Source organism: Helianthus annuus, chromosome 14 (genome assembly GCF_002127325.2).
Source record: "Helianthus annuus cultivar XRQ/B chromosome 14, HanXRQr2.0-SUNRISE, whole genome shotgun sequence".
NCBI lineage: Eukaryota > Viridiplantae > Streptophyta > Magnoliopsida > Asterales > Asteraceae > Helianthus > Helianthus annuus.
The window spans coordinates 38,690,535-38,762,623 of NC_035446.2; the positions used below are offsets into that span (position 1 = coordinate 38,690,535).

Here is a 72,089-nt window from a genome sequence, read left to right on the forward strand (position 1 = left end):
ATGTATTGAAATAAACGACGAAATCATCATTGCCCTCGGGCAAAGTTAGGACAGGCGCGTCGCAAAGTTTTTGTTTCGAAGTCAGAAACGCTTCCTCTTGCTTGAATCCCCAATCAAAGGGTTTGTTCTTCTGAGTTAGAGCAGTTAGAGGAACTGCAATCTTCGAGAAATTCTCTATGAAGCGGCGGTAATAACCCGCAAGACCAAGAAAAGAACGAACTTCAGTAGGAGTAGTAGGCGTATCCCAATCCCTAATCGCATTGATCTTGGAGGGATCTACATGAATACCTTGTTCCTTGACAATATGTCCTAAGAATTGAACTTCTTTAAGCCAGAATTCACACTTGGAGAATTTGGCGAAAAGTTGCTCTTTCTTTAGGAGTTCCAGAGTAAGACGAAGATGTTGCTCATTGTTACTGCATTCATCTGTCGTCTTCGTCTTATGTCGAGTCTCGGGTTCATTGCCGAATTGATCAAGCACGATGTCATCATATATGATGATGACATCATATTGATGACATCACACTTTACAACTTCACGTGAAAATAACATGCACATTCAAAACAAATTTGCATGTTCATATAAGACAAAAGTTAAGCATGGGTTTCGCTTGATGACAACTTGAAGGTTTCGCTTGAGAGTTTTTGTTGGTTTCGCTTGTAGTGCATGTGTAGCTTCGAGTGAAACTAGATTAGTATATATAGGCTAGTGGTTAGTTCATTTGTAACAGATTTTTCAGAGTGATACCGAGGTGTTGCCGGTATTCCTTGTGCTTGTATACACTGTTATAACAATACACAAGATGTTTAACGTGATAAACAAGCTGTTTCATCGTCAGTTTCTTAGTTTCCGCCTCTGAAACAAATTAAATCTCTTCTGAACGACTCGTTTGGGTCACACAACGATCCTACAAGTGGTATCAGAGCTCAGGAGGAAGAGATTTCGCAAAAACAGCTCGTTTTCATCACGTTTTCTGTTTCTACACCATTCTTTTTCAAAATTTAAATTTTTTCACGGATAAATTCGGATCAAATTCACTCATCTTGTGCGTAATCATGTATTAACAAAACCTGGTAAATTTCAGCGATAATATCGTCGTAAAACTGGTTAAAATCATAGTTTCGCCTGAAATCTTTTCGTTTATTTCTGACGTCATTGACTGTTCAAGCGAACATAACATTGACAGTCCCGCTTCAAAAGACCACATGGTTTCGCTTCAGTGTCACTTTATTAGATAAGTTCCGCTTCAAAGAACCACATGGTTTCGCTTCATTGTCACTTTATTTGATAGTTTCGCTTCAAAAGTCATAAGTCAGAACAAGTTTCGCTTATTCGGTCCAATAGGTTCCGCTTGAAACACAGGCTTTCGCTTGAAATGCGTGTTGAGTTTGCTTGAATCTGGCTTTCGCTTGAAACAACACACCGCTTGAAAGTGCTTTGTAAAATGTGAACCGCTTGATAGTGTATCGAGTTGTGTGAATCTCGTGTCTTGTGTCCGATTGCACAAGGTGATCAGAATTATTTGTCAGGCGCATGTGATATTAACTGACAGTTTTCGAGAATCACATTCAAACATTAAATAGAACCGATACATGTGATTACTATTAAAAAATTGTTGGCCACCTTTTAATTTGCATGTGATATAGTGGGTGGTTTATTCGGCCAAATGATTTTGTGATGAATGTTAAGAAGGTCCAATCAGTTTGTGTTGAGAATTGAGTTGTTGATTTGTCAGTACATGGTTTTCTGATTACATCAATACATCACGCGAATAATTGAAATAGGCCCATGTGCAATTCATTAATATAGCAGATGATTAGCGGCCCAATCAGATGTGTTAGTCTTGTTGTTGTCGGCCAATGTTGATTAAAAGGTCCAATTAAAATCGATTTAATACTTTGCTTGATTCTGATTGTATACAGTGCACGGACCCAATGATCATAAAAGTTGTCTGCCATTACAATATTGAGGCCCAATGAGATTTTTATGATAAATGGATTGGTCGGCCATAAATAGATTGTGACAGTTACTTTTATAAAATGCTATCAGTACATGTTAACATCATATTTTCGGTCCAATCATAGTTGGTTTAAGTTGTTAGTTCATTGAGAAGATTATGATTGTTGTTTGCATTATGATTGTTGTTTGCTTGTGAGATGTATTAAAAGAAATGTCATGATAGTGAGTCTTCGGCCCATGTTTCATTATTGTTAGCCCATATATTCAGCCCAAGAATTCTTATTTCTATTATTTTGTTAAAGGTCCAGTTCACTTGAATTTTGAACCAGGTCGGTTGGAAGTCGGGCAAGGTCGTTTGAAAGTCTATCAGTTCGTACGTAGTGAAACTGGTCATACGTAATTTGATCCGGGTCATAGCAGTCTGCACAATGTGTCAATCTTCAGTCCGCACGGAATATTCATCAGTTCGAGTGTTTTAGTTCGCATAGAGTATCAGTTTGTTTCAGTTAATTGATAAGTGATTAAACTGATTGTGTTTTGTTTGTTTGTGTACGTCAGGTGATACAAGTGTGAAACATGGATACTGATTTTTACAACGCGTTTGCTACAACCCCTGCTAGGCCATCCGACATTGCTAAGAACATGACAATGGAGAATGAAACCGGAACAATGCAAAAACCCCCGAAACTTATGGGAATTGAAGATTATCATGGATGGAAGAAACTGTTCGAGAATTGGGTTCAGGCAAATCATCTGAAATCTTGGGAGAGCAGCGAAACTGAATATGAGAGGCCAAAGAATTCAGTGGGTGTCGATAAAATCATTTCAGAATTCACGGAGCAAGAAAGAGATAGTTATAAAGCAGAAAAGATGATGATTAATTTGCTACAACAAGCTGTTAAGGAGGATATATTTGTATTGCTTCAACATGATGAAAATGCTTATTCTATCTGGGAAGTTTAAGGGAAGTACTGAAATGCTACAAAGTAAAGCAGCTTTGTTGAAAAAGGAGTTTGAGCTGTTTACGTGTATGCCTGGTGAGACGACCAAGACTCTTATTTAGAGATACTGTCATCTTGTTCGCACCATGTCACTATTAAAGATTACCAAAACTCCAGCAGAATGGGTTGAAAAGCTTGCTGATGCATTACCGCAAAAGGAATGGGGCACATATCTGATGATATTGAAGAATTCCGGACAGTTTAGTAGGCTATCTATTCCACAGTTTATCGAGAAGCTGGAGGCACAGGATTTGGAGCAGCAGAAAATTGCTAGAATGAATAGTCCAACTCATCAACAAGATATTAAATTGTACTATAAAGGAAATATTCAAACTGCTGAAGCCATTCCAAAGATACAAACTGCATTTAGTGCTGGAAATCAATCTCCGCCTAGCAGTCAAGGATCAGTCAACACTAGTGGGTTCTCAACGGTAAATCCTCCAAGTGTTCAAAGTGCATCTGCTGGAAATGGGCATTCGATTCAGTGCAATGTAGCTCTACATCTTCAAAATGGTCAAAATTATTCTGAAGAAGTTGTAAAGCATCATATGGGATTATTGGTCACTGCATTAGAGTCTTATGAAGGGTTGATTGCCGGAAGAATTGGCAATCCAATGCTCACAAAGGAAGATTATGACCAAATTGATGCAGAAGAGCTAGAACTGATGGATAATAAATGGGCCTTGGCGAGTGTTTTGAGGAGAGCTGAAAAGTTTAGATTGATTACATGGAGAACTGATTTCTTGGATGCAAATCTTTCTAATATAGGATTTGATAAATCTAAAGTTGTTTGTTTTCGTTGCAGGGAGAAAGGTCACTTTAAAAGAGAGTGCAAGAATCAGTAGCCGAGAGGAGAAAAGGAGGCAGTTGGGAAAGATGATTATTATAGGAAAACCATTTATCAGCAAATCACTCATCAACCGCATCAACAAAAAGAACCTCAAACGGCACATGGAAGAATGATCGAGGATGCAAACAGGAAAGCTTATTATGGCATCGTTGATCAAGATGATGAGAAAATGGCTGAAGGTTTTAGCTGGGACAAGTTTATTCCAGCTGATTCATGTCACACCCCGACCACATAGAGCATACAGAACGTGGCGGAAACGTCGGGGAGTTGTAACAGAATCAATTGTTTCAAATCCATGGCAATTGAAGTTTCGTTTTATTAATCAAACATGAATGTTTACATTGTTTAAACAAGAACCAAAGAGTACATAACATAAATTAACTAGTTCTTGTCTCGTTTTAAGGCACTAAGGCACAGGTCCGCCTAAGTATGTCTTGATAAGTCCTATGCATCATCTCCTGAAAACACATGTGAAAGTGGGTACGTCAGCATAAAAATGCCTGTGAGATACATTGGTTTTGTGAAAACGAAATTCATGACTTATGTTTGAGAAAATGTTTGGTAATGAACCTTGTATTTTACTTTGTCTTGTAAATCATTTGAAAAACGGTAAGATCAGATGATATGTATAAATAAGAGGACACTGTATGGTTAAACGGATAACCATGTAAAATGTGTTTGTATAAGATATGTCGTTTGTAAAACAATGTCTCGTGAAAAGTGTGTTATTTGTATAAAATGTCAAATGTCTCAAATCGAAATGATTCAAATAACGCAACGATATGTAATACCATACAAACACTTATATATAGGAAGTACCAGCGGCGTATCCACCATGCTTGTATCATATTACACACGCCTCGTTACTTAATCACTTACTCAAACCAAACCATCAAGATGTAATGTTTAACGATTGTAAAAATGTTTATGTATAGTCAATTGTCTATTGTCAAATGTAAATCATGTCAACAGATACAGCTGGTTCACACGGTTCAATAGTTACAAACGATTCATAAAATCAAAGGGTTAAGACGGTTCACATAGTCAAATGGTTACAACGGTTCAAAATGTAGTATAATGTGTTCATATGCTGGATGAGCATATGCAACAGAAATGTAATGTAAAACAATGTACTAAGTATGCACACAATGGGCGTACGTAGCATGTATTGTAAAGTGATGTACTAAGTATGCACACAATGGGCGTACATAGCATGAAATGTATTGTAACGTGATGTACTAAGCATGCACACAATGGGCGTACATAGCATGAGATGTATTGTAAAGTGATGTACTAAGTATGCACACAATGGGCATACATAGCATAAAATGCAGTGAAATGTGATGTACTAAGTATGCACACAATGGGCGTACGTAGCATGAAGTGTATTGGAATCATGTACTACAAATGTACTAATGAACATAGCAAGTATATGATGTGTAAATGGGAAAGCATGAAAGTAACAAGAAGGCACATGTGTTTCACCCTAAAACAGTTTGGAAAACAGTAAAAGAGGGGTTCAATGTACTCACCTGAGATTGCTTTGAAGTTCTTGTGTAATAATCACACAATGCTAGTGATCACGGCATATCAAACGACACCTAATAGGTAGCTATGTTAATATACCGGACCAAAATCGGAAAGATCGGATAGTATGCGGGTTCGTAAACCAAACGAGTATGGAGACTCGTGTAATATGGTTTAACAAAGCCTACATACTAAAATGAAACCTAAACTAAGTGCTGGCGACCCTTTACGACCCGTTTAGGTAGCTTATGCTACCATAACGCGTCGTTCGCGTAGAACGCGTTTGGAACGCCTAACATCGTGACCACAAGGTATAACCTCGGAAGGTTACAGCTATGGTCACCTAATGTGTTTGGTCGGATCCTAATGATCGACCAAATGGGTCGGGTTCGAAAGTATAAGCGATGGTTTAGATCGCTTACCTTACGACCCTATATGAGTACTAAACTAAAAGTGACGAGCTAAGCATGTTAGAACATGCTTTAACTAAGTTTAGAAAACAGGTTTGGCATCAAAACAAATGGCTTTGATGCTCACGAGTAGTTTGGTACAAAATACGCAAGAATGCGCATTTTGGCCGAAACTACGACTCGTCACTGAGCCTAGATAACGTGGTAATCAGTAGGTATAGTCACTACGGACTATAACCATCGTGATCACGCTCACGTTATGAAGTTCCATGAACTTCGTGTTGACCATAGGCTGATCACAAAGAAAGTCAAACAAAACTTTGACTTTCGGACTCGAAAACCGAATAAAAGAACGAAAGAACACTTGCGAAGGGTCCCCGAATGCTAATCTAGATCAAAATGGCTCAGGTATGAAACAAAGGTTCCAACTTAGAGCTTTAGATCAGATTTTTGTGGGTTTTAACCAAAAGGGGGGGGGGGGTATTTATAGGAAAAGCAAAGCCGTTAGGATCGTTTCTTGAATATCGTGCCATGATCCAAGCCGTACACTTGTCAAGATGTTGTGGTGGCTTAATGTGACCCTAACTCTACAGATTGTGAAAGGGCATTGCCCTTTGGGATGTTTTAAAGGCCAATCTTAGCAAGAAAACAAAGTTTCTGTTACTGAAGGGGCCATGCGGCCCGCATCAGGATCTGACAAAACTCAGGCGGGCCGCCTGCTATGTCTGATCTGCACAAAGTTTTAGGAATGACAGTTTTAGTCCCTGTTGCGTATTTAAGCCATTTCCGACACTTCTAAGGCCCGTAAAGCCAACTTTAGGGCCCTAAAATGATGCATAAACATTGTGGACATGAAACATGCTCAAAAATGTTCCGGATGTTGGTTCGTTTGGCCGTACGATCGCGATGTTCGCTTAATTACGACGGAATGCGCATAAGCGCGAAAGACGATCCAAATGACGTGACGAATGGATTTTTCTCATGCCAAACACTAAGGCATAATATTAGGATGCTTACATAAATTTTTGGATGTCCAGATGTATTCAGAACGTAAGTTATGCGCGAAAGTGCAAACTTGTGCACTTTTTGACACTTTTATCCCCTGAATGATCCAAAAGTTTGTTTTTGCCATACCAAAGCCTTCAAAACTTATTTCTAAGTTATGTGAAGGTTATTTAAGGTATGTTTAGTACATGTTGATGTTCCGGAGTATTTGTCGCATTTAAACTGAGTACGTTTACTCACCAGTTTGCGTATAATTCTCCAGAAAGCGACATAAAGTTTGAAATAGAACAAGAATTGATATGTGCAAATGATACACATATTTATACAAGATCTCAAGTATGAAATACAATATTTGATCGGCTTGGTATTTGTTTGTTGGTCGCGGTGACACAGGTGTCACAGTCTCCCTTACTTTACGAAATTTCGTCCGGAAATTTATTCGTAGGAGTCTATTTGTGACTTTGTGTCAAATATCCACCAAAGATATGCAAGGCAATATCCTGTCATTTCCTTAACGGAGACTCCTCGGAAATGGAAATGATGGAAAAATCAAGGATATTCATTTTCCCTTCGTTGGAAAATTTTCAGAAACGAAAATGCACAGAATGAGTCATTTTCCTGAATGGGTATCCGTTAGAAATGAAAATGCACGGAATGAGTCATTTTCCTTAATGGGTATTCTTTAGAAACGAAAATGAACAGAATGAGTCATTTTCCACAATTTCTTCAGAAACGAAAATAAACGGAATGAGTCATTTTCCTTAATGGGTATTCTTTAGAAACGAAAATGCACGGAATGAGTCATTTTCCTTAGTGGGTATTCTTTAGAAACGAAAATGCACGGAATGAGTCATTTTCCTTAGTGGGTATTCTTTTAGAAACGAAAATGCACGGAATGAGTCATTCTCTTTAGTGTGTATTCTTTAGAAACGAAAATGAACGGAATGAGTCATTTTCCTTAGTGGGTATTCTTTAGAAACGAAAATGCACGGAATGAGTCATTCTCTTTAGTAACGAAAATAAACGGAATGAGTTATTTTCCACAATTTCTTCAGAAACGAAGATGAACGGAATGAGTCATTTGTAGGATCAGTTTTGACCACACGAATGAGTCAATCAGAGCTAGTGCTTACTGAAAATGTGGCGGAAACACATTTACAGCATGATACAAAGATAAACGTAACAGAAAGGAGTAGAAACAGATGAATTCACACTTTAAACACTTTTTCTTCACTTGATAACGATTGCCACACGGTCAGCAGTTCGACGTAGGGTACAAGACAACGTTATAAATGAAGACAACTTCAGGGGTATTTATAGAGTTTGTGAACCACTCATGTGACATGTCCACATGAGCGATTCAGCCTGGTTCGCTTTTGTGGACATATGTCACAAAAGCGGTCCAGCATCATAACTTTCATATAATTACACTTTCAACCCCTGAACTTATACAAAAATAACCTATCTAGACCATATACGTTAATCTAACTTTACAAAGACACAGGCTTTAGACATTATGCACCAACAAACTCCCCCTTGGATGAAGCCGCAGTCTTTGTCTTGAAAGTTGGTCTTCAGATAGCAGCTTTGTACTGTTCTTCACGCCCTTTAGGCTTCCTGCTCAAAGCAATTCTTATCTTTTCATGCTTTCGCTTCTCTGCCTTCTCTTCTTCCTGTTGTTTCTTCAAAAACTTTCCTCTTTTTTCTCCATCCTACGATTTTCACGTTCACGTTCACGTTTTGCTTTCTTCTTCATCTTTTCATCTAACTCCCACCATGACGATTTCCACTTGCTTTTGGAATTAATTCCTTTTTGAAAGCACAGCGATACAACGCGTTGGAACTGTTGAGCTTGATCTTTATCTTCTGCTTTGTAATGAATCCTGTGAATAAACAAACATTCAATGTCTTTTGCCAAACAATTCACCAGCCACATCGGATCATAGACACGAATATATCTCAGCTCACCACTAGCTCTGTACGTTATGATTGCTTCAGTTGTCAGACAGCTGTAAACCCAATCAATGAACCCTTTATAAAACTCTTGCTCCATTTCTGGCATAGGAATTGTTGTCATGGTTCTTGGAGGCTTTACATTCAGAATAATTTCTGTCACACCAGACACAGGATCTACTCTTTGAATACGTCTTGGATGATGAGGCTTCCATTTTAGATATCCTCTCAGATTCTCGTACTTAATATATCCCCACATCGCCTTATCATTCTGTCTCCCCTGATACTCCAACGTTCTCACCTGAAATAACTCATCGACATCCCACCATGGTAATGACATAATGTCATATAAACGTTTAAAGTATTGGACACCATATTCTCTTCTAACTGCATAGGCGTTGACTTGTGGAAGAAAACCCCAACTGATAATATCGCCAAGCGACACATTTCGATCTCGCTGGTAGTATTTCAACGACCTTTTGAACTTTCTTTCATGAGAGTCTTTGAACCATTTAGAACGATCAATCTCTTCAACACTTGATTGACCTTCTTTTTCAACATTAGACTGGCTCTCTTGTTCAGCTTCTTTTCTCAAACACTCGAACACATTATCATTCACTGCTTCAGTCACTTTCTGACGCAACTCATCTCTGTTTTCAGCAGCAAAGAATTCCATTAACGTTGGAAGTTTTGAAGTGTCTTCAGGAACATCTTCATTATCCGAACCATCCTCTACTTCAACCCTATCATACTGATCGGCATCCTCAACATAGTTATACTTGTAATCTTTCTGTTTATTGATATCAAAAGATTCCAGATCAGCTTCAAGATCAATTGGATTCTCGGGATTTACATCTTTTAACATCTCCCTATACACATCTAGACATAAGAACAATGGTTCATGATGTTCTACAATCTGAGTCTTACTAGACTCCCCCTTTCTCTCAGCTTCCCCACTTTCTTCATTGACTGTGTCGTTTAGCAGATCTTCAACGACTTTTTCTTTTGAAGCTTCGGTTACTCTAACTCCTGAACCTCCTGCAGCGTCATCATCATCATCACCTTTTGAACTGTGACTGCTTGTAGAATAAACAAACTCTTCCTCATCATCATCTTCATCATCCTCTTCTTCTTCGCCACCAATTAACTTTGGCGATTGAATTTCTTCTTCGACTATACCAGGAACTGAAGATATAGGCACAGGATTATCTACCACCATCGAAGGCACAATAGACATTACAGAACTTCCTTCAATCCCTTTACCCTTATCTTTCATTTGCCTCTCTACTTCTGCTTTACGTTCTGCACGAAGGTCCTCTAACTTCAACTCTTCATACTTTTGATCCACTGTTGTTTCTAACATGCTTTCCACAACTCTATTCAGCATGTAGAACTTGTGTTCATGCAATGCGTTAGCAACCATAAGCTCTTTATTCTTCAACTTATAGTACTCGTTTTCACTTTCTCGATGACTCTTCTCCTCTTCTAACTCAGACACTCGAACTTTCAAAACATCAATTTCCGTCTGATCAACTTCAATTTTTAGTTCCAACACTTTGTTTTCACCTTCTAACCTCTGCACTTTACCAGCAACAGACTTTTCTCTTTCAGCAATCTTTTTGCATTCATCCGCCAACTTTTTGTTTTCTGCTATCACCTCATCAATTCTCTTTTCTAACTTCAATACTTGAGAATTGTTTGCAAAATCGAAATCAACATCTAGCAGATTATCATGCGGTATTGCAAGGCCTCTACTTGAAGAACTAGGTTGTGCTTGGGTGATTGGAGGTGTGCCAAAAAGATCTTGTGAAGAATAATATTGTTGATGTGGAGGTGGTGATGGTGGAAACAGAGGAGATGGTTGTCTTTGTGGAATAGGTTGTCTGGGTGGTGTTGAGTGTGATGGAGGAGTAGGTTGTCTTGGTGATTGTTGTGGTGTTGGTTGTCTAGGAGGAGATTGATGTATTGGAGATTGTGGAGGTGTTGGTTGATGTGGAGGTGTAGATTGTGTTTGCATGATCTTTTGAGGGCGCTTTGACACTTTAAACTTTGGAGTAGCCTTCTTTCGACCTCCAGCTTTCTTTTTACCCTTAGGAGTAGATTGTGATGCTGAAACATGCTCTGGAGAAGGTTCATAAGGTGCATCTTCTTTCTCTTCTCTCTTCCTCTTTCTGAGTAACTTCTCCTTTTCTACCTCCTCTCTCATTCGCCTTTCAAGTTCTCTTGCATCAACTACTTCAAACTCAGACACACTAGAAGAACTAGTAGTGTCTTTATCAACATCGTCGCCTTCAACATCATCTACCACTTTCTCTTTCTCCTGTGGAATGTCAACATTATCAGTAAACAAATCTGTATGAATTTCAATATGAGCTACACTAGCCGCCTCTTGTTCCTTTTCAATGTTCACCTCAGGCACTTCTTCATCAGACTCATCTACTAACACAGTTTCAGCCTTCTTCTTTTGTTTTTTCTTTGGCTTTGACGAAGAACCTTCACCTTCAGCTACTGGAGTTGCAAGTCTACGTCTGCGTCCAGACTCCTTCACATACCACTCATTCTTTGTTGGTTTGAAACCCTGAATTATCTTCAACTCCACAGCATACAATGCTTCTTTCATTTCTTCTTGATTTCTCCAATTCTGATGATTTTCTGGATCAGGATCCACATAGTTTGCATCTCTAAGCAATCCGAAGTTTTCAATCACTAACTCCGGCTCTGGATGATGAGGATGATACTTGACAAGATTCTTCAATGAGATATTTGACATGTGAGCTTGAACAAGAAGATCATCTTTAATGTTTCTATCAATTTCTAGATATGCACGATCAATCATCATTTGTACAAAACGTGGATATCTCCAGACTCTAACATCCGACGAGAGGTTTTCCACCATATAATGAAAAACTATATGTGAGAAGTTGTATTTCTTGTTCAACACCAATGTCGTTAGCATGTTCATCTGATAATCTCTCATCTGATCATAACTACCCTTCGTGTGACTTAGAGAAATCAAAATACAATGTATTAAAAACTTGAACGATTTCTGAAATTTTGACTTTAAGTAGTTCCCAGTGTTCAATGTGCTTCTGTATCCCAAACGTAGCATACACCCCTTCACCATTCGTTCAGGAAATCTTGTTGGATAGTTGGCTTCATCAGGAAAGTCCATCACTTCGCGAACTAACGCTTCAGTCACCAGTATAGTCTCCAATTTTCCATCCACTTCCACCACAGATGATATCACTTTGCTTGCCTCGTCATACTTTGCATTCAGCCAAAATCGACTAATGTGAGATCGGTACAAATGCCTCTGATCAGTCATCTTTTTCTTCACTAGAATACGATTTATGTAGTCCAATATACTGCTGAATTCTGAAAGCAAAGGATACTTTTCCACATCTAGATCAACACAACTGTTGTGAACTGGATCGAATAACACATTCGTAGATGCCTGCACAACACCAACAAACAGGGACTTAGACAAAATTTCACATTTTGAACACTTTGATCAAAAAGGCGATCCATCACAGAACATTAAAAGCGATCCAAACATTATAATACCACAAAGGCGATCCAAGGACTTAACAACCCAATAGGCGATCCACAAGAATGACTAAAAAGCGGTCCAACTATAAAAAAACACAAAAAGCGAGCCACCCCTAGTCACATAAGCGACACAACCCTAATATGCCTTAAAAGCGGTCCAGAACTTGTTCCAATGGGCGGTCCTAGAATTTTATGAATGGACGATTCAACATGGAACCTATGAGCGGATCAAAGTACATCTGTTCACAAAAGCGGTTCAAATATGATCTATGAGCGGTTCTGAACAATCCTAACTGTAAAAGCGACCCTACACTCAAATCATGTAAAACATTTCTAAATCCTAAAATTGATGCTACAAACATATTCTACACAAAATTCCGAACCTAAGAGTATCTTTTAATTTTGTTAGACTATCCTAAAACACCCTAGATCTAAATCTAAACATATTCAGTTCCGACAACCCTCATCAAACGATCAAATTTCATCAATTAGCATGTAATACTACACCTAGTATCATCATACGACACGGAATCAACAATCATTTCACACAAACATGACATTCACAGGCTTAAAACATGAATCGTTCACTCACTCAAGCCGACAGACATGATTTATCACATTAGAACTGAAATTAAATGATGACTTACCTTGCCCATGATGTAAATGATGGAAATCTATCAAGAACAAGCAAAAACAAAGCTCAAACAGCAAGAAAACACGAAGATTAGTTGAGATCGCTCGAATCGCCCCAAAGAAGATGTCGTAAAAGCGGTTTAGAGTAATGACAGAATAAGCGGACCTTGTTCCTTATATATGAGGTCTGAACCGCTTATTTGTCATGACCTTATGAGCGGTCCACAATGTTACTTTGACACAAGAGCGACCCAAAGACACAAAAGCGGTCCAAACTTTGATTTTTCAAGAAATTAATTTTTTATACAACTTTCAACTTTTTTCGATTTCACATGCTGGCATCCAGTTGACCAAGTCCAAGTTAATGACCTTGGAACAACTGATTGATCTTTCAAGTCCAAGTTAATGGCCCTGGATGATCAGATTTATGAAGTACTTTGTCGTTTTGTTTTAGAAGCAGTTCAAATTAATGAACTTTTGACGTTTAAACCATTTGCACATTTTATCTGTCAAACATCATACCGGATCTTTGTTTGCAATCACAGCTTACCCAACCCTCATCAGACACCGACATGATCTGCATTCGGGCTTTGAACTTTCAATCCCCAGTATCAGTTGTCGAAAATAAAATGAGAAAAGAAAATCTTTTTGGGTTTAAAGCTGTACAAACTGAAATATATACACACAATATTTTTTCGAGCGTGTTAAGGGATCATATCAGCTGCCGACAGAACACAAGCACCGTTAAGCTTATTTCATTTTAAACATTTAAGCAATTCGCGTTGATTGTCGGTATATTGATCCACTTTAAATTCTCACAGAATTTTCAATCTGTTCGGGATACGTTATTAGTGTTTTAGAGACTTAAACGTCAACGTGTGTTCCCACCTCAGTATATACTCCCGTATCCGGATCCCAGTATTCAGTCTTACAGGTGAATATACCACAGCTGATATATGTTGGGGTTAGATGCGAAACCATGAGAGCTCAGGTCAGAACTTCCGTTCAGTAGAGAGATGACGGCTCGACTTTTCGGTGGGTCCCCTTTAGAGGATCTTTTGCATTTCAACAGCAGCGACTATCAATTTTATTGTTTCATCAGCATGATGAGGGTAAAGCTTATGTTTCAAAGCTTTTTGTGCAAAGTATTATCCGGGGACTAGGTCAGTATTTCCATACAGCAGAAGTCCCGGGATAATACCCCAGATATCACCGAGTATAAAGACCTAGTATCTCAGAATACGGGACCTTTCAAACAGGATTTCAGGGGTTACATATATATCCTGGAGATGTTCCCCACGAAAACGCATTTTTACATTACATATCTTTAGCGTATTGTGCCCGTCTAGCTGATGTACTATCATTTCCCCTATATTACACAGCTCTTTTTGCATTTTTTAATGTTTTTGGATTTTTATGATTTTATCATGTTTTTTGTATTTTTCTGCGAATATCTCCCCCTAAAACTAAAACATATTTTTGTGTTTTTGTTTTTAACGACAAGCAGGAAATACAACTGTACAAACAAAAGTTGACAACACGATACGGTTCAAGTCAGATCGCCGCCCAATTCGGCTTCACACTCGATAACCCTCCCAGATTGCAGATTTTTTAACCCATTTAACTTTAAAAGATAATAAAATCTCTTTTTATCAAACGGTTTTGTGTAAAAATCAGCTTTCTGATCATCGGTGCTCACATGTTCAATCCGTATCAGTTTCTTTTCGTAACAATCTCGAATAAAATGGTGACGGATTTCTATGTGTTTCGTTTTTGAGTGGTGAACCGGATTTTTCGTAACATTGATGGCCGCTTCATTGTCCACAAATATTGGTGCATCCAAGAATTGCAGACCGAAATCGCGCATCTGCTGTTGAATCCAGAGAATCTGAGAACAACAGCTAGAGGCTGAGACGTACTCAGCCTCGCAAGTTGAGAGCGCGATTGCAGTTTGCTTCTTGCACTGCCAGGTAACGAGCCGAGTTCCGAAGAACTGGCACCCAGCAGTGGTGGACTTAGCGTTCTGCTTACAACTACCGAAATCTGAATCAGCAAAACCAGATAATGTAAAATCACCCGAGCGAGGGTACCACAAGCCGATGCTTGGGCAACCCTTCAAATACCGTAGAATGTGCTTGACGATCGTCAGGTAAATGAAAATGCGGCCACACATTTTCAGAGCTAGTGCTTACTGAAAATGTGGCGGAAACACATTTACAGCATGATACAAAGATAAACGTAACAGAAAGGAGTAGAAACAGATGAATTCACACTTTAAACACTTTTTCTTCACTTGATAACGATTGCCACACGGTCAGCAGTTCGACGTAGAGTACAAGACAACGTTACAAATGAAGACAACTTCAGGGGTATTTATAGAGTTTGTGAACCGCTCATGTGACATGTCCACATGAGCGATTCAGCCTGGTTCGCTTTTGTGGACATATGTCACAAAAGCGGTCCAGCATCATAACTTTCATATAATTACACTTTCAACCCCTGAACTTATACAAAATAACCTATCTAGACCATATACGTTAATCTAACTTTACAAAGACGCAGGCTTTAGACATTATGCACAAACATCATTTTCCACAATTTCTTCAGAAACAAAAATAAACGGAATGAGTTATTTTCCACAATTTCTTCAGAAACGAAAATGAACGGAATGAGTCATTTTCCACAATTTCTTCAGAAACGAAAATAAACGAAATGAGTTATTTTCCACAATTTCTTCAGAAACGAAAATGAACGGAATAAGTCATTTTCCATAATTTCTTCAGAAACTAAAATGAATAGGGTTAACTCTAGATACACGACAAAACTTGTTGTGGTTTCTATGCACTAAATTCCATAATTATGTATGCATCCATAATTACGTAATCCCTTGCACAGTCCGCATAGTTTGTTTTGTAATGTTTTGGGGAAGGATATCAAACTTGTGATGAGGGTGACTAGACTTGCATCTGTTCCCTTTAATTAGATCTACAGGGGATCTTCTTAGTTAGGCCACCAAGGAGTCCTTTCAGCTATATCATCACATGATATCCCTAGCCAGATTTTTGGATCAATCTGTTTAACTAGACCACTCAAGGGGTCTAATTATGAAGTAGTACTTTATGATCCAAGGGACTTAACTATAACATAGAACTCCATTGAGGATTTTAAGTAATACCTTTGGGTATCCTACTATGAATCTCTTGTACAAGGATATGTAAGATTCTACGAAGATTTGGATAACATAATTTGGATCACACAACAACACATAAGGGAACACATAAGCACAAAGTCACATAATTGTTTAACTTGATTATAATTTGTTTTTAACTTGTTATTGATTGAATATGGATATGGAAACCAATCGACGGGTCTCAATGTTCACGGGAATCTATATGAGAAGATAGAAAGATCTCCCAAAATTCGATTTTTGATTACAAGGAATTATCACATTCGAATTTAGGTATACAACAATTAAGGACTTACGGGAAATCCTTAGGTACCCTATTAAGGATTTATAGTGGTACTTTGGGTATTCGTCATGTGTTGTAACTTGCGCCTTGTACTTCGTTTTTCTTAGAAGAAACGGGTACTTAGGAATTACGTGGAAGACGCAAGAGATCGTAGAATGGAAGAAATTTGGGGGTAGTTTGTTCTTCAAGGAATATGATTCCTTAATTGTCGGTATTGTAAGGGATATGTTCTTTATACATACAACCTCATAAATACATTGCAATGTAAATAAAAGATTTATTTATAAACAATGATAACAACTGTTTCATGGACCTTGACAACAAAAAAAAATAATACACAAGGCATGATTATTTCTAAAGGGTGTTGTCTTCTAGTCGGTCAGATGCGCATCACGGTGCCGGATTAGCATTTGCAAGCTTTGGGCAATTTCTTCGGAAATGACCCATCTCGCCACAATTGTAGCAAGAACCTGGTGGAAAGCGAGCTTGAGCAGGATTGTTGTCAGCTTGATTTGGTGCAACTGCAGCTCGGCAAACCTTTGCTGTGTGACCTTTAAGTCCACAAATTTGGCATTCGCGACACTTCACCCTAGCATGATGATGAAGGTTACATTGGTTGCACAAGGGTGAAGTTCCATTGTATGGCTTCCTAGCAGGGGGTTGAGCTGGTTGGTTGGGGACGGCTCGATCATTGTGAGTAACCATGGCGAAGTTCTGAGAAGCCTTTCGCTTCTTTGACTTCTTAGGGGATCCAGTCTGTTCATCCATGGTCTTTGATTCCTCGATTGGTTTCGATTCCTCAACCGGTTTCTTGTCACCCTTTCAGAAAAGATTACGTTTCCTGATCTGAGACTCAGTCAAGGTTGCAGATAGCTCAATGGCCTGCCTAACCGTAGTGGGGTTACTACCAGTAACAATGTCCTGAAATGAGTCAGGGAGGCCATAAACGTATTTTTCGATCGCCTTATCCAAAGGCGTAACCATGGAAGGACACAACAGGCTCAGCTCCTCATATCGATCAGTGTATGCTCGATGTTCGCCGCTGTCTTGCTTAAGATCGTCGAATTCCCTTTCTAAGGCCCTGATCTCGTGACGAGGATAGAATTCCTTCATCATCAGTGCTCGAAGTTCTTCCCACGTTTGAGCCAGTGCCACTTCGGCACCCCTATCTCTCATCACACCATTCCACCATGTCAAAGCTCGTTTCTCAAAGACACTAGATGCAAAATCTACCTTTCGCTCGTTTGGACATTGAACATGTCTGAAGGTGCTCTCTAAACTCTCGAACCAATGCAGAAGTGCAGTCGCTCCTTGAGACCCAGAAAACTTTGATGGCTTAGCCGAGTTGAACGCCTTGAAGCTGTAGGGGGCATTATTGTTGTTGAGGGCTTGGTTACATTGGGCAACGATGTTCGGGATCGCGGCAGTTATTTGCTGTGTAATGACAGCTGCCAGATCTTCAATAGATACCGGATTTTCGCGTCGTGGAGGCATTCTACAAAGGGGAAACAAGAGAGAAAACAAATGAAATGGCATATGTGATGGTCATTTGTTTGAATCCACGAAGCAAACAAACAACACCAAGGCTGAATCAAGGTAAATAGATCCTCATAGTGTATCGCAAAGACATGCTCGCCTATAAGTGGACACTCACCCCAAGAGTTCCCAGGTAAGAGTGACTGGTCCAATTACGTGGATTTGTAAGAACACTCTAACCTTAGACAAAAAACCCAGGGTACATGCATTCACTCTTCCAGTTTGCACGTGTTCACACTATTTAGGACCCAAAACTTTGACGAGAGTTTTGAAAATTCAAAGGGGTTCAAAACCTTATAACGGAGGGTTCAAAACCTAGTAATCAATCATCCTAGAACAGATGATTAGTTTTCAAAGCGGTTTTGAAATTTATGTTCTTGTTGTGGTCGTCGCCTAAGGGTAGGTGACGGTATTGTTTTGTGACTAAACGCAAGTAAACTTGCGTTAGGGTCCTAGGAAGGTTATAGACTAGGTCAAGCATTACTAATAACCTAATTCCCTATAACCATTGGCTCTGATACCAACTTTTCTGTCATACCCCGACCACGTAGAACATACAGAACGTGGCGGAAACGTCGGGGAGTGTTGTAACAGAATCAATTGTTTCAAATCCATGGCAATTGAAGTTTCGTTTTATTAATCAAACATGAATGTTTACATTGTTTAAACAAGAACCAAAGAGTACATAACATAAATTAACTAGTTCTTGTCTCGTTTTAAGGCACTAAGGCACAGGTCCGCCTAAGTATGTCTTGATAAGTCCTACGCATCATCTCCTGAAAACACGTGTGAAAGTGGGTACGTCAGCATAAAAATGCCTGTGAGATACATTGGTTTTGTGAAACCGGAATTCATGACTTATGTTTGAGAAAATGTTTGGTCATGAACCTTGTATTTTGCTTTGTCTTGTAAATCATTTGAAAAACGGTAAGATCAGATGATATGTATAAATAAGAGGACATTGTATGGTTAAACGGATAACCATGTAAAATGTGTTTGTATAAGATATGTCGTTTGTAAAACAATGTCTCGTGAAAAGTGTGTTATTTGTATAAAATGTCATATGTCTCAAATCGAAATGATTCAAATAACGCAACGATATGTAATACCATATAAACACTTATATATAGGAAGTACCAGCGGCGTATCCACCATGCTTGTATCATATTACACACGCCTCGTTACTTAATCACTTACTCAAACCAAACCATCAAGATGTAATGTTTAACGATTGTAAAAATGTTTATGTATAGTCAATTGTCTATTGTCAAATGTAAATCATGTCAACAGATACAACTGGTTCACACGGTTCAATAGTTACAAATGATTCATAAAATCAAAGGGTTAAGACGGTTCACATAGTCAAATGGTTACAACGGTTCAAAATGTAGTATAATGTGTTCATATGCTGGATGAGCATATGCAACAGAAATGTAATGTAAAACAATGTACTAAGTATGCACACAATGGGCGTACGTAGCATGTATGTAAAGTGATGTACTAAGTATGCACACAATGGGCGTACATAGCATGAAATGTATTGTAACGTGATGTACTAAGTATGCACACAATGGGCGTACGTAGCATGAGATGTATTGTAAAGTGATGTACTAAGTATGCACACAATGGGCATACATAGCATAAAATGCAGTGAAATGTGATGTACTAAGTATGCACACAATGGGCGTACGTAGCATGAAGTGTATTGGAATCATGTACTACAAATGTACTAATGAACATAGCAAGTATATGATGTCAAAACGGGAAAGCATGAAAGTAACAAGTAGGCACATGTGTTTCACCCCAAAATAGTTTGGAAAACAGTAAAAGAGGGGTTCAATGTACTCACTTGAGATTGCTTTGAAGTTCTTGTGTAATAATCACACAATGCTAGTGATCACGGCATATCAAACGGCACCTAATAGGTAGCTATGTTAATATACCGGACCAAAATCGGAAAGATCGGATAGTATGCGGGTTCGTAAACCAAACGAGTATGGAGACTCGTGTAATATGGTTTAACAAAGCCTACATACTAAAATGAAACCTAAACTAAGTGCTGGCTACCCTTTACGACCCGTTTAGGTAGCTTATGCTACCATAACGCGTCGTTCGCGTAGAACGCGTTTGGAACGCCTAACATCGTGACCACAAGGTATAACCTCGGAAGGTTACAGCTATGGTCACCTAATGTGTTTGGTCGGATCCTAATGATCGACCAAATGGGTCGGGTTCAAAAGTATAAGCGATGGTTTAGATCGCTTACCTTACGACCCTATATGAGTACTAAACTAAAAGTGACGAGCTAAGCATGTTAGAACATGCTTTAACTAAGTTTAGAAAACAGGTTTGGCATCAAAACAAACGGCTTTGATGCTCACGAGTAGTTTGGTACAAAATACGCAAGAATGCGCATTTTGGCCGAAACTACGACTCGTCACTGAGCCTAGATAACGTGGTAATCAGTAGGTATAGTCACTACGGACTATAACCATCGTGATCACGCTCACGTTATGAAGTTCCATGAACTTCGTGTTGACCATAGGCTGATCACACAGAAAGTCAAACAAAACTTTGACTTTCGGACTCGAAAAGCGAATAAAAGAACGAAAGAACACTTACGAAGGGTCCCCGAATGCTAATCTAGATCAAAATGGCTCAGGTATGAAACAAAGGTTCCAACTTAGAGCTTTAGATCAGATTTTTGTGGGTTTTAACCAATAGGGGGGGGGGTATTTATAGGAAAAGCAAAGCCGTTAGGATCGTTTCTTGAATATCGTGCCATGATCCAAGCCGTACACTTGTCAAGATGTTGTGGTGGCTTAATGTGACCCTAACTCTACAGATTGTGAAAGGGCATTGCCCTTTGGGATGTTTGAAAGGCCAATCTTAGCAAGAAAACAAAGTTTCTGTTACTGAAGGGGCCATGCGGCCCGCATCAGGATCAGACAAAACTCAGGCGGGCCGCCTGCTATGTCTGATCTGCACAAAGTTTCAGAAATGGCAGTTTTAGTCCCTGTTGCGTATTTAAGCCATTTCCGACACTTCTAAGGCCCGTAAAGCCAACTTTAGGGCCCTAAAATGATGCCTAAACATTGTGGACATGAAACATGCTCAAAAATGTTCCGGATGTTGGTTCGTTTGGCCGTACGATCGCGATGTTCGCTTAATTACGACGGAATGCGCATAAGCGCGAAAGACGATCCACATGACGTGACGAATGGATTTTTCTCATGCCAAACACTAAGGCATAATATTAGGATGCTTACATAAATTTTTGGATGTCCAGATGTATTCAGAACGTAAGTTATGCGCGAAAGTGCAAACTTGTGCACTTTTTGACACTTTTAGCCCCTGAATGATCCAAAAGTTTGTTTTTGCCATACCAAAGCCTTCAAAACTTATTTCTAAGTTATGTGAAGGTTATTTAAGGTATGTTTAGTGCATGTTGATGTTCCGGAGTATTTGTCGCATTTAAACTGAGTACGTTTACTCACCAGTTTGCGTATAATTCTCCAGAAAGCGATATAAAGTTTGAAATAGAACAAGAATTGATATGTGCAAATGATACACATATTTATACAAGATCCCAAGTATGAAATACAATATTTCATCGGCTTGGTATTTGTTTGATGGTCGCGGTGACACAGGTGTCACAGTCTCCCCTACTTTAGGAAATTTCGTCCGGAAATTTATTCGTAGTAGTCTATTTGTGACTTTGTGTCAAATATCCACCAAAGATATGCAAGGCAATATCCTGTCATTTCCTTAACGGAGACTCCTCAGAAATGGAAATGAAGGAAAAATCAAGGATATTCATTTTCCCTTCGTTGGAAAATTTTCAGAAACGAAAATGCACAGAATGAATCATTTTCCTGAATGGGTATCCTTTAGAAATGGAAATGCACGGAATGAGTCATTTTCCTTAATGGGTATTCTTTAGAAACGAAAATGAACGGAATGAGTCATTTTCCACAATTTCTTCAGAAACGAAAATAAACGGAATGAGTCTTTTTCCTTAATGGGTATTCTTTTAGAAACGAAAATGCACGGAATGAGTCATTCTCTTTAGTGGGTATTCTTTAGAAACCAAAATGAACGGAATGAGTCATTTTCCTTAGTGGGTATTCTTCAGAAACGAAAATGCACGGAATGAGTCATTCTCTTTAGTAACGAAAATAAACGGAATGAGTTATTTTCCACAATTTCTTCAGAAATGAAAATGAACGGAATGAGTCATTTGTAGGATCAGTTTTGACCACACGAATGAGTCAATCAGAGCTAGTGCTTACTGAAAATGTGGCGCAAACACATTTACAGCATGATACAAAGATAAACGTAACAGAAAGGAGTAGAAACAGATGAATTCACACTTTAAACACTTTTTCTTCACTTGATAACGATTGCCACACGGTCAGCAGTTCGACGTAGAGTACAAGACAATGTTACAAATGAAGACAACTTCAGGGGTATTTATAGAGTTTGTGAACCGCTCATGTGACATGTCCACATGAGCGATTCAGCCTGGTTTGCTTTTGTGGACATATGTCACAAAAGCGGTCCAGCATCATAACTTTCATATAATTACACTTTCAACCCCTGAACTTATACAAAATAACCTATCTAGACCATATACGTTAATCTAACTTTACAAAGACGCAGGCTTTAGACATTATGCACCAACAAACTCCCCCTTGGATGAAGCCGCAGTCTTTGTCTTGAAAGTTGGTCTTCAGATAGCAGCTTTGTACTGTTCTTCACGCCCTTTAGGCTTCCTGCTCAAAGCAATTCTTATCTTTTCATGCTTTCGCTTCTCTGCCTTCTCTTCTTCCTGTTGTTTCTTCAAAAGCTTTCCTCTTTTTTCTTCCATCCTACGATTTTCACGTTCACGTTCACGTTTTGCTTTCTTCTTCATCTTTTCATCTAACTCCCACCATGACGATTTCCACTTGCTTTCGGAATTAATTCCTTTTTGAAAGCACAGCGATACAACGCGTTGGAACTGTTGAGCTTGATCTTTATCTTCTGCTTTGTAACGAATCTTGTGAATAAACAAGCATTCAATGTCTTTTGCCGAACAATTCACCAGCCACATCGGATCATAGACACGAATATATCTCAGCTCACCACCAGCTCTGTACGTTATGATTGCTTCAGTTGTCAGACAGCTGTAAACCCAATCAATGAACCCTTTATAAAACTCTTGCTCCATTTCTGGCATAGGAATTATTGTCATGGTTCTTGGAGGCTTTACATTCAGAATAGTTTCTGTCACACCAGACATAGGATCTACTCTTTGAATACGTCTTGGACGATGAGGCTTCCATTTTAGATATCCTCTCAGATTCTCGTACTTAATATATCCCCACATCGCCTTATCATTCTGTCTCACCTGATACTCCAACGTTCTCACCTGAAATAACTCATCGACATCCCACCATGGTAATGACATAATGTCATATAAAAGTTTAAAGTATTGGACACCATATTCTCTTCTAACTGCATAGGCGTTGACTTGTGGAAGAAAACCCCAACTGATAATATCGCCAAGCGACACATTTCGATCTCGCTGGAAGTATTTCAACGGCCTTTTGAACTTTCTTTCATGAGAGTCTTTGAACCATTTAGAACGATCAATCTCTTCAACACTTGATTGACCTTCTTTTTCAACATTAGACTGGCTCTCTTGTTTAGCTTCTTTTCTCAAACACTCAAACACATTATCATTCACTGCTTCAGTCACTTTCTGACGCAACTCATCTCTGTTTTCAGCAGCAAAGAATTCCATTAACGTCGGAAGTTTTGAAGTGTCTTCAGGAACATCTTCATTATCCGAACCATCCTCTACTTCAACCCTATCATACTGATCGGCATCCTCAACATAGTTATACTTGTAATCTTTCTGTTTATTGATATCAAAGGATTCCAGATCAGCTTCAAGATCAATTGGATTCTCGGGATTTACATCTTTTAACATCTCCCTATACACATCTAGACATAAGAACAATGGTTCATGATGTTCTACAATCTGAGTCTTACTAGACTCCCCCTTTCTCTCAGCTTCCCCACTTTCTTCATTGACTGTGTCGTTTAGCAGATCTTCAACGACTTTTTCTTTTGAAGCTTCGGTTACTCTAACTCCTGAACCTCCTGCAGCGTCATCATCATAATCACCTTTTGAACTGTGACTGCTTGCAGAATAAACAAACTCTTCCTCATCATCATCTTCATCATCCTCTTCTTCTTCGCCACCAATTAACTTTGGCGATTGAATTTCTTCTTCGACCATACCAGGAACTGAAGATATAGGCACAGGATTATCTACCACCATCGAAGGCACAACAGACATTACAGAACTTCCTTCAATCCCTTTACCCTTATCTTTCATTTGCCTCTCTACTTCTGCTTTACGTTCTGCACGAAGGTCCTCTAACTTCAACTCTTCATACTTTTGATCCACTGTTGTTTCTAACATGCTTTCCACAACTCTATTCAGCATGTAGAACTTGTGTTCATGCAACGCTTTAGCAACCATAAGCTCTTTATTCTTCAACTTATAGTACTCGTTTTCACTTTCTCGACGACTCTTCTCCTCTTCTAACTCAGACACTCGAACTTTCAAAACATCAATTTCCGTCTGATCAACTTCAATTTTTAGTTCCAACACTTTGTTTTCACCTTCTAACCTCTGCACTTTACCAGCAAGAGACTTTTCTCTTTCAGCAATCTTTTTGCATTCATCCGCCAACTTTTTGATTTCTGCTATCACCTCATCAATTCTCTTTTCTAACTTCAATACTTGAGAATTGTTTGCAAAATCGAAATCAACATCTAGCAGATTATCATGCGGTATTGCAAGGCCTCTACTTGAAGAACTAGGTTGTGCTTGGGTGATTGGAGGTGTGCCAAAAAGGTCTTGTGAAGAATAATATTGTTGATGTGGAGGTGGTGATGGTGGAAACAGAGGAGATGGTTGTCTTTGTGGAATAGGTTGTCTGGGTGGTGTTGACTGTGATGGAGGAGTAGGTTGTCTTGGTGATTGTTGTGGTGTTGGTTGTCTAGGAGGAGATTGATGTATTGGAGATTGTGGAGGTGTTGGTTGATGTGGAGGTGTAGATTGTGTTTGCATGATCTTTTGAGGGCGCTTTGACACTTTAAACTTTGGAGTAGCCTTCTTTCGACCTCCAGCTTTCTTTTTACCCTTAGGAGTAGATTGTGATGCTGAAACATGCTCTGGAGAAGGTTCATAAGGTGCATCTTCTTTCTCTTCTCTCTTCCTCTTTCTGAGTAACTTCTCCTTTTCTACCTCCTCTCTCATTCGCCTTTCAAGTTCTCTTGCATCAACTACTTCAAACTCAGACACACTAGAAGAACTAGTAGTGTCTTTATCAACATCGTCGCCTCCAACATCATCTACCACTTTCTCTTTCTCCTGTGGAATGTCAACATTATCAGTAAACAAATCTGTATGAATTTCAATATGAGCTACACTAGCCGCCTCTTGTTCCTTTTCAATGTTCACCTCAGGCACTTCTTCATCAGACTCATCTACTAACACAGTTTCAGCCTTCTTCATTTGTTTTTACTCTGGCTTTGACGAAGAACCTTCACCTTCAGCTACTGGAGTTGCAAGTCTACGTCTGCATCCAGACTCCTTCACATACCACTCATTCCTTGTTGGTTTGAAACCCTGAATTATCTTCAACTCCACAGCATACAATGCTTCTTTCATTTCTTCCTGATTTCTCCAATTCTGATGATTTTCTGGATCAGGATCCACATAGTTTGCATCTCTAAGCAATCCGAAGTTTTCAATTACTAACTCCGGCTCTGGATGATGAGGATGATACTTGACAAGATTCTTTAATGAGATATTTGACATGTGAGCTTGAACAAGAAGATCATCTTTAATGTTTCTATCAATTCCTGGATATGCACGATCAATCATCATTTGTACAAAACGTGGATATCTCCAGACTCTAACATCCGACGAGAGGTTTTCCACCATATAATGAAAAACTATATGTGAGAAGTTGTATTTCTTGTTCAACACCAATGCCGTTAGTATGTTCATCTGATAATCTCTCATCTGATCATAACTACCCTTCGTGTGACTTAGAGAAATCAAAATACAATGTATTAAAAACTTGAACGATTTCTGAAATTTTGACTTTAAGTAGTTCCCAGTGTTCAATGTGCTTCTGTATCCCAAACGTAGCATACACCCCTTCACCATTCGTTCAGGAAATCTTGTTGGATAGTTGGCTTCATCAGGAAAGTTCATCACTTCGCGAAGTAACGCTTCAGTCACCAGTATGGTCTCCAATTTTCCATCCACTTCCACCACAGATGATATCACTTTGCTTGCCTCGTTATACTTTGCATTCAGCCAAAATCGACTAATGTGAGATCGGTACAAAGGCCGCTGATCAGTCATCTTTTTCTTCACTGGAATACGATTTATGTAGTCCAATATACTGCTGAATTCTGAAAGCAAAGGATACTTTTCCACATCTAGATCAACACAACTGTTGTGAACTGGGTCGAATAACACATTCGTAGATGCCTGCACAACACCAACAAACAGGGACTTAGACAAAATTTCACATTTTGAACACTTTGACCAAAAAGGTGATCCATCACAGAACATTAAAAGCGATCCAAACATTATAATGCCACAAAGGCGATCCAAGGACTTAACAACCCTATAGGCGATCCACAAGAATGACTAAAAAGCGGTCCAACTATAAAAAAACACAAAAAGCGAGCCACCCCTAGTCACATAAGCGACACAACCCTAATATGCCTTAAAAGCGGTCCAGAACTTGTTCCAATGGGCGGTCCTAGAATTTTATGAATGGACGATTCAACATGGAACCTATGAGCGGTTCAAAGTACATCTGTTCACAAAAGCGGTTCAAATATGATCTATGAGCGGTTCTGAACAATCCTAACTGTAAAAGCGACCCTACACTCAAATCATGTAAAACATTTCTAAATCCTAAAATTGATGCTACAAACATATTCTACACAAAATTCCGAACCTAAGAGTATCTTTTAATTTTGTTAGACTATCCTAAAACACCCTAGATCTAAATCTAAACACATTCAGTTCCGACAACCCTCATCAAACGATCAAATTTCATCAATTAGCATGTAATACTACACCTAGTATCATCATACGACACTGAATCAACAATCATTTCACACAAACATGACATTCACAGGCTTAAAACATGAATCGTTCACTCACTCAAGCCGACAGACATGATTTATCACATTAGAACTGAAATTAAATGATGACTTACCTTGCCCATGATGTAAATGATGGAAATCTATTAAGAACAAGCAAAAACAAAGCTCAAACAGCAAGAAAACACGAAGATCAGTTGAGATCGCTCGAATCGCCCCAAAGAAGATGTCGTAAAAGCGGTTTAGAGTAATGACAGAATAAGCGGACCCTGTTCCTTATATATGAGGTCTGAACCGCTTATTTGTCATGACCTTATTGTCACACCCGCTCGTAGCGGAAGCGCGAGGTGTGATCTGATCAGTTCTCATTGCATAACAATATAAGTGAACATACTAAATGAATAAAAACAAGCTCCAATGCCATTGTCATAATCGTTTCAAAAGAACGCAAATAAGTTAAATGTATTGGTTACAAACCATCAAATGAAAATAAGTTGTCATTGTTTTATACTTCGAAATGTATGTCTTAAAATGTCAAGGCTTTGACCACTATATCACCGCAAAGAGGCGGTATATAACGGGCAAACCCTTTAAATGGTGGCATGGAGTCTTGATACTTGCTTTCCTTGACTGAAATGTCTGCATGGTCCACTAATTCCCTGAAATACATGTTAAGTTTGAAAACATCAACAAAAGTTGGCGAGTTCATGCAGTTTAGTTGGATGAGATGTATCTGTAAAATGTGAGTTGTATAAAATGTATCCATAAAATGTGAGTTGTATAAAATGTATCCGTAAAATGTGAGTTGTATAAAATGTATCTGTATGTAATGATGTAGTATGTAAAGCGTCAATGAAATCGTTGATCATTAATGTTTCGCGAGGACATTAATATGTGTGACGAAAAAGGAAGCAATCCAACCCTAGACGATTTTATGCCGATTCCTATCGACTGGGACACAAAAGCACTCTTCCGTATGGGTCCACGACCAAGAGTGGGGCTCGCCAAAACCCATTAGATCTAACCACTTGTACCTAGGTCCAAACTGGATTAATGGTGCTTAGATGTATAACCCTAATTCGCACATGATCTAAGGTGTTTCATTCCCTAACTTTAACATACGTTGAACATGTATTTTCCCCGATAGTTGTAAAGTTGTAAAACATTTAAATGAACAGGGGACATGAACTCACAGAATTGCGTCCGTGAATGGTAAGTAACTGTGATCTGACGTACGGTCGTCCTGAATAGTATCACCACCTACAAACGTTCTATATTTGTTAGACACTTCGGTCTTGTAATGACTTGAGTACAAGTCTTTTATCTTGAATATGTGTTAAGAATTGTATGTCTTTGTTATTCATTGAACTGTGTCTTAGATGTATTAATTGATAACTGTTTAGTGTATATATTTCGCCAAATATATATTCTTGTATCTCGTGAGTTGTATCATCGGGTCTTGTCCTCTGGATTTCATGTCTTGTATGAATAAATTGTATAATTGTATTTTTACCAATTTATATGTCATTGGGCTTAGCCCAAGAATTCATGTTGTTGGGCCAAAATAGTGTTGGGCTTCAATAGTGTTGGGCCTAAATAGTGTTGGGCCTAAATAGTGTTGGGCCTCAATAGTGTTGGGCCTAAATAGTGTTGGGCCTAAATAGTGTTGGGCCTCAATAGTGTTGGGCTTAAATAGTGTTGGGCCTCAATAGTGTTGGGCCTAAATAGTGTTGGGCCTAAATAGTGTTGGGCCCAAATGTTATTGGGCTTTATGTTATTGGGCCTTGGCCCATATGTTGGGTATTGGGCTTAGCCCATAAGTTTTGGTATTGGGCTTAGCCCATGTATTTATGTTAAGCCCATTTAGGATGATAAGCCCATTTGTAAAAATAGCCCATTTGTTATAAAATAAGCCCATTTGTTAAAAATAAGCCCATTCGTAAAATAGCCCATTTGTTATAAGAGAAGCCCATTTGTTAAAAATATATTCTTTCATTTTTATAAAAATTACTAAGTATAGGCTTTTTAGTTAAAAGAATACACAATAGTTTTTATAAGTTTCAAAACATTCGGATATTGTTTTCGGTGATGTGTATGTATTCGTGTCGAAAGATCGCCTAAACGTCGTAGTAACTTCCTCGGAATGGCGAGATGTTCATAGATTCGCCCGTCGTCCGTTTTGACCATAAGTTGTGTTTGAAAGCTCGGAATGTCCGTAAGGTGTTTATAAGATGTATTTAAATGTAGTCTTGTAAGACTTTAGTCGAAATGTACATTGTGTTCATTTGTATCATTGTATTCAAGTTCCTAGTTATCATAAATATAACTAATACAAACAAATGACACATAGCACATAAGTTGTTAAGTTAACTAAATATATATTTTCTCAAAACTTTGCTTTTATAAAAACTATTCTTTGAAATCTTTTTAATCTAATAAAGATTTTGTCAAAAATAATAGTTTTTGTAACTTATGATTTTTAGGAAAAACTTGGCCATATTTTATTAGAAATATGGACTTTGCCATGTTTAATAAAAACACATCTTTTTCTTATAAAATCACCACTAATCTTCTCATATTTTTCTTAATAAAAACATATGAGATTTATAACATAACTTATCAAGATGAACTCATACTCATGTAGGGTTTTGGTATGATCTTTACATATGTTTACTAGTCCAAAAATCATATTTTACTTCTAGTTTTAACAAGCTTTTCATAAAAACCCATCTTGTATGTTTTCTTTTTATAACTTGTAAAAGCATTATTTTTTTGTTAACAACCTTATATACTTTAACAAAATCAAAGATCATGATCCTCCATCTAAACATTTATGTTTAACAAAACCCTTAAACATTTTCATGTACACTTGTTAGATTATGTTTTTAAACATCATCTAACAAGTTATTTTTATGCTAATCATCAAAACTAGATCAAATATGCAAGTAATCATCTTTAACTCACAACATAAACACACTTTTATATCATGATTATTATTTTGCTTCTTTATATTTTCATCTTGTTTTGTATTGTTGTTTTAGTTATAAGTTGTTCTTTAACAATAAATACATAAACAAGTATGAAAATAAAGGATTTAGAAGTCTCACTTCTAGCTCTTGGCTAGGGATGATCTAGGTGAAAATAAGAAGCAAAGAAGATGAAGATTTGATGGTTGAAAGCTCTTAGATGAATGGAAATGCTTGCTTCAACTTGTGGTTGTCTTAGATCCTCCTAAGTTCCATGAAAATGCATCTTGATCATCATGAAAGTGGCTTGAAAATGAAGATGGGGGAGGGGTGTTCTTGACCGAAAATGGGGTGTTGTTGGGAGCTTTTGGTGTTGTGAAGATAGGAGGTGAAATGCATGAATGAAAGGGTTAGAAGAAGAAGGTAACTAGTTGCAACAATGATCACATTTCACCACTTGTATCAAGTTGCAACATGAAGTAAATATCTAGATATTATTGGTAACAAGTTGAAAGAAAAGTGGGGCCCACAAGGGGTGTTGCAACCGTGAATGGGGGGGGGGTTCCCTTTGCTTTTCCTTCTTGAATTACTTAGTAAAAATGCTAGAGTTCTTAGTTAGATGTTTTAGGTAGTTTATAAGTATAAGTGTTTAAGTGTTTAAAGGGTGTTAAATGATCATTACTAGACCAAAATGATCCGATTAACACTAGATGACCATTAAAAAAAAGATTTGATATCGTTCGGACATTTGTTTCGAATTGTTTCGGTTAGATGTTATTTGAACGCTAAGTTGCGAAACATGTGTGAATTGATGTAGTTATTGGCTCGGATATTACCCGAATGTATCCTCACATGAATTATATGTCAAATAATATTTTTACATGTCGTAAAAATATTAGAAAGCTGATTTCAGCAGAATTTCTGCGGAAAAATGTTGAAATCATCGCTTTTAGTGCTTTTCGGGCAATTTTTAGTGTTATCGGACTTCGGAAAGGATTTAAATCAAACCCTTGTATTCCTAGTTAGGGTTTAATATATATAAGATGTTGGACTTTCGTCTAAGTCCTAAAGATGTCGTTTAGATGATTTTCTGCGGATTCTGCTTTTTCGTCAGAATACTAGTTTATTAGGTGCTTTTCTAGTAGTTTCGATGCATTGTTTAAACTGTTCCAAATGTACTTAATAAAAATGAGTCATATGCATCCTAAGTAAGTATTCCTTGAGTATTCTATGTGTATGTCACGAAATAAGCAGTTCGGATGTTCAAAATGAATAAAAAAATGTAGCTAAAAATGTAGCTAAAATGAGTATTTTAAGTGTGAAAAGTTACCGTAAAGTGGCAGTTGTCACATTCTCCCCCTGTTATTAAGAATTTCGTCCCGAAATTCAAGCTGAGTCATCCTTTGCAGGAGTATTCTCGAACAGGCAGGGGTATTCTGGTTTTGATTTGATCTGTACGTTCCCAAATATATACGGGTCCGTGTCGAGAGTTCCAACGAATTTTAACTAATATGTTATGACTCCTTCGTATTTTCTGGACCTCCCGGTCCATGACCTTAACAGGTGCTTTATGAATTGGAGTTTGTCATCAATGTGAACTTCATCCGCCGGGATGATAACCGTTTCTTGTGTTGGACTCTTCTTAAGATTCGACACATGAAATATGTCGTGTACACTACTTAGTTCTTCTAGTAACTTCAGTTTGTAGGAAACGGTGCCAATCTTTTCTAAGATTTCAAAGGGTCCTACATAACGGGGGTTAAGCTTTCCACATTTGCCGAAACTTGCTACGCCCTTCCAAGGTGAGACTTTCAACAAGGCCTTATCTCCGACCTTGAAAGATAATGGCTTCCGTCTCCTGTCTGCGTAGCTCTTTTATCGATCGCGAGCCGCCTTGATACTGTCTCTGTTCTAAAGATTTTATCCGTAGTCTTTTGGATTAAATCCGGTCTGATTAGTTGTTTATCGCCCGCTTCCGCCCAACATAGCGGAGAGCGACACTTTCGACCATAGAGAGCTTCAAACGGTGCAGCTTGTATACTTGTATGGTAGCTGTTGTTGTAGGAAAACTCAACCAAAGGAAAATTAGTATCCCAATTGCCGCCCAAATCCATAACACACGCACGAAGCATATCTGCGAGTGTTTGGATTATCCGTTCACTCTGGCCGTCAGTTTGTGGATGAAAAGTCGTACTTAGATTTAAATGAAATCCAAAGGCCTCTTGAAATGCCTTCTAAATTCGTGAAATGAAGAGACCGTCTTGGTCTGAGATGATTGAAATAGGCACTCCATGACGAGCCACTATTTCCTTAAGATAGAGTTCTGCTAGTTTCTCTGTGCTATCCTTCTCCCGAATCGGCAAGAAGTTTGCGGACTTTGTCAATCTATCGACGTTTACCCATATCATGTCGTGGCCTCTTGCGGTCCTGGGTAGCTTCGTAACGAAGTCCATCGATATTTGTTCCCATTCCTAGAAGGGAATCATGGGTTGTTGTAGCAACCCCGAGGGTTTCTGATATTCTGTCTTGACCATTGTGCAGGTCAAGCATTTTCCGACATAAGTCGCGATATCCTTTTTGAAGTTAGGCCACCAATAGTACTCTTTCAAGTCTTGGGCCTATGTGCTTCCTCAAAATAACATCTCGAAGGCCGCCAAACCGTGGAACTCAAATTCTACCCACAGAGTATAAAGTTCCATCTTCTTTCGGTACTAATTGTTTTTCTGTGACTCAAAGAGTTTCTGCTCGAATATGTTCTTCCTTGAGCGCTTCTTGTTGTGCATCATGAATTCGTGTGGTAAGATCCGTGTGAATCGTCATCTGTAATGCTCGAACTCTCAAAGTTCTAACTCGTTCCTTGCGGCTCAAGGCGTCTGCTACAACGTTCGCCTTGCCCGGATGGTACTTTATTTCACAATCATAGTCATTCAGCAATTCAATCCAACTTCCCTGACGCATATTTAGTTCTTTTTTATTGAATATGTGCTGAAGACTTTTATGGTCCGTGAAAATCGTACACTGAGTACCATATAAGTAATGTCGCCATATTTTCAAAGTGAATACCACTGCGCCTAACTCGAGGTTGTGAGTGGTATCATTCTTTTCAACTTTCAGTTGAAGTGATGTGTACGCGATAACTTTTTCCTGTTGGATAAGTACGCAACCAAATGCTTGATGCGAAGCATCACAGTGAACTACAAAGTCATCGGTACCATCGGGTAGTGATAAGATTGGTGCATCGCACAACTTATCCTTGAGAAGTTGAAATGATTCTTCTTGTTTCACAATTTAGGTGAGGGAGGTTAGCGGTTGAGAAAATTTTAGAAAAATTCTCTATAAATCTCCGATAGTACCCTGCTAATCCCAAGAATTGTCGGACTTCAGTTGAAGTCTTGGGCGCTTCCCAGTTCTTAATTGCTTCAATCTTCGAGGTGTCTACTTGAATCCCTTTCTCGTTCACTATCTGCCCGAGAAATTGTACTTCACGAATCCAAAACTCGCATTAGTGTCTCCTTCTTGAGTAGTTCTAAAATGGTTCTCAAATGTTGTTCGTGCTCGTCTGCCAATCGTAAGTCTATCTTGGAGTAGAAGCTTGAACCTTGCAATTGATCGAATAAATCACCAATCTTCGATAGTGGATACCGATTCTTGATGGTGAGTTTATTCAACTCTCTTTAGTTGATGCACATTCTGAGTGTTTCATCCTTCTTCTTTATATACAAAGCTGGAGCTCCCCAAGGCGAGAAGCTTGGTCTAATGAATCCTTTATCCAACTCTTTGTGTGAATAACTCTTGCATTTCAAAAGGTGCTAATCGATATAGAGATTTGGTTATGGGTGCGGTTCACGATACCAAGTCGATATGAAACTCGACTTGTCGATATGGTTATAGTCCCGACAAGTATTCAGGAAATATTTCAGGAAACTCTTTTACCACTGGAATATCTGTCAGTTGTGGCCCAACGGCCTTCTTTTCGACAACATGTGCTAGAAAGGCAATACAACCTTTCCATAAGCACTTCTGTGCCTTCTGGTAATTAGTGATCCGCAATGGTGTGTCGTGTTTCTCTCTGTGAATAACAAGTGTCTCTTTATTCAGTGTGGTAGGCTAATGACCTTCTCATGACAAAGACTTCGACTTGGTTATCAGACAACCAATCCATGCCAACCACTACATCGAAACTACCCAACTCAATGGGTAAGAGATCGATACTGAATTTTCGCTCGCCAAGTTCCTAGGAACATCCTCTAACAACTTCCCCTGACTAGGGTAGTTTACCGTATGCCAATTCTATAGCATGAGGGGATGTCTAGCTTACTTGACTCTAGGCCAAGTACATTTTGAATTCTATGTGGCGAGGACTTCACAGTATAGTTTTAGGAACCCTATGTTTAAATGTAGGATAACCCAAATCCATATGTTTAGATGTAGGATAACCCAATCCATATGTTTAGATGTAGGACAACCCAACCATATGTTTAGATGAAGCTAAAATTGGCACCAGTAACAAATAACATGGATGTGAAATGTTGGTTGATTGGAAACGTGTCGAGTAACTATTGTTTGAGTGATTGAGGTAGGGTGGGATGATGCGGTCATGCTTCGGATCTTCGAGGCTAAACCCAACATGTAACACTCAGTGTGTTTGAATTCGGGTGTTACCCAGTATGGAACAACCCTTGAGAGATCGTGAAAGCATCAAGTGTAACCAACAATATTGGCTCCAGTTATGATCGAGTTCTTTTATAAAATCATATGAAAATAGATATGAAAATCAGATGATATAAAAGAATGATGTATGGTTAAATAAATAACCAACAGAAATGTAGTGTATAAATATATCATGTCTTGAAATATAATATTTTGTCTTGTGTAGAAGATGTCGCGTCTTATGCAAAATGTCATGTCTTGTCTTTGTCGAATAGGTTTGAATAACACCACGATATGCAATATAATATAAGCACTTATATATAGGAAGTACCAGCGGCGTATCCACCATGCTTTTATCATATTACACACGTCTCGTTATTTACGAAAATGTCTTGTATATACTAACATCAAATGTCATGTGTAATAATGTCTTGCTTAACAGTGTCATGTATAAACCACATCTTGTGTAAAAGCAATGATTTTCAACACATAACTTTTAACTTAAACATTTGTTTCTTTTGGTGCCATGATATTTTTAATACACACTATTAAAAGAATCTAGACATATATTTGGATATATATAGTCTATCATGCACCCAAAAATGAAGAATGCAATTGGTCATGGAAACCTCAAGATCGCATTGTTCATATATGTTTAAATATATGATAATATGGATAACTGAAAAAAAATAAAAATAAAAAAAATAAATAAGTAAATAAATGATAATGTGAATAACCGCAACCAAAATGCGTAGTGCCTCTTGCGTGTATCGGTTATATGTTTAGTGGCAAAGAAATAATTCATTGAGGAGGGAAAACCAACTAGTGGTCTTCGTCCATATAATATGTGTTCCCTACTCTATGACCTCGATCGTCCGAAGTAGAGAAAATCCTTTGTATTATTTGTCCATGTGAAAATTATGGTAATAGTGCTTGAGTTTCACGAGCTCTAGCAAGATTATTAGAATCTCCAGAAATTTCGAATAGAATGCAATGAGGGAGTTGCAGCATGGCTCATGCCATACCATTCCTTGGGAAAAGACAAATGTCAAGCGACGAAATTTATTGTATCATTTCCAATAAATATGATAAGGTGGAATATGATAAGGTAAGGTAAGGTAAAGTAGGATAAAGTGTCATAGACACCCTGGAACCAACCCATGTTCAAGAATTTCGAGAATGTTGAGGAAAATCCACATGAGTAGCTAACAAGTTTTGTTTGTTTTAATGACTAGTCTCAAATGAATCGTGATATAGATCGAATGTTAGGTGTGAATAAATACGTGTTGTCTTCCTGTATTGTAGTGTACGGTATTGTAGGGTATTATACTAACCACCACAGTTCGTGTTCTAATAGATAAGAAAAATTGAATCTCAAGTAATAACTTAAGAATTTTGAATGAATAGTGATCATTAGCTTGGCCCCCAGAGTCCACCAGAATTCCCATGCACTACAAGTTGTTATTACGTTGGCCACCGTAATAATAAATTGCCTTGCATGGTCACCCTAGCGTTCTCTCGTACGAAGCAGCCGATCAGTAAGAGAGGAAACACTGTTGTCAGTACTCGTAAAACGGTACGGCGTTAGATGAAATAGAAATGAAAAGAATCTGTAATAATAACAACTGAAGAGGCACCTTCAAGATGAGTACTTCATCTTCCTTGTAAGGACAAGAGTATATCCACCTTGATTAGTATGAGTCACAGGGATCTCGTCCCCCTAATAGAGTTGTTGTCCAAGGTTACCACCTCCGCCTCGTCGTCATTATCATGGTCAGGCATCTCAGCATTTGCAAGAAAGCAGCCGTATTTTTATGGAATTAAGTTTAAGATATCACTTAGGAATCATGTTCTCCATAAGCCGCAGTAGACGTGAGGTCGATATTTTCATCGTGCGAGTAAAGAATAATAATAAAGTTTGAAGTCGAAGGTATTTTGTTCTTGCCAAATATTTCGTACAACACATATATGAATGGCTTATATATATATAATCATATAAAATCCTATCTAACAAGGATTTCTATCTTTGCATAAGCTGAACTTGTAAACCATTTATAATGCGTAAACTGATAATGTAATGTATTGTAGGCACATAGTATGTTAATGTAATGTGTCTATTTCTCATAGACTTCACCCATGGAAATGTCCTCGCTTGATTTATGTGAAGTGAATTTTTGTTGTAGTGGACCTTGAAAAATGTTTATGCAATGAAAACCTTTTGACCTATCCAATTTTATTTATAATATGTTCAACATGAACAAGAGGTTTTCGTGAGGGGTCCCTAGTGATTGTAGACTTAGACTCGAGAAAGAATCCTGGTTCACTACAATCGATGCTCTGATACCAATCTGTCACACCCGCTCGTAGCGGAAGCGCGAGGTGTGATCTGATCAGTTCTCATTGCATAACAATATAAGTGAACATACTAAATGAATAAAAACAAGCTCCAATGCCATTGTCATAATCGTTTCAAAAGAATGCAAATAAGTTAAATGTATTGGTTACAAACCATCAAATGAAAATAAGTTGTCATTGTTTTATACTTCGAAATGTAAGTCTTAAAATGTCAAGGCTTTGACCACTATATCACCGCAAAGAGGCGGTATATAACGGGCAAACCCTTTAAATGGTGGCATGGAGTCTTGATACTTGCTTTCCTTGACTGAAATGTCTGCATGGTCCACTAATTCCCTGAAATACATGTTAAGTTTGAAAACATCAACAAAAGTTGGCGAGTTCATGCAGTTTAGTTGGATGAGATGTATCTGTAAAATGTGAGTTGTATAAAATGTATCCATAAAATGTGAGTTGTATAAAATGTATCCGTAAAATGTGAGTTGTATAAAATGTATCTGTATGTAATGATGTAGTATGTAAAGCGTCAATGAAATCGTTGATCATTAATGTTTCACGAGGACATTAATATGTGTGACGAAAAAGGAAGAAATCCAACCCTAGACGATTTTATGCCGATTCCTATCGACTGGGACACAAAAGCACTCTTCCGTATGGGTCCACGACCAAGAGTGGGGCTCGCCAAAACCCATTAGATCTAACCACTTGTACCTAGGTCCAAACTGGATTAATGGTGCTTAGATGTATAACCCTAATTCGCACATGATCTAAGGTGTTTCATTCCCTAACTTTAACATACGTTGAACATGTATTTTCCCCGATAGTTGTAAAGTTGTAAAACATTTAAATGAACAGGGGACATGAACTCACAGAATTGCGTCCGTGAATGGTAAGTAACTGTGATCTGACGTACGGTCGTCCTGAATAGTATCACCACCTACAAACGTTCTATATTTGTTAGACACTTCGGTCTTGTAATGACTTGAGTACAAGTCTTTTATCTTGAATATGTGTTAAGAATTGTATGTCTTTGTTATTCATTGAACTGTGTCTTAGATGTATTAATTGATAACTGTTTAGTGTATATATTTCGCCAAATATATATTCTTGTATCTCGTGAGTTGTATCATCGGGTCTTGTCCTCTGGATTTCATGTCTTGTATGAATAAATTGTATAATTGTATTTTTACCAATTTATATGTCATTGGGCTTAGCCCAAGAATTCATGTTGTTGGGCCAAAATAGTGTTGGGCTTCAATAGTGTTGGGCCTAAATAGTGTTGGGCCTAAATAGTGTTGGGCCTCAATAGTGTTGGGCCTAAATAGTGTTGGGCCTAAATAGTGTTGGGCCTCAATAGTGTTGGGCTTAAATAGTGTTGGGCCTCAATAGTGTTGGGCCTAAATAGTGTTGGGCCTCAATAGTGTTGGGCCCAAATGTTATTGGGCTTTATGTTATTGGGCCTTGGCCCATATGTTGGGTATTGGGCTTAGCCCATAAGTTTTGGTATTGGGCTTAGCCCATGTATTTATGTTAAGCCCATTTAGGATGATAAGCCCATTTGTAAAAATAGCCCATTTGTTATAAAATAAGCCCATTTGTTAAAAATAAGCCCATTCGTAAAATAGCCCATTTGTTATAAGAGAAGCCCATTTGTTAAAAATATATTCTTTCATTTTTATAAAAATTACTAAGTATAGGCTTTTTAGTTAAAAGAATACACAATAGTTTTTATAAGTTTCAAAACATTCGGATATTGTTTTCGGTGATGTGTATGTATTCGTGTCGAAAGATCGCCTAAACGTCGTAGTAACTTCCTCGGAATGGCGAGATGTTCATAGATTCGCCCGTCGTCCGTTTTGACCATAAGTTGTGTTTGAAAGCTCGGAATGTCCGTAAGGTGTTTATAAGATGTATTTAAATGTAGTCTTGTAAGACTTTAGTCGAAATGTACATTGTGTTCATTTGTATCATTGTATTCAAGTTCCTAGTTATCATAAATATAACTAATACAAACAAATGACACATAGCACATAAGTTGTTAAGTTAACTAAATATATATTTTCTCAAAACTTTGCTTTTATAAAAACTATTCTTTGAAATCTTTTTAATCTAATAAAGATTTTGTCAAAAATAATAGTTTTTGTAACTTATGATTTTTAGGAAAAACTTGGCCATATTTTATTAGAAATATGGACTTTGCCATGTTTAATAAAAACACATCTTTTTCTTATAAAATCACCACTAATCTTCTCATATTTTTCTTAATAAAAACATATGAGATTTATAACATAACTTATCAAGATGAACTCATACTCATGTAGGGTTTTGGTATGATCTTTACATATGTTTACTAGTCCAAAAATCATATTTTACTTCTAGTTTTAACAAGCTTTTCATAAAAACCCATCTTGTATGTTTTCTTTTTATAACTTGTAAAAGCATTATTTTTTTGTTAACAACCTTATATACTTTAACAAAATCAAAGATCATGATCCTCCATCTAAACATTTATGTTTAACAAAACCCTTAAACATTTTCATGTACACTTGTTAGATTATGTTTTTAAACATCATCTAACAAGTTATTTTTATGCTAATCATCAAAACTAGATCAAATATGCAAGTAATCATCTTTAACTCACAACATAAACACACTTTTATATCATGATTATTATTTTGCTTCTTTATATTTTCATCTTGTTTTGTATTGTTGTTTTAGTTATAAGTTGTTCTTTAACAATAAATACATAAACAAGTATGAAAATAAAGGATTTAGAAGTCTCACTTCTAGCTCTTGGCTAGGGATGATCTAGGTGAAAATAAGAAGCAAAGAAGATGAAGATTTGATGGTTGAAAGCTCTTAGATGAATGGAAATGCTTGCTTCAACTTGTGGTTGTCTTAGATCCTCCTAAGTTCCATGAAAATGCATCTTGATCATCATGAAAGTGGCTTGAAAATGAAGATGGGGGAGGGGTGTTCTTGACCGAAAATGGGGTGTTGTTGGGAGCTTTTGGTGTTGTGAAGATAGGAGGTGAAATGCATGAATGAAAGGGTTAGAAGAAGAAGGTAACTAGTTGCAACAATGATCACATTTCACCACTTGTATCAAGTTGCAACATGAAGTAAATATCTAGATATTATTTGTAACAAGTTGAAAGAAAAGTGGGGCCCACAAGGGGTGTTGCAACCGTGAATGGGGGGGGGGGTTCCCTTTGCTTTTCCTTCTTGAATTACTTAGTAAAAATGCTAGAGTTCTTAGTTAGATGTTTTAGGTAGTTTATAAGTATAAGTGTTTAAGTGTTTAAAGGGTGTTAAATGATCATTACTAGACCAAAATGATCCGATTAACACTAGATGACCATTAAAAAAAAGATTTGATATCGTTCGGACATTTGTTTCGAATTGTTTCGGTTAGATGTTATTTGAACGCTAAGTTGCGAAACATGTGTGAATTGATGTAGTTATTGGCTCGGATATTACCCGAATGTATCCTCACATGAATTATATGTCAAATAATATTTTTACATGTCGTAAAAATATTAGAAAGCTGATTTCAGCAGAATTTCTGCGGAAAAATGTTGAAATCATCGCTTTTAGTGCTTTTCGGGCAATTTTTAGTGTTATCGGACTTCGGAAAGGATTTAAATCAAACCCTTGTATTCCTAGTTAGGGTTTAATATATATAAGATGTTGGACTTTCGTCTAAGTCCTAAAGATGTCGTTTAGATGATTTTCTGCGGATTCTGCTTTTTCGTCAGAATACTAGTTTATTAGGTGCTTTTCTAGTAGTTTCGATGCATTGTTTAAACTGTTCCAAATGTACTTAATAAAAATGAGTCATATGCATCCTAAGTAAGTATTCCTTGAGTATTCTATGTGTATGTCACGAAATAAGCAGTTCGGATGTTCAAAATGAATAAAAAAATGTAGCTAAAAATGTAGCTAAAATGAGTATTTTAAGTGTGAAAAGTTACCGTAAAGTGGCAGTTGTCACACTTATGAGCGGTCCACAATGTTACTTTGACACAAGAGCGACCCAAAGACACAAAAGCGGTCCAAACTTTGATTTTTCAAGAAATTAATTTTTTATACAACTTTCAACTTTTTTCGATTTCACATGCTGGCATCCAGTTGACCAAGTCCAAGTTAATGACCTTGGAACAACTGATTCATCTTCCAAGTCCAAGTTAATGGCCCTGGATGATCAGATTTATGAAGTACTTTGTCGTTTTGTTTTAGAAGCAGTTCAAATTAATGAACTTTTGACGTTTAAACCATTTGCACATTTTATCTGTCAAACATCATACCGGATCTTTGTTTGCAATCACAGCTTACCCAACCCTCATCAGACACCGACATGATCTGCATACGGGCTTTGAACTTTCAATCCCCAGTATCAGTTGTCGAAAATAAAATGAGAAAAGAAAATCTTTTTGGGTTTAAAGCTGTACAAACTGAAATATATACACACAATATTTTTTCGAGCGTGTTAAGGGATCATATCAGCTGCCGACAGAACACAAGCACCGTTAAGCTTATTTCATTTTAAACATTTAAGCAATTCGCGTTGATTGTCGGTATATTGATCCACTTTAAATTCTCACAGAATTTTCAATCTGTTCGGGATACGTTATTAGTGTTTTAGAGACTTAAACGTCAACGTGTGTTCCCACCTCAGTATATACTCCCGTATCCGGATCCCAGTATTCAGTCTTACAGGTGAATATACCACATCTGATATCTGTTGGGGTTAGATGCGAAACCGTGAGAGCTCAGGTCAGAACTTCCGTTCAGCAGAGAGATGACGGCTTGACTTTTCGGTGGGTCCCCTTTAGAGGATCTTTTGCCTTTCAACAGCAGCGACTATCAATTTTATTGTTTCATCAGCATGCTGAGGGTGAAGCTTATGTTTCAAAGCTTTTTGTGCAAAGTATTATCCGGGGACTAGGTCAGTATTTCCATACAGCAGAAGTTCCGGGATAATACCCCAGATATCACCGAGTATAAAGACCTAGTATCTCAGAATACGGGACCTTTCAAACAGGATTTCAGGGGTTACCTATATATCCTGGAGATGTTCCCCACGAAAACGCAAGTTAAATTTAGTTTATATCCCAAACCGATCTACTAAATCTGTAAGAACCTACCGGCACATCTTTAGCGAGACTGCTTAATTGCATTTTTACATTACATATCTTTAGCGTACTGTGCCCGTCTAGCTGATGTACTATCATTTCCCCTATATTACACAGCTCTTTTTGCATTTTTTAATGTTTTTGGATTTTTATGATTTTATCATGTTTTTGTATTTTTCTGCGAATATCTCCCCCTAAAACTAAAACATATTTTTGTGTTTTTGTTTTTAACGACAAGCAGGAAATACAACTGTACAAACAAAAGTTGACAACACGATACGGTTCAAGTCAGATCGCCGCCCAATTCGGCTTCACACTCGATAACCCTCCCAGATTGCAGATTTTTTAACCCATTTAACTTTAAAAGATAATAAAATCTCTTTTTATCAAACGGTTTTGTGTAAAAATCAGCTTTCTGATCATCGGTGCTCACATGTTCAATCCGTATTAGTTTCTTTTCGTAACAGCGCGACTGCAGTTTGCTTCTTGCACTGCCAGGTAACGAGCCGAGTTCTGAAGAACTGGCACCCAGCAGTGGTGGACTTAGTGTTCTGCTTACAACTACCGAAATCTGAATCAGCAAAACCAGATAATGTAAAATCACCCGAGCGAGGGTACCACAAGCCGATGCTTGGGCAACCCTTCAAATACCGTAGAATGCGTTTGAGGATCTTCAGGTAAATGAAAATGTGGCCACACATTTTCAGAGCTAGTGCTTACTGAAAATGTGGCGGAAACACATTTACAACATGATACAAAGATAAACGTAACAGAAAGGAGTAGAAACAGATGAATTCACACTTTAAACACTTTTTCTTCACTTGATAACGATTGTCACACGGTCAGCAGTTCGACGTAGAGTACAAGACAACGTTACAAATGAAGACAACTTCAGGGGTATTTATAGAGTTTGTGAACCGCTCATGTGACATGTCCACATGAGCGATTCAGCCTGGTTCGCTTTTGTGGACATATGTCACAAAAGCGGTCTAGCATCATAACTTTCATATAATTACACTTTCAACCCCTGAACTTATACAAAATAACCTATCTAGACCATATACGTTAATCTAACTTTACAAAGACGCAGGCTTTAGACATTATGCACAAACATCATTTTCCACAATTTCTTCAGAAACGAAAATAAACGGAATGAGTTATTTTTCACAATTTCTTCAGAAACGAAAATGAACGGAATGAGTCATTTTCCACAATTTCTTCAGAAACGAAAATAAACGGAATGAGTTATTTTCCACAATTTCTTTAGAAATGAAAATGAACGGAATAAGTCATTTTCCATAATTTCTTCAGAAACTAAAATGAATAGGGTTAACTCTAGATACACGAGAAAACTTGTTGTGGTTTCTATGCACTAAATTCCATAATTATGTATGCATCCATAATTATGTAATCCCTTGCACAGTCCGCACAGTTTGTTTTGTAATGTTTTGGGGAAGGATACCAAACTTGTGATGAGGGTGACTAGACTTGCATCGGTTCCCTTTAATTAGATCTACAGGGGATCTTCTTAGTTAGGCCACCAAGGAGTCCTTTCAGCTATATCATCACATGATATCCCTAGCCAGATTTTTGGATCAATCTGTTTAACTAGACCACTCAAGGGGTCTAATTATGAAGTAGTACTTTATGATCCAAGGGACTTAACTATAACATAGAATTCCATTGAGGATTTTAAGTAATACCTTTGGGTATCCTACTATGAATCTCTTGTACAAGGATATGTAAGATTCTACGAAGATTTGGATAACATAATTTGGATCACACAACAACACATAAGGGAACACATAAGCACAAAGTCACATAATTGTTTAACTTGATTATAATTTGTGTTTAACTTGTTATTGATTGAATATGGATATGGAAACCAATCGACGGGTCTCAATGTTCACGGGAATCTATCTGAGAAGATAGAAAGATCTCCCAAAATTCGATTTTTGATTACAAGGAATTATCACATTCGAATTTAGGTATACAACAATTAAGGACTTACGGGAAATCCTTAGGTACCCTATTAAGGATTTATAGTGGTACTTTGGGTATTAGTCATGTGTTGTAACTTGCGCCTTGTACTTCGTTTTTCTTAGAAGAAACGGGTACTTAGGAATTACGTGGAAGACGCAAGATATCGTAGAATGGGAGAAATTTGGGGGTAGTTTGTTCTTCAAGGAATATGATTCCTTAATTGTCGGTATTGTAAGGGATATGTTCTTTATACATACAACCTCATAAATACATTGCAATGTAAATAAAAGATTTATTTATAAACAATGATAACAACTGTTTCATGGACCTTGACAACAAAAGAAAATAATACACAAGGCATGATTATTTCTAAAGGGTGTTATCTTCTAGTCGGTCAGATGCGCATCACGGTGCCGGATTAGCATTTGCAAGCTTTGGGCAATTTCTTCGGAAATGACCCATCTCGCCACAATTGTAGCAAGAACCTGGTGGAAAGCGAGCTTGAGCAGGATTGTTGTCAGCTTGATTTGGTGCAACTGCAGCTCGGCAAACCTTTGCTGTGTGACATTTAAGTCCACAAATTTGGCATTCGCGACACTTCACCCTAGCATGATGATGAAGGTTACATTGGTTGCACAAGGGTGAAGTTCCATTGTATGGCTTCCTAGCAGGGGGTTGAGCTGGTTGGTTGGGGACGGCTCGATCATTGTGATTAACCATGGCGAAGTTCTGAGAAGCCTTTCGCTTCTTTGACTTCTTAGGGGATCCAGTCTGTTCATCCATGGTCTTTGATTCCTCGATTGGTTTCGATTCCTCGACCGGTGTCTTGTCACCCTTTCGGAAAAGATTACGTTTCCTGATCTGAGACTCAGTCAAGGTTGCAGATAGCTCAATGGCCTGCCTAACCGTATTGGGGTTACTACCAGTAACACTGTCCTGAAATGAGTCAGGGAGGCCATAAACGTATTTTTTGATCGCCTTATCCAAAGGCGTAACCATGGAAGGACACAACAGGCTCAGCTCCTCATATCGATCAGTGTATGCTCGATGTTCGCCGCTGTCTTGCTTAAGATCGTCGAATTCCCTTTCTAAGGCCCTGATCTCGTGACGAGGATAGAATTCCTTCATCATCAGTGCTCGATATTCTTCCCACGTTTGAGCCAGTGCCACTTCGGCACCCCTATCTCTCATCACACCATTCCACCATGTCAAAGCTCGTTTCTCAAAGACACTAGATGCAAAATCTACCTTTCGCTCGTTTGGACATTGAACATGTCTGAAGGTGCTCTCTAAACTCTCGAACCAATGCAGAAGTGCAGTCGCTCCTTGAGACCCAGAAAACTTTGATGGCTTAGCCGAGTTGAACGACTTGAAGCTGCAGGGGGCATTATTGTTGTTGAGGGCTTGGTTACATTGGGCAACGATGTTCGGGATCGCGGCAGTTATTTACTGTGTAATGACAGCTGCCAGATCTTCAATAGATACCGGATTTTCGCGTCGTGGAGGCATTCTACAAAGGGGAAACAAGAGAGAAAACAAATGAAATGGCATGGGTGATGGTCATTTGTTTGAATCCACGAAGCAAACAAACAACACCAAGGCTGAATCAAGGTAAATAGATCCTCATAGTGTATCGCAAAGTGTGACATCTGTGCCTCCAAGACCATCGAACAAATACCAAAACAATGAAATATTGTATTTCATACTTGGAAAATTTTATAAATATGTGTATCGTTTGCACATATCAATTCTCGTTCGATTTCAAGCTCTAGATCGCTTTCTGGAAGGTTATACGCGATCTAATGCGTAAATATAACCAGTTTAATGCAACAAACACTCCGGAATAGTGACATAGGCTTAACATACCTTAAATAACCTTTACATAACTTAGAAATAAGTTTTGGATGGTTTGGTATGCCGAAATCAAGTTTATTCGATCGCAGGGACTATTTGTGTCAAACTGCGAAACTATACCGATTCGTATGGTGTCGAACAATCCAGAACTTGATCATAAGTTAAACATACCATATATAACCTAATCATAGCTTAGAAACAAGCTTTGAGTGGTTCGGTGTGCGAAAACATGCTATTATGATCTTTCAGGGACTAAAAGTGTTAAAAACGACGTAAGTTTGCATTTTCGCGCATATCTTACGTTCTGGACACATCTGGACATCCAAAATTTTTGTACACACTAAAATATTTTTATTTTAGTGATCGCCATGCAAAAATTCCATTCGTCGCTTAATTTGGATCGGTTTTTGCGTTCGTTACGACTTCCGTCGTAATTAACCGAACAACGCAATTTTACGATCAAACGAACCGACATCCGAGATGTTTTTGAGCATGTTTTGAGTCCCCTATGCTTTAACTTCATTTTAGAGCCTTGAAATGAGGTTAACGGGGTTTAAACGCATCGAAAAAGGCTTTAAACGCGTGCAGGGACCATTTCTGCCATTTTTGAAACTTTGCTGAATCTGATACACCGTAGCGTAGCGCGAGCCCTCCTGCCTATGCTGTCGCGCTACGCGAGCGCCTCATCTGGGCAGAATGTGTGTTTTCAGCAACAGTTTGTAATTTCAGGGGCCAAACTTGCAATTTCTTTGTGTGGTAACCAAGTTACCACCTCTCCAAGGCATGCTAGCTGTCCCTAAACACATGTATGGTTGTGATTTAATGCTTAATGACCAAGAAAACCACTTGTAATGATCCTAGAGCATTACCACAACTATAAATAGCAAGGCCTTTCAACTCATTTCTTTGCTCATTCACTCATTCCTCTCTTCACATCTGCTTTGGAGCTCTCTCTCAAGCATTTGGGACTTTGTCTTCTTGTAGAAAAGATAGCAAGGACCTTAAGTGAGCTTCTTTCATTCTTTTTCTTGCTTTTTCCTTATGTAGTGCAGAAAGTCAAACAGTTTGGCCAACAGTTTGACTTTCGGTTTTGACCATCAATTGGTCAAGTCAAAGTTCAATTGAACTTTGACACGTGATTGTAATCACGATAGTTATAATCCTTCGCGATTATAACCGCTGATTACCACGTTATCTAGTTGTAGTGTCGAGTCAAAGTTTCGGTCAAAATGCGTTTTAGCACGCATTTTGCAACGGAACTACTTTAGGGTATCAAAACACTTTGTTTTGATACCAAATCAGTAAGTTAGACATGTTTTGACATGTCTAACTCGACACTATTAGTTTGTGCTTGTTTAGGATCGTAAGATAAGCGGTCTAAACAACCGCTTATACTTCCGAACCCGACCCGTTTGGTCGATCTTTGGATCCGACCAAGCTTAGTTAGTGATCATAATTACATAGGTAATAACCACTGAGGTTATACCTTATGATCACGTAGGATCGGTTAGTCATTTGCTAGTTAGCTTGTATGCCCATAGTAAATGACCAAAATGCCCTTTTGAAGCTAGAATCCGTAATTTGACTATGTGAACATATTTTTGACAAGTAATCTGATTTAGTAACATGTTTAGGGATAATTGGGCATGTAAGACTTGACATAGCACATAGATTACCATCCGAACATAGTTTTACGCTAACGACGCATTATAGTGGCTTATGTTACCATAATGGGTTGAAACGGGTCAAAAGCACTTAGGTAGGCCTTTCAATCAGAATGTTGGGACTATTAAATCATACCATATGAGTTCAATTACTCATTTGATTTATAGAACCTCATTCTATCCTATCTCCCGATTTAGGTGTCGATTTATTTATCTAGCAATCCGATACTAGGTACCACTTGATTCCTTGATTTCCCGTGCATCGATAGTTCACAAAATCAAGGATACCCTACAATCTCAAGTGAGTACATAGTTCCCCTATTTTACTGTTTTCGATTGTTTTGGGGTGATCCATATGTGTTAAATGATTTCGATATTTAAACAATGGTTTATATTAAATTAATAACGATTTTGATAAGGTGAACAAGACTTGTTGGTTGTAATTACATAACGAATAACATTCATTAATTTCGGCCAAACCGACCAGTATTAGGTTATGGTACCATAGGATCTGACAAATCCCGTTATCAGACTGCACCCATGGTTATGTGTGGGTTAGGTGGGTAGCGACCGAACCTGATGATTTTTAACTTACCCTTTGGTGGTTAGTTAATGCGAGATTGTTAACTTACCCTTTGGTGGTTTGTTAATGCGAGATAGGCGAGTCACGAAGGTTTGAATGTTATTAGCGAGGCGACCAAAAGTATTTTTCACTATTAAAACGAGTTAAACGATTTTGGGATGAGTTACACGATTTGAAACAAATTAAACGAGATAAACGATTTGGTTAAACGATTGGTTTTGGGATGTGATTAAATCATGGGACAGGTGTAGCATGATAAAGGCATGGTAGATACGCCGCTGGTACATCTTATATATAAATGCTCTTATCATACTACATTTTGTGTCATTATTTAGTTCACTGGGGAAACGATTTTAAAACGATGTCACACAACGAGGTTTTTGAAACGATATAAACCATACGAGTTTTATTAACGAGCTTTTACGAGATATTTCCAAATTATTTTACTAAAACAAATGTTTTGGGTTAAGAATCATGGCTACGAGATTTTATAACAAACTATAACCAATTTGATTTGAGTTGGTTATTTATGTTGCAATACTATACTTTTCAAAACAAGGTTTGTATTTTGACTCTTGTAGTCTAACAAGGTACTGCAACATATAAACTAGCCATGAATCCGACACTCTCATAAAACCTATGTACTCGCCAGCATTTCTTTGCTGACTTTGTTTTCACATATGTTTCAGGTATTGTTGATTGATGTCGATTGCTAGAATGCACACTCATATAGGACTGGACGAGGCCTTAGTGACTTAATAACAATGATAGACTATGTTTAACTTGTTTGTTAGATTTCAAGACGATGTAAAACGTTTAATGTTTAATAAAACAAAACTTCAATATTCCGTGTGTTTTGAAACAATGATTCTGTTACAACACTCCCCGACGTTTCCGCCACGGTTTGTTGTTTTAACGTGGTCGGGGTGTGACAGAAAAGTTGGTATCAGAGCTCATGGTTATAGGGAATTAGGTTATTAGTAATGCTTTGACCTAGTCTATAACCTTCCTAGGACCCTAACGCGAGTTTACTTGCGTTTAGTCATAAAACAATACCGTCACTTATCCTTAAGTGACAACCACAATAAGAACATAACTTTTGAATCCGCTTCGAAAATTAATCATCTGTTCTAGGATGATTGATTACTAGGTTTTGAACCCTCTGTTATACGGTTTTGAACCCTTCCGGTTTGATTCATCTTTGGCTTTATGCCTTTTGAGTTTTCAAAATCTCGTCAAAGTTTGGGTTTAAATAATGTGAACACGTGCAAACTGGAAGAGTGAATGCCTGTACCCTGAGTTTTCTGTCTAAGGCTAGAGTGTTCGTACAAATCCGCGTTATCGGACCAGTCACTCTTACCTGGGAACTCTTGGGGTGAGTGTTCACTTATAGGCGAGTATGTCTTCAGTGATACATTAATATGACCCATTTACTTTGATTAGTCACCGTCTCATTTGTTTGCCTTAGGTAACAAACAAATGATCGCAATTTCTATGCATTGCCATTCTATTTTGATTACCCGGTAGCCTTTCATTCATTCCCCCCCCCCTTTTGTCTTTCCTTCCTTCAAAATGTCACTTCATCGCAACGACGCTCAGATGTCCGAACAGGCTACTAAAGTTGCCCAACGAATAGGCGAAGTAATCTTGAAGACTGCTGAATTAGCTATTGCCATGTCCCGTCTCCAGGATGAAACCACCCGAGTAGCATCAAAGGAAGCAAAAGCCAAGCCTTCAAAAAGGTCAAAGAAGCGTAAGACCTTAAAGAATCCTCCAACCGTTGCACCAAATCAAGCAGGACCTGGTCAGGTGGCAACACCACCAGCCAAGAAGCGGTACTTGGGAACTGCTCCTTTCTGCAATCAATGCAATGGCCATCATCCGAATCAAGAACCTTGTTTCAAATGTACCCACTGTGGGCGATGGGGACATTTGGTTAACATTTGCCGTTTTGTCATCCAAAACAAAGCTGTTGCAGGTCCTACTGTTACTCGAGCACCATACGAAGGAACAGCCCCTTTGTGCCATCAGTGTAACCTCCATCACCATGCTAGTGTCAAATGCCAAATATGCTTCAAGTGTGGACTTGTTGGTCATTTGGCAAGAGACTGTCGTTCAGTTGCTACATTAAACCAAACTATTCAGAACCCTATTCAACTTCAAGCAAATCCAGCACAAGCTCGTTCTCCTCCTGGAACTTGCTACTTCTATGACGAGACGAGTCATTTCAGGGACGAATACCCAAAGTTTGTCAATGCAAATCTGACCCACGGATGAGCATTGGGCTGATTAGAAGAAGCTGCTGCTTGAAATAATTGGAAACTTATGCTTTTGTTTCTTTTGTTGAACTCTAAAACAATGTGTTTGGTTTATAAATAAACCGTTGTTCACAATTCTGATATACAAGTGTAGTTACATTTGTGTATGGCATACCCCTATAATACCTACACCAAAGAACTATGTTCTTTACAAACTACTCTTGTAGTTCTTCCATTCATGTGATCGCTCATGATTTCCTCAAAAATTCTAAGTACTCGTTTCAAGAAACGAAGTACCGAATACAAGTGACATTTGGAGTAATCACTTTAAATCCTTGGTTAGATAACTAAGGGTATTACTTTTTCGATGTTATACTCAACCTCAAAATTCTGCTTCCTATGCCGCCTTGGCATAGCTAGCACCTCAAATTCATGAGGATTCTTCCTCGTGTGTCGACCTAAGCACGTCTAGTGCAAGGTTTCGAAGCATCCCCTGCTATTCGAATTCCGAAATCCATATAGGATCTTATTATCTTTGCAGTTAGATCCTTGTGGATGATTATCGCTCTAATCGAAACCTTTGATTGGATTCTTTGTACGCCTTAATACGTACATTAAAATTCAATAAGGACAAACCGAATTCCTATTAAGATCTTCCTATCTTCATAGTTAGACTCTTGGAAATATTTAAAGTGCCAAATAAAATCCACGGATTGGATTCCTAGTGTACTTTAAATACCCGGGTCCAAAGATAACAAATTAAAGGTCGAATTAATCAATTATGCGATTTTGTGATTATGTGTTTATGTGTTTTCCTTTGTGTTTTGTGCGATCCGATTTTGTTTTCGAAATCCTCATAGAATCTCCCATATCCTCATATGAGGGATTCATAGTAGGATATTCAAAGGTACTACCTTAAATCCTTAATGGGCTTCTACGTGGTAGTTAAGACCCTTGGATTATATAAGTGCCATTTCATATTTCGAAAAAGACCCCTTGAGTGGTCTAGTTAAAGATTGATTCAACATCTGGTCAAGAATGATATGTGATATAGCTGGAAAGACTTCTAGGTAGTCTGTTTTAAAAGATCATTTATTGATCTAAAGGACTCAATGATGGTCTAGTCACGCTCATCACAGGTTCGTTCATTTGGTTCCTCCCTACACATTATCAAATACACTGTGTGGACTATGCAAGAAATTACGTAATTATGGACGCGTACATAATTATGAAATTCAGTGCACAGAAACCACAGTAAGATTTATCATGTGTAAGAACTGATAGTGGCAACAATGACAAAATGTGAACGATGTAATGAGGTACGGTGGACGCACCAATGACACTTCATATACTTGTATATAAGTGTCCCTCTTACATTGCAAGCATAATGTTATTAAATTTACTAGAAGTTCAAGAACCCAACCAGTATTGTCTTATCTTTCCGACTTCATGTTTCGAGCTCTCACAAGTTTCCTCTGATTAAATTTCGGGACGAAATTTCCTGAAGTAGGGGAGACTGTGACATCTGTGCCTCCAAGACCATCGAACAAATACCAAAACAATGAAATATTGTATTTCATACTTGGAAAATTTTATAAATATGTGTATCGTTTGCACATATCAATTCTCGTTCGATTTCAAGCTCTAGATCGCTTTCTGGAAGGTTATACGCGATCTAATGCGTAAATATAACCAGTTTAATGCAACAAACACTCCGGAATAGTGACATAGGCTTAACATACCTTAAATAACCTTTACATAACTTAGAAATAAGTTTTGGATGGTTTGGTATGCCGAAATCAAGTTTATTCGATCGCAGGGACTATTTGTGTCAAACTGCGAAACTATACCGATTCGTATGGTGTCGAACAGTCCAGAACTTGATCATAAGTTAAACATACCATATATAACCTAATCATAGTTTAGAAACAAGCTTTGAGTGGTTCGGTGTGCGAAAACATGCTATTATGATCTTTCAGGGACTAAAAGTGTTAAAAACGACGTAAGTTTGCATTTTCGCGCATATCTTACGTTCTGGACACATCTGGACATCCAAAATTTTTGTACACACTAAAATATTTTTATTTTAGTGATCGCCATGCAAAAATTCCATTCGTCGCTTAATTTGGATCGGTTTTTGCGTTCGTTACGACTTCCGTCGTAATTAACCGAACAACGCAATTTTACGATCAAACGAACCGACATCCGAGATGTTTTTGAGCATGTTTTGAGTCCCCTATGCTTTAACTTCATTTTAGAGCCTTGAAATGAGGTTAACGGGGTTTAAACGCATCGAAAAAGGCTTTAAACGCGTGCAGGGACCATTTCTGCCATTTTTGAAACTTTGCTGAATCTGATACACCGTAGCGTAGCGCGAGCCCTCCTGCCTATGCTGTCGCGCTACGCGAGCGCCTCATCTGGGCAGAATGTGTGTTTTCAGCAACAGTTTGTAATTTCAGGGGCCAAACTTGCAATTTCTTTGTGTGGTAACCAAGTTACCACCTCTCCAAGGCATGCTAGCTGTCCCTAAACACATGTATGGTTGTGATTTAATGCTTAATGACCAAGAAAACCACTTGTAATGATCCTAGAGCATTACCACAACTATAAATAGCAAGGCCTTTCAACTCATTTCTTTGCTCATTCACTCATTCCTCTCTTCACATCTGCTTTGGAGCTCTCTCTCAAGCATTTGGGACTTTGTCTTCTTGTAGAAAAGATAGCAAGGACCTTAAGTGAGCTTCTTTCATTCTTTTTCTTGCTTTTTCCTTATGTAGTGCAGAAAGTCAAACAGTTTGGCCAACAGTTTGACTTTCGGTTTTGACCATCAATTGGTCAAGTCAAAGTTCAATTGAACTTTGACACGTGATTGTAATCACGATAGTTATAATCCTTCGCGATTATAACCGCTGATTACCACGTTATCTAGTTGTAGTGTCGAGTCAAAGTTTCGGTCAAAATGCGTTTTAGCACGCATTTTGCAACGGAACTACTTTAGGGTATCAAAACACTTTGTTTTGATACCAAATCAGTAAGTTAGACATGTTTTGACATGTCTAACTCGACACTATTAGTTTGTGCTTGTTTAGGATCGTAAGATAAGCGGTCTAAACAACCGCTTATACTTCCGAACCCGACCCGTTTGGTCGATCTTCGGATCCGACCAAGCTTAGTTAGTGATCATAATTACATAGGGAATAACCACTGAGGTTATACCTTATGATCACGTAGGATCGGTTAGTCATTTGCTAGTTAGCTTGTATGCCCATAGTAAATGACCAAAATGCCCTTTTGAAGCTAGAATCCGTAATTTGACTATGTGAACATATTTTTGACAAGTAATCTGATTTAGTAACATGTTCAGGGATAATTGGGCATGTAAGACTTGACATAGCACATAGATTACCATCCGAACATAGTTTTACGCTAACGACGCATTATAGTGGCTTATGTTACCATAATGGGTTGAAACGGGTCAAAAGCACTTAGGTAGGCCTTTCAATCAGAATGTTGGGACTATTAAATCATACCATATGAGTTCAATTACTCATTTGATTTATAGAACCTCATTCTATCCTATCTCCCGATTTAGGTGTCGATTTATTTATCTAGCAATCCGATACTAGGTACCACTTGATTCCTTGATTTCCCGTGCATCGATAGTTCACAAAATCAAGGATACCCTACAATCTCAAGTGAGTACATAGTTCCCCTATTTTACTGTTTTCGATTGTTTTAGGGTGATCCATATGTGTTAAATGATTTCGATATTTAAACAATGGTTTATATTAAATTAATAACGATTTTGATAAGGTGAACAAGACTTGTTGGTTGTAATTACATAACGAATAACATTCATTAATTTCGGCCAAACCGACCAGTATTAGGTTATGGTACCATAGGATCTGACAAATCCCGTTATCAGACTGCACCCATGGTTATGTGTGGGTTAGGTGGGTAGCGACCGAACCTGATGATTTTTAACTTACCCTTTGGTGGTTAGTTAATGCGAGATTGTTAACTTACCCTTTGGTGGTTTGTTAATGCGAGATAGGCGAGTCACGAAGGTTTGAATGTTATTAGCGAGGCGACCAAAAGTATTTTTCACTATTAAAACGAGTTAAACGATTTTGGGATGAGTTACACGATTTGAAACAAATTAAACGAGATAAACGATTTGGTTAAACGATTGGTTTTGGGATGTGATTAAATCATGGGACAGGTGTAGCATGATAAAGGCATGGTAGATACGCCGCTGGTACATCTTATATATAAATGCTCTTATCATACTACATTTTGTGTCATTATTTAGTTCACTGGGGAAACGATTTTAAAACGATGTCACACAACGAGGTTTTTGAAACGATATAAACCATACGAGTTTTATTAACGAGCTTTTACGAGATATTTCCAAATTATTTTACTAAAACAAATGTTTTGGGTTAAGAATCATGGCTACGAGATTTTATAACAAACTATAACCAATTTGATTTGAGTTGGTTATTTATGTTGCAATACTATACTTTTCAAAACAAGGTTTGTATTTTGACTCTTGTAGTCTAACAAGGTACTGCAACATATAAACTAGCCATGAATCCGACACTCTCATAAAACCTATGTACTCGCCAGCATTTCTTTGCTGACTTTGTTTTCACATATGTTTCAGGTATTGTTGATTGATGTCGATTGCTAGAATGCACACTCATATAGGACTGGACGAGGCCTTAGTGACTTAATAACAATGATAGACTATGTTTAACTTGTTTGTTAGATTTCAAGACGATGTAAAACGTTTAATGTTTAATAAAACAAAACTTCAATATTCCGTGTGTTTTGAAACAATGATTCTGTTACAACACTCCCCGACGTTTCCGCCACGGTTTGTTGTTTTAACGTGGTCGGGGTGTGACACAAAGACATGCTCGCCTATAAGTGGACACTCACCCCAAGAGTTCCCAGGTAAGAGTGACTGGTCCGATTACGTGGATTTGTACGAACACTCTAACCTTAGACAAAAAACCCAGGGTATAGGCATTCACTCTTCCAGTTTGCACGTGTTCACACTATTTAGGACCCAAAACTTTGACGAGAGTTTTGAAAATTCAAAGGGGTTCAAAACCTTATAACGGAGGGTTCAAAACCTAGTAATCAGTCATCCTAGAACAGATGATTAGTTTTCAAAGCGGTTTTGAAATTTATGTTCTTGTTGTGGTCGTCGCCTAAGGGTAGGTGACGGTATTGTTTTGTGACTAAACGCAAGTAAACTTGCATTAGGGTCCTAGGAAGGTTATAGACTAGGTCAAGCATTACTAATAACCTAATTCCCTATAACCATTGGCTCTGATACCAACTTTTCTGTCATACCCCGACCACGTAGAACATACAGAACGTGGCGGAAACGTCGGGGAGTGTTGTAACAGAATCAATTGTTTCAAATCCATGGCAATTGAAGTTTCGTTTTATTAATCAAACATGAATGTTTACATTGTTTAAACAAGAACCAAAGAGTACATAACATAAATTAACTAGTTCTTGTCTCGTTTTAAGGCACTAAGGCACAGGTCCGCCTAAGTATGTCTTGATAAGTCCTATGCATCATCTCCTGAAAACACATGTGAAAGTAGGTACGTCAGCATAAAAATGCCTGTGAGATACATTGGTTTTGTGAAAACGGAATTCATGACTTATGTTTGAGAAAATGTTTGGTCATGAACCTTGTATTTTGCTTTGTCTTGTAAATCATTTGAAAAACGGTAAGATCAGATGATATGTATAAATAAGAGGACACTGTATGGTTAAACGGATAACCATGTAAAATGTGTTTGTATAAGATATGTCGTTTGTAAAACAATGTCTCGTGAAAAGTGTGTTATTTGTATAAAATGTCATATGTCTCAAATCGAAATGATTCAAATAACGCAACGATATGTAATACCATACAAACACTTATATATAGGAAGTACCAGTGGCGTATCCACCATGCTTGTATCATATTACACACGCCTCGTTACTTAATCACTTACTCAAACCAAACCATCAAGATGTAATGTTTAACGATTGTAAAAATGTTTATGTATAGTCAATTGTCTATTGTCAAATGTAAATCATGTCAACAGATACAACTGGTTCACACGGTTCAATAGTTACAAACGATTCATAAAATCAAAGGGTTAAGACGGTTCACATAGTCAAATGGTTACAACGGTTCAAAATGTAGTATAATGTGTTCATATGCTGGATGAGCATATGCAACAGAAATGTAATGTAAAACAATGTACTAAGTATGCACACAATGGGCGTACGTAGCATGTATTGTAAAGTGATGTACTAAGTATGCACACAATGGGCGTACATAACATGAAATGTATTGTAACGTGATGTACTAAGTATGCACACAATGGGCGTACGTAGCATGAGATGTATTGTAAAGTGATGTACTAAGTATGCACACAATGGGCATACATAGCATAAAATGTAGTGAAATGTGATGTACTAAGTATGCACACAATGGGCGTACGTAGCATGAAGTGTATTGGAATCATGTACTATAAATGTACTAATGAACATAGAAAGTATATGATGTGAAAACGGGAAAGCATGAAAGTAACAAGTAGGCACATGTGTTTCACCCCAAAACAGTTTGGAAAACAGTAAAAGAGGGGTTCAATGTACTCACCTGAGATTGCTTTGAAGTTCTTGTGTAATAATCACACAATGCTAGTGATCATGGAATATCAAACGGCACCTAATAGGTAGCTATGTTAATATACCGGACCAAAATCGAAAGGATCGGATAGTATGCGGGTTCGTAAACCAAACGAGTATGGAGACTCGTGTAATATGGTTTAACAAAGCCTACATACTAAAATGAAACCTAACCTAAGTGCTGGCCACCCTTTACGACCCGTTTAGGTAGCTTATGCTATGGTCACCTAATGTGTTTGGTCGGATCCTAATGCTCGACCAAATGGGTCGGGTTCGAAAGTATAAGCGATGGTCTAGATCGTTTACCTTACGACCCTATATGAGCACTAAACTAAAAGTGACGAGCTAAGCATGTTAGAACATGCTTTAACTAAGTTTAGAAAACAGGTTTGGCATCAAAACAAACGGCTTTGATGCTCACGAGTAGTTTGGTTACAAAATATGCAAGAATGCGCATTTTGGCCGAAACTACGACTCGTCACTGAGCCTAGATAACGTGGTAATCAGTAGGTATAGTCACTACGGACTATAACCATCGTGATCACGCTCACGTTATGAAGTTCCATGAACTTCGTGTTGACCATAGGCTGGTCACACAGAAAGTCAAACAAAACTTTGACTTTCGGACTCGAAAAGCGAATAAAAGAACGAAAGAACACTTACGAAGGGTCCCCGAATGCTAATCTAGATCAAAATGGCTCAGGTATGAAACAAAGGTTCCAAGTTAGAGCTTTAGATCAGATTTTTGTGGGTTTTAACCAAAAGGGGGGGTATTTATAGGAAAAGCAAAGCCGTTAGGATCGTTTCTTGAATATCGTGCCATGATCCAAGCAGTACACTTGTCAAGATGTTGTGGTGGCTTAATGTGACCCTAACTCTACAGATTGTGAAAGGGCATTGCCCTTCGGGATGTTTGAAAGGCCAATCTTTGCAAGAAAACAAAGTTTCTGTTACTGAAGGGGCCATGCGGCCCGCATCAGGATCAGACAAAACTCAGGCGGGCCGCCTGGCTATGTCTGATTTGCACAAAGTTTCAGAAATGGCAGTTTTAGTCCCTGTTGCGTATTTAAGCCATTTCCGACACTTCTAAGGCCCGTAAAGCCAACTTTAGGGCCCTAAAATGATTCCTAAACATTGTGGACATGAAACATGCTGAAAAATGTTCCGGATGTTGGTTCGTTTGGCCGTACGATCGCGTTGTTCGCTTAATTACGACGGAATGCGCATAAGCGCGAAAGACGAACCAAATGACGCGACGAATGGATTTTTCTCATGCCAAACACTAAGTAATAATATTAGGATGCTTACATAAATTTTTGGATGTCCAGATGTATTCAGAACGTAAGTTATGCGCGAAAGTGCAAACTTGTGCAATTTTTGACACTTTTAGCCCCTGAATGATCCAAAAGTTTGTTTTTGCCATACCAAAGCCTTCAAAACTTATTTCTAAGTCATGTGAAGGTTATTTAAGGTATGTTAAGTACATGTTGATGTTCCGGAGTATTTTTCGCATTTAAGGTATGTTAAGTACATGTTGATGTTCCGGAGTAGTTTGCGTATAATTCTCCAGAAAGCGACATAAAGTTTGAAATTGAACAAGAATTGATATGTGCAAATGATACACATATTTATACAAGATCCCAAGTATGAAATACAATATTTCATCGGCTTGGTATTTGTTTGATGGTCGCGGTAACACAGGTGTCACAATTCAAATGTTCATGCTTTCATTGCACATATTATTCGAAAGCCAGAAATGTTGAAGGAATGGATGGAAGTGTTATCTGATGAAGAGAAGAGTGAAGATGAAGGATCTGTTTCTTCAGAAAACAGTTCATCAGAAACAAGTGATAGTGATGAAGAAATTGAACAGATTAATATTGGTAAAACTCACTTATCTTCTGATAGTTTTGAATTTTATTTTGCAGAAAAACTGAAGAAACTGAAAGAGAGGAAAGCTGCAAAGGAAATGAAGGAAGTCAAAGTGATTGAGAAGATTGTGGAAGTTGAAAAGATAGTTGAAGTCGAGAAGATCATTGAAATCATAAAACCTTGTCTTACATGTTTAGAGTCTTGTAAACAATGTATAGAAAAAGATGAGAGGTTTAGTGAGTTAGAAAAGTTGAAAGAACAATTGTTGTTTGATGTAAAGAACTTGAAAAAGTCATATGATGTATTGAACAGGCATGTGAATAGTCTAGAGAAGACTAACTCTGAAAGAGAGAAAGCTTTGAAAATGATGAATGCTACCATGATGACAAAGCAGAAAGAGATCAACATGTACATAGAAGAATGCGCAAAGTGGAAGAAAGAGTTGGATAGTGAAGCAGCTGAAAATGAGAGAATCAGAAGATTGCTGCAAAGTTACAAAGGCTGTGACTACATAATTGATAGAATTTATCCAACAGTTGAAGGATTTGAAGCATTTAACGGTGAAGAAACAAAGCCAAAGAAGAAGAAGGATACGGGTAAGAAACATGGTGTCTGTTATAATAAGTGTCCGCCCTCCGATTTGGGAAGGGTACTCGCCTAGAAAACCTAATGAGGAAGAACTAAAACAGGCGGTCAATATTAAGCTAGAATCCGAGATAACAGATGTTTTACCGGACAATATTGACGTCACCTTCACAGCGTCCGACACAGATCATGAGTCCGAACTGATAAAACGAGTGGTCGATCAGGTGTTGGATAAGGATGATGAGTCAGAGTCAAAGTCCGAGTCCGAAAGTTCGTGTCAGTCAGTCAGGAGTTCGAGTTCGTCTGAAAAGAGTTCTAAATCATCGGGAAAACGGGTTTACAGTAAAGAGTTTTTATTGTCAAAATCTAATTTGGATGATGAAACATTTGAAGTTGTGTATACTTTGAATGGTTCTGACAAATTATATTTTGATAAAGAATTTCCAATAAGAGGTGTTAAAAATGAATTGATCAAAAAGGTTTTCAAACTTACAGAAATTAATATTTCTGAAATAAAAGATTTAAATCTTAATGGTAAACCTAAACGTTACACCTCAAGAGTTCAACAAAGGTTAAACAAGAAAAAGGGTTACAATTCTGGTTCTGGTTTTCAAAAGAAACCAAACCAAAATCGTAGCTACAAAAGGAAAGGACTTGGTTTTACTCCACCAGAAAACTATAAAAATGAAAAATTTTCTAAAACAAATACAAAATTTGTTTCAGGTACAAGCTTGGAAGAGGAAGCAAAAAGCCCATTCTGGAAACAATCTAACCAAGAATTTCTAGCTGAGAAGAGAAAGAATGGAGCTTACGTGAAGAAAGAAACCAGAACCTGTTTCCGATGCAATGAAGCCGGTCACATTGCATGGAACTGTCCGAAAGCGACGAACACAAAACAGGGAGTTTCTGGAAAACTGAAACAAGTTGTTGTTGATAAAACCGAACCACTAACTGAAAAATTTAAAGTTTTAAAAAATTCAACATTTGAAGTTGGTGAGTGTTCGAAGAGATTTTACAGGCGTAGTGTGAAACTTGACAACCAAAAATGGGTTGTTAAGAAATCTGAGGTAAAATCTGGTGATGAATCTGATTCCACAAAATCAGAGGAGCCACAGGTTGATGAGAGTGATGAAAACTCAGTTCCTTCAATGGATGACGATAACTTTCCACCATTGAGGACTGAGAATTTTAAAAGAAACGTTGGAAAGTCTGAAAAGGATAATTTTGATGTTGAGAGAACATTTAATGGGAAAGTTAAGAAGATTTTCGGAAAAATGGTCGATGGGAAGGTGAAAGGGGTAAAAGACTTTTACGCTACAAAGAAAGCAACTTACACCCCAACAAAATCTGAATTGAAATCACCCAAGGCTGGTCAGGCTTGGGTGGACATTTTCTTTGCTTGATAAACCTGACTTGCCGGAGATCCCATGTTTGTAATCGTGGTTCAGGAATCGGCATCATTCATGTATTATGAGTTTGTATGAAAAATTCTTAAAATTGTTAAAACTTTACAGGGTAAAGGACTACGCCGGAGCTTCCAGGTTGGTAAGTGTGAAGCAGGAATCGGCATTCTGATTGGTAAAATGGTTTGTGTAGAGATGATATACCTACAAGTGGTATTGTTTGATTGTTTTTACAAGTGGTTTACAGGTTGCTTGATTGCAAACAGTGAATCAAGGACATTAAGTTGTACTTGATTTACTACTGTTGATAAAACTGACAAGATGATGAACCATATCCCCGTACTTAAACAAGTGGTAAACTTACAAGTGGTAAAAACAAACTCATTTTCCGGAAAAATCATTTTGATTAAAACAAACTTAAGTGTTTTGAAATCTTAATGAGAAAATGGTTTGTGAAAGAGGGAGTTAAGAGTGTTTATGCCTAGTGAATGGCGAATTGAGGCGATTTGATATCGGTTGTCATGTTTTTGTACAGTTTGCTTTGAACTCTTCAAGTAGGTCAAGAGTTTAGTTTTGTTTTTCAAATTTTTCGTTATTGTGTTTGCATTTTAGGGGGAGTAGATATTTCTGTAAATCCGAAAACATTAGAAAATTTGAAAAAGCCAAAAACATGATAAATTCAAAAATGAGTTTCGTTGTGAAAAGAGGAAATGATAGTACATCAGTGGACTGTCACAACATGCTAAATAATTGGAGATATAAAAATGTGATAAAAAATCTCACTGCGGATATGCCAGTAGGTTTTTACACATTTAGTAGATTGTGACGAGATATAAACCTAAAAATTCAAACTTGCTTATTCTGTGGGGAACAACATCTTAGATGAAATCTTGTTTGAAAGGTCCCTTATTCTGAGATACTAGGTCTTTATGCTCAGTGATATCTGGGGTATTATCCCGGGACTTCTGCTGTATGGAAGTACTGACCTAGTCCCCGGATAATGCTTTCCGCAAATGCTAGAAACATAGCATCGGCCTCAGCAAGCTGATGAAACAATAAAATTGATAGTCGCTGCTGTTGAAACAAAAAGATCCTCTAAAGGGGACACACCGAAAAGTCGAAGCTGTCATCTCTCTGCGTATACGGATGTATCGACCTGAGCTCCCACGGCCCTCGCATTTAACCCCTGAACATATATCATCTGTGGTATACTCACCTGTAAGACTGAATATTGGGATCTGGATATGGGAGTATATTCAAGAATTGGGACACACGGATAAGTTTAAGTCATTAAGACATTAAAATCGTATCTCGGATCAATTGAACTTTGTGTGAAAATTTAAGTGGACAAATATACTGACAATCTAGGTGAATTGTTTAGAACTTAAAATGAAATGTAGCCTAACGGTGTTGGTGACTTGTCTCATAAACTGATATGATCTTCTTACACGAAGTCACAAAAATATTGTTTGTAAATATTTCATTACTGCATTACATGTTTCTTTATTACAAAATCCAAAAAGATTTTCAGTGTGTTTTAGCATAAACTTTTGAAAACTCAAAAAGATTTTCGTCAACTGATATTGAAAAGCAGATTTTCAAAATTCTGAGTGCTAAACATGATGAGCAATATTTGAGGGGGAGTGTATGTTTGGAATTAAATGTTTTCATAATCAAACCTTAAAGTGGTTCATCAGATTGGAAAATCATTTTGTTTTATGAGAAGTGAGTCTGAGTTAGTGCATGTGTTTATGTTTGAAATATGTATGCGAGAGAAATTTACTTTGAGGTAGAGTTTTTGCAGGATAAGATGAGAAGCTGTTAAACGGAAAACCAGACAACGATCCTAAAGCTGATGATGCTGATGATTTTAAGAAATGCCAGCATATCGCAAGGGGGAGTCTGAAGACCTGCGAGAAAAGACTGAGAGTAAAGTCCAGAGACAGATCAAGACTGAAGATTGTGAAGACTCGACACTTAAGACTCGTCAACATCTGAGGGGGAGTCTGTTAGTGCATTCATCTGTCGTCTTCGTCTTATGTCGAGTCTCGGGTTCGTTGCCGAATTGATCAAGCATGATGTCATCATATATGATGATGACATCATATTGATGACATCACACTTTACAACTTCACGTGAAAATAACATGCACATTCAAAACAGAATTGCATGTTCATATAAGACAAAAGTTAAGCATGGGTTTCGCTTGAAGACAACTTGAAGGTTTCGCTTGAGAGTTTTTGTTGGTTTCGCTTGTAGTGCATGTGTAGCTTCAAGCGAAACTAGATTAGTATTTATAGGCTAGTGGTTAGTTCATTTGTAACAGATTTTTCAGAGTGATACCGAGGTGCTGCCGGTATTCCTTGTGCTTGTATACACTGTTATAACAATACACAAGATGTTTAACGTGATAAACAAGCTGTTTCATCGTCAGTTTCTTAGTTTCCGCCTCTGAAACAGATTAAATCTCTTCTGAACGACTCGTTTGGGTCACACAATGATCCTACAATTATGATCAGCTCGCGTCTTAGAATATATCAAGATGTCATCAATGAAAACGATGATGAACTTATCCAAATAAGGGTTGCAAACCCTATTCATCAAGTCCATGAAAACAGCCGGAGCATTAGTCAAACCGAATGGCATGACTGTGAACTCATAATGCCCATAGCGAGTGCGGAACGCTGTCTTGGGAATATCTTCTTCATGCACACGAAGTTGATGATATCCAGATCGCAGATCAATCTTTGAAAAATAAGAAGCGCCCTGCAATTGATCAAAGAGATCATCAATGCGAGGTAGGGGATATCGATTCTTGATGGTGAGCTTGTTAAGCTCACGATAATCGATACACATCCTGAAAGATCCATCCTTCTTCTTGACAAAAAGAACGGGAGCACCCCAAGGTGAAAAGCTAGGACGGATAAAGCCTTTGTCAGAGAGTTCCTGAAGCTGCTTAGACAACTCTTGCATCTCAGACGGTGCAAGACGATATGGAGCTCTGGCAATGGGATTTGCACCAGGTACGAGATCAATACGGAACTCGACTTGGCGTGCTGGGGGTAGACCAGGTAAATCTTCAGGGAATACCTCAGAATAATCCCGAACAACAGGAATATCTTGAATAGATTTACCCTTGCCCTTATCTGCTACAACATGTGCCAGAAATGCCACATAGCTCTTTTGCAGATACTTCCGAGCTTTAAAACATAACATGAGTTTCAGCAGGTTTCTCACCACAAACTTGTAGGATCTTGCCTGCCGAAAGGGGCACACGAACAATCTTCTCGAAACAAATTACCTCTGCACGATGCTTGGCTAACCAATCCATACCCACAATAACGTCGAAGCTTCCAAGTTGCATAGGCATAGGAAAAAGATGGTTGTTATGGTTCAATTGGCAGTTGCGAAGAACAAAATTAAGAACAATGGGTTCACCGCTCGCCACTTCTACTGTCAATGGTTTACCTAGTTTCGTTCTAGACACGCGAAGCAATGGTTCAAAAGATAATGACACAAAACTCTTATCAGCACCCGAATCAAAAAGAACGGATGCTGGCTGATTATTAATAAAGAACGTACCGTTCACCACATTATCATCTGCTTGTGCCTCTTGTGCGTTCATGTTGAAGACTCGACCTCGAGCCTGAGCCTGATTCTGATTCTGGTTGGCTAGCCTTGGGCACCGGTTTCTGTAGTGGGTCAGATCCCCACAATTGTAGCACGAACCAGGAGCAAAATGAGGTCGTGCAGCTTGACCTTGTTGCTGAGCAAGAGGCTGAGCAACTTGTTGAACCGGGTTCTAAACTGCCTGATTCTGAGCAAAACGACAAACACCAGCAAGATGACCTAGTTTCCCACAGTTAGTACAGATACGGCACGAAAATTGCGGTTGATGGTGACCGTTGCATCTATTGCACAAAGGTGCATTCCCTGCATAAGGTTTCTTCGCTGGAGGCTGTGCGGGTTGGTTGGGAGCTGCCTGGTTAACCTGGGCAGTGACAGCAAAATTTCGGGAAGCCTTACGCTTCCTTGACCCCCTTGAGGAACTAGAATCCTTTCCCTTCTTGTTTTGACCTTTCTTGCTATCTTCGTTGTCAACTGCCTGCTTCTTACCCTTGTCACCCTTTTTGTGCAGCTTTCCCTTTCGAATCTGCGACTCAGTCAGTGTCGCTGATAACTCGATCGCTTGACGGAGTGTGGTAGGGTTACTACCAGTAATGATGTCTTGTACCGAGTCAGGTAGGCCGTCGGTGTACCTTTCAATAGCCTTGTCGAGTGGGGCAACCATTGTTGGGCAAAGCAGACTCAACTCCTCAAACCTATCAGTATATGCCCGGTGCTCGCCACTGTATTGTTTTAAGTCATCAAACTCTTTCTCCAAAGCTCGCTGCTCATGACGAGGACAGAACTCCCTTATCATAAGGGCCCTAAGTTCAGCCCACGTCTGTGCTAGAGCAACTTCTGCACCGCGATCCCTCATTACCCCGTTCCACCACGTAAGAGCCCTCTTCTGAAACACACTCGAAGAAAACTCGACCTTGCGATTGTCAGGACACTGCACGTGACGGAATGTATTCTCAATGCTTTCGAACCATTGAAGAAGCCCAGTTGCTCTTTCGGAACCACTAAACTTGAGTGGTTTAGCCGAGTTAAAACTCTTGAAATTGTATGGAGCAATGTTGTTGTTGTTGGCTTGGTTCCATTGAGCAAAGAGATTTGGGAATTGAGCAGCCATTTGATGTGCAATAATTTCTGCCAGTTCCGCAGTCGCTATCTGGTTTTCGCGTCGAGGAGGCATTCTAAAAGAGGAAAACATGAAAGGAGACCGGGGTGTGACAGAAGAGTTGGTATCAGAGCCATGGCATACAAAGTTATATTTTATTTATTAAACAAGCGTGTTACATTGTCTTTAAACGGGAAATAAGAGCTTATAACATAATTAAACTACGTGTATCTTCGTTTTATGTCTCTAAGGCACAGGTCCGCCCTAGTATCACAATCATCATCCTAAGCGACAGCTCCTGAAAACACATATGAAAGTAGGTACGTCAGCATAAAAATGCCTGTGAGATACATAGGTTTTGTGAAAATAGAATTCATGACTTATGTTTGTGAAAATGTTTAGTCATGAACCTTGTAATTTGCTTTGTCTTATAAATTATATGAAAAACGATAAGATCAGATGATATGTATAAATAAAATGTAAGGTTAAATGAGAGTAAAAATGAGTTTTTATAAGATAAGTTGTTTGTAAATCAATGTCTTGTGAAGAATATGTTATTGGTGTAAAATGTAATATGTCTTTACTGAAATTATTTAAATAATGGTACGATAGGTAATATTATTCAGCCATTTATATATAGGAAGTACCAGCGGCGTATCCACCATGTTTGTATCATATTACATACGCCACGTTACTAAAACCATTTACCCAAACCAACCACCATGTAAATTGTTCATGTTTAAGTCAATTGTCAAGTGTTATTGTGTAAACAATATTAAAATGTTCATGTCTAATGTAAACCACCAAATGTGTATATCAATGTCAATTTGTTTATGTTTAATGTAAATCATATAATGTGTATCCAAAATATCATGTATGGCATGTGAAATATATCAACTAGGCCATAGGTAAAAATGCACAAAAACAGGGTATTGAATTAAACATAGTTTAAGTCAAAGTTATGTTTTGTGGAAAAAATTGCATGCTATACTGATACAAACATTTATGCGGTTTTGTGAAAATGCATACATTCAAGCCTTTGTGACTGTGGTGATAGACCTTTAAACAAATTAAAGGTCTATATGTGTTATTGTTTATCGAATCCGGTCATTCCTTCCAATCCAAACAAACCCGGGATTTCAGGAATGGGAGTTGTCAAGTCCTATGGTACCATAACCTACTAACGAGTGGCGTAGCTAATGTTAATGAATGTACATTGTATCAATTGAACAAACCAAACGTCATACCAAAATGTGAGCATGTGATGAATAATTGTACTAAGTATGCACACAATGGGCATACATAGCATAAAATGTAATGTAAAATAATGTACTAAGTACGCACACAATGGGCATACATAGCATAAAATGTAATGTAAAATAATGTACTAAGTACGCACACAATGGGCATACATAGCATAAAATGTAATGTAAAATAATGTACTAAGTACGCACACAATGGGCATACATAGCATAAAATGTAATGTAATGTAAAACAATGTACTAAGTACGCACACCATGGGCATACATAGCATAGAATGTAATGAAATCGTGTGCTATAAATGTACTATTGAACATAACAAGCATATGATATGAAAGTATGAAAGTAACAAGTAGGCACATGTGTTCCACCCCAAAACAGTTTGGAAATAGTAAAGGATGGGGTTCAATGTACTCACCTGAGATTGCTTTGAAGTCCTTGTATAACAACCAAATAATGCTAGAGATCACGGATATCAAACGGCACCTAATATAGGTAACTATGTTAATATACCGGACCTAAATCGGAGGATTGGATAGTATACGGGTTCGTAAACCAAACGAGTATGGAGACTCGTGTAATATGGTTTAACAAAGCCCACATACTAAAATGAAACCTAACCTAAGTGCTTACGACCCATTACGACCCGTTTAGGTAGCTTATGCTATCTTAACGCGTCGTTTGCGTAAAACGCGTTTGGAACGCCTAACGTCATGACCATAAGGTATAACCTCGGAAGGTTATTCCCTATACAACTATGGTCACCTAATGTGTTTGGTCGGATCCTAATGATTGACCAAATGTGTTTAGATCGCTTACCTTACGACCTTATATAAGCACTAAACAAAAGTGACGAGCTAAGCATGTTAGAACATGCTTAACTAAGTTTAGAAAACAGGTTTGGTATCAAAACAAACGGTTTTGATACCTATGAGTAGTTTGGTTACAAAATACGCAGGAATGCGCATTTTGGCCGAAACTATGACTCGTCACTGAGCCTAGATAACGTGGCAATCGGTATGTGTAGTCACTATGGACTATAACCATCGTGATCACGCTCACGTTATGAAGTTCAAACGAACTTCGCTTCGACCATAAACTGGTCAATGCAGAAAGTCAAACATAGTTCGACTTTCAGACTCGAAAAGCGAATAAAAGAACGAAAGAACACTTACGAAGGGTCCCCGAAAGCTAATCTTGATCCAGGAGCTCAGGTATGAAGCAAAGGCCTCAACTTAGAGCTTTAGATCAGATTTTGTGGGTTTTAACCAAAATGGGGGGGGGTATTTATAGGAAAAGCAAGACCGTTAGGATCGTTTCTTGAATATCGTGCCATGATCTCATTCGTACACTTGTTGCAATACTTATGGGACATCAGATTTGCCCCTTATTGTCCAGAAGAGGTAAGTGAAATTTGGCTTTTCACTAACTTGAAGAGGCAACAACAGTTAAAGCTGAATCTGCTGCTCTGGGGACGCCTTACGGATCGTAAGGGTGATGGCTTACGGTCCGTAAGCCATCAACTTTGGCAGATTTACAATTTTGGTCCCTGTTGTGCTATAAGGCCATTTCCGACACGTTTAAGGCCCGTTGACCCCATTTCAAAGCTCTAAAATGAAGTTAAAGTATAGGGAACTTAAAATGTGCTTAAAAATATATCGTATGTCGGTTCGTTTGGCCGTACGATTGCGATGTTCGCTTAATTACGGCGGAATGCGTATAAGCGCGAAAAACGATCCAAATTGCGCAACGAATGGATTTTTCTTATGCCAAACACTAAGGCATAATATTATGATGCTTACATAAATTTTTGGATGTCTGGATGTATTCAGAACGTAAGTTATGCGCGAAAGTGCAAACTTATGCACTTTTTGACACTTTTAGTCCCTGAATGATCCAAAAGTTTATTTTAGCACACCTAACACCTCAAAGCCTATTTCTAAGCTATGCAAAGGATATTTAAGGTGTGTTTAACTTATGGTCATGTTCCGGAATGTCTGTTACAGTTCAAATTGGCATACTTTCGCAGTTTGTCAAATTTAGTCCCTGTAGGCGAATTAACTTGTTTTTGCCAAACCAAAGCCTTCAAAACTTATTTCTGAGTTATGTAAAGGTTATTTAAGGTATGTTAAGTATATGTTGATGTTTCGGAGTATTTATCGCATTAAACTGAGTACGTTTATGCACCAGTTTGCGTATAATTCTCCAGAAAGCGATGCAGAGATTAAATTTGAACAAAAGTAAAAATATGAAAATGTGAAACACAACCAAACAAACATTGGGATCAAACAACATTGTTTTATTGATAACTGAACTGTTCACAATGATTTCAAGCACAAATGTTACACATGTTAAGTGAACATACATAGCAAAACATAATGAAATCATGTACTAATAGTGTACTATTGAACATAGTAAGTATATGATATAAAAACATGGGAAACATGAAAGTATCAAGTAGGCACATGTGTTCCACCCCAAAACAGTTTGAAAACAGTAAAAGAGGGGACTATGTACTAACTTGAGGGTGCTTAGAAGTCTTGGACAACAACTGTAACAATTGTGCTTGTAATCATTGTAAACAGTTCAATTATCAATAAAATAATGTAATTTGATCCCAATGTTTGTTTCATTGTGTTTTACATTTTTCATGTTTTGACTTTTATTCAATTCCAAACTCTACATCGCTTTCTGGAGAGTTATACGCTAACTAGTGCGTAAACGTACTCAGTTTAATGCGACAAATACTCCGGAACATCAACATATACTCAACGTACCTTAAATAACCTTTACATAACTTAGAAATAAGTTTTGAAGGCTTTGGTATAGCAAAAACAAGTTAATTCGCTTACAGGGACTAAACTTGACAAACTGCGAAAGTATGCCAATTTGAACTGTAACGAACATTCCGGAACATGTCCATAAGTTAAACATACCATAAATATCCTTTACATAGCTTAGAAATAGGCTTTGAGAGGTTTGGTATGCTAAAACAAACTTTTGGATCATTCAGGGACTAAAAGTGTCAAAAAGTGCCTAAGTTTGCACTTTCGCGCATAACTTACGTTCTGAATACATCCGGACATCCAAAAATTTATGTAAGCATCCTTATATTATGCCTTAGTGTTTGGCATGAGAAAAATCCATTCGTCGCGTCATTTGGATCGTCTTTCACGCTTATGCGCATTCCGTCGTAATTAAGCGAACATCGCGATCGTACGGCCAAACGAACCGACATCCGACATATTTTTGGGCATGTTTCATGTCCACAATGTTTAGGCATCATTTTAGGGCCTTAAAGATGGCTTTACAGGTCTTAGAAGGGCTGGAAATAGCTTAAACACGCAACAGGGACCAAATGTGTAAATTCTGCAAGTGGTGCAGATCAGAGAGGGCCAGGCGGCCCGCGTGAGTTTTGCCCAAATGTGAGGCGGGCCACGTGGGGATGTCTGACAGAAAGATTTCGCATTTAATGCAGAATCTGGCCTTTCGTTCGATCAAGGGGCAACGCCTTTTCACCCAATGAAGAGCCAAGGGTCAAGTTCACTGAACTTATCCACTGGACACATGTACGCACGTGATCAAGGCTCGATATTCGATAAAACGATCCTAACGGTTCCACTTTTCCTATAAATACCGCCCCCCCTTTAGTGTAAAAATCACAAAATCAGATCCTAAAGCTCTAAGTTGAAACCATTGTTTCATACCTGAGCTGTTTGGTCTTGATTTGCACTCGGGGACCCTCCGTAAGTCTTCTTTCGCTCTTTTATTCGCTTTTCGAGTCCGAAAGTCAACGTTTAGTTGACTTTCTGCATTGACCAGCTTATGGTCGATGCGAAGTTCATGGAACTTCATAACGTGAGCGTGATCACGATGGTCATGGTCCGTAGTGACCATACCTACTGATCACCACGTTATCTAGGCTCAGTGACGAGTCGTGGTTTCGGCCAAAATGTGCATTCTTGCATATTTTGTAACCAAACTACTCGTGAGCATCAAAGCCGTTTGTTTTGATGTCAAACCTGTTTTCAAACTTAGTTAAGCATGTTCTAACATGCTTAGCTCGTCACTTTTAGTTTAGTGCTTATATAGGGTCGTAAGGTAAGCGATCTAAACCATCGCTTATGCTTTCGAACCCGACCCATTTTGTTGGTCATTAGGACCTGACCAAACACATTAGGTGACCATAGCTATAACCTTCCGAGGTTATACCTTGTGGTCACGATGTTAGGCGTTCCAGACGCGTTCTACGCGAACGACGCGTAAGGTGGCATAAGCTACCTAAACGGGTCGTGATGGACCGTAAGCACTTAGGTTAAGTTTCATTTTAGTATGTAGGCTTTGTTAAACCATATTACACGAGTCTCCATACTCGTTTGGTTTTCGAACCCGCGTACTGTCCGATCCTTCCGATTTGGTCCGGTATATTAACATAAGCTACCTATTAGGTGCCGTTGATATTCCGTGATCTTTAGCATTATCTGGTTATTATACAAGGAACTCAAAGCAATCTCAGGTGAGTACATTGAACCCCTCTTTTACTGTTTTCCAAACTGTTTTGGGGTGAAACACATGTGCCTATCTGTTACTTTCATGCTTTCCATGTTTTCACATCATATATCTGCTATGCTCATTAGTACATTATAGTACATGATTTCATTACATTTCATGCTAAGTATGCCCATTGTGTGCGTACTTAGTACATTGATTTACATAACATTTTTGCTGCATATGTTTACTCAGCATATGGGCACATCGATTTACATGAACATTTCTGTTGCATATGTTTACTCAGCATATGGACACATTGATTTATATGAACATTTATGCTTTGTATGTTTACTTAGCATACTTAGTACAATTGTTTACATCACATGCCTTCATTTTTCTATGACATTTGGTTTGTTTAACATGGGACAATACATTCATTAACACTAGCTACGCCGTTCGTTAGTAGGTAGTGGTACCATAGGAATTGACAACTCCCATTCCTGAAGTCCTGGGT

The 72,089-nt window shown here is 38.2% G+C and overlaps 2 long non-coding RNA genes across 2 annotated transcripts; both read right to left on the reverse strand.

Annotated features, from left to right (window-relative positions):
* Window positions 1-27,704: 27,704 nt before the first annotated feature.
* On the reverse strand, window positions 27,705-30,454 carry LOC118486314. Its single transcript, XR_004878417.1, has 3 exons — window positions 30,193-30,454; window positions 28,279-28,345; window positions 27,705-27,744 (listed from the first exon to the last, which is right to left on the reverse strand). It is a non-coding gene; the product is annotated as an uncharacterized LOC118486314 (long non-coding RNA).
* A 6,898-nt stretch (window positions 30,455-37,352) lies between these two features.
* On the reverse strand, window positions 37,353-40,102 carry LOC118486315. Its single transcript, XR_004878418.1, has 3 exons — window positions 39,841-40,102; window positions 37,927-37,993; window positions 37,353-37,392 (listed from the first exon to the last, which is right to left on the reverse strand). It is a non-coding gene; the product is annotated as an uncharacterized LOC118486315 (long non-coding RNA).
* Between the last annotated feature and the right edge of the window lie 31,987 nt (window positions 40,103-72,089).